The following is a 52,573-nucleotide window of genomic DNA, read 5'->3' on the forward strand; positions in this document are numbered from 1 at the left end:
ATTTTGTTACTGGTGGCTGTGCTGAGATTTGCTTTAGTTTGTTTCCCACAAGAATAAAAAAACTCAAAGACACTTTGCTGTGACTGAACAGCCCTAACAGTGTCAATTGATTTCTTTTTCTTCTTTTTTTCCTGTGAATAAAGGCAAGTGCAAATGAGCTCTGCCTGAAAGTGTGGTTGGCATTTGTAAACTCACACAACTTGGATCCTCAAACATATGTATTTTTCCAGTATTGGGAGTTCTTGAAAAAAATTTTACCTCTGCTCTGGAGCCAGGCTGGGGGAGCTGAGGGTGTTCAGCCTGGAGAAGGCTAAGAGGCTCTATAGGGGCCCTTCCAGTGCCTAAAGGGGCTCCCAGAGAGCTGGAGAGGGACTTTGAACAAGGGCCTGAAATGTCAGGACACAAGGGAATGGCTTGCCACTGCCAGAAGGTAGGGATAGATGGGATATTGGGAAGGAATTCTTGGCTGTGAGGGTGGGCAGGCCCTGGCACAGGGTGCCCGGAGCAGCTGTGGCTGTCCCTGGATCCCTGGAAGTGTCCAATGGGGCTTGGACCAGCCTGGGCAAGTGGAGGGTGTCCCTACCCATGCCTCTCCTGGAGCTACTTTAGGCACTGGAAGAGGCTCTTGGGTCTCTCCAGAGCCTTCTCTTCTCCAGGCTGAGCCCCCCCAGCTCTCCCAGCCTGGTGTCAGAGCAGAGGGGCTTCAGAGCTTTAAGTTCCTTTCAAACCCAGACCAGTCTGAGATTCTGTGAAGGGATGTGCAGACTCTGTCATAGGACCATGAACTCCTCTGTTCTCCTTTACCTGCTACACTAAAAATCCCAGCTGTAGTCCAGGCTTAAATTGCTATGTTTAGGTAGGTTTATTTGCTATGTTTTGGGAAAATGCCTAACTTCACTTCCACTGTAATATCTAATTATATTAAGGTTTCAGCAGCATTTAAAAGAAAGCATTTCCTTAAAGCTGAACTGTGATAAGTGATGTTGCAAATCCCAGTGATGGTACTAGAAATGGAAATGCTGCAAAATCATAGCTGTGGGCCTTTCAGGAATAGTGTGGAATGACTTTATTTTTACAAAGATTTCTTTATCCAGCCCCCTCTTTGTCAGCTCCATCATTTGCCATGCTTCAAAGAAAATTCTGTGTCCTCTGATTGTTGTGGAGCCTTTTCCTGCTGGGAATAGTGACTGTGGCAGTTGAGCCATGGTGGATGCCAGGCTCTTGTTCAGGTGTGGGCAGGAACAGTGGCAAAACTCAGAAAAACCCCTTGTTTCCTTGACTGAAAAGGCTTTGAGTGGCATGGGACTGGAAAATACCCAAGCAAGCTGCCATACATCTGTCTGGGGATGATTTTTGCCTCTAGGAGCACATGGACTGATCCTTAGAGAGGTTTTAGCCACTGAATAAATAACTGCAAAGTAGCAAATTTAAACTTTCCTGCATGCTGCCAGACTGGAAAGGAAAATGAATAAATATAATTACTGCCTGTATGTTTTTCTCTTTATATACCACCTTCTTTTTTTCTGGCCACAAAGGTAAAATTCAGATCTTGAAACAAAACTTGATGTGGCAGCAAGACAGGGATGTGCAGGGAAACCAAGGGCCTGACAGTCTGTAAATAAACTGACAATGAATCCCTCCAAGGAATCTCCTCTTGCTCTTCACCTGTGGTTGTGTTGAGCTGTTTCTGCTCACAACCACTGGTTTCTAGTCACTTGGTGCTAATTCAGCATTTTTGGCATTTGCAGGAGTTCATGAAAGTTCTCATACATGAACTTTGATGTCTGTACAGTAGAGCTGGTTTCTGTGAAGGCAGTACTGGCCCTGGAGTGACTTGAATGCTTTCTGTGTTGAAAAATCCATTTTTCCCTGGGCTGTAGGCAGCATGAGCTGTCTGTCTTGACATAAGCAAGGTATTATGTGGCAGCTTGAGACTATCTCAGTCCTGCCCTTCCTGCTGCTCCTGTCATGTGCCTTTGACACCAGTGCAAGTGCTTGTCTGCTCCCACTGTGAGCCAGTTTAGCTCCTGGATCTGTTCAGTGGGGTATCAAATGAGTGTCAGTGCCCTTGGTGGGGGAGAGGGTCTGCTGGCAGGTTATTGGGTATGTGAGGGCAGCCCTGGCTTCAGCAGAGCCTGCTGCAAAATCCTGCCACGGCAGAGACTAAAGAAGGCCTGGAGTGATCCACAGAGATTTTTCTGTCTGCCTTTGAGGTCTATAGTTAGGCAACACAAATCTCACCTCTGGTTTGCCAAGTTGTAGCTAAAATCATTTGCAGCTGTTTTTCCATGTCTCTGCTGGGGTAGAAGACCTGGAGAGGCTCTTCCTGTAGAGGATTCTTGGCCAGAGCAGAGGGGCCCTGCCTGGCCTTCCCACCCCACCTTGCTCTGCCAGCAGGTGTGGTGTGAGTGGAGCCACCTTTCCAAGCGGGCCACAAAGTGATTTTACATTTTTTCCTCCCATTATTCACGAGGAGAGTCCCCATTTGGCGTTGGCCATACCTTGCTGCTTCGCCACCACCAGTGGCCCTGGCAAGGCATTGGGGTGAGTGTCAGCCCTGGCCTGCAGGACAGCACCTTGGTTTGGCTGAAGCTGATCTAAGGCTGCATCTTGGAAGTTTAGGATATGTTTGTGTTGTAGAGATGATGGCAGAACCATATCTATATTTGCTTGTGTTGTGAAAATGAAGTCTTGAGGAACTGCATTAAATAGTGCAGTGTAGCCCTTGATGGAGCTCCTGTCAGGTCAGAGGCTTGTTAGCTGAACATTTCTTTGCTAAGCAAACCTGCAGTACCTAAATTTCCATTTTCCACTCAGGATTGAGATACTTGTGAGTTTTCTAATTATAAAACATAGTTATTTTGGGCAGGAATGAAAATTTCAGTAATTTAAAGGCAAGGTTTTATATAGACTGTCTTGATCAAGTGCCAGGGAGTTCTGGCTGAGGGGGAGAGAAATTACATACTTAGTGGTCAGAATGACTAAACTGGTGAGACTTGAAAAGCCAGTGCTGTTCCACACCATTAGAAAACTGGCAGTCCCTGCTTTTTAGTGACAGAAAGACTTTATTTTTAGTGTTGGCAGTTGATCACGTACTGGACTCATTTCAAGCTCTTCTCGGATGGTACCAAGCATTAGCCTCTGCTGTTGAAATAATGGGTATTAAAAATCATACTGGAACTAGTGGGATGATGATGATGATGATGATGAAAAGGAAGGGAGTAAAATGATGGTCTAGAGTGAATTTTGAAGTCAGTCCCACGTGGCCTGGTGCTGGTTTAGAGCTGTGTTGTGGGCTGTAAACACAAATGGCAAACCAGTCAGTCAACTGCAGAGGAGCGCTGTGGAAGTGGAAAATCAATGTCTTGAGCCCTGTTTGGATGAGGGGTGAATTCAGTGCAAGTTGCTGGACACATGGGAGCACAAATACTGTGAGGCTGGAGGAGTTCATAGGACCATAAAATGTCCTTGGTTGGAAGAAATCATAGAATCTAACTCCTGGCCCTGCACAGATACCCCAGCAATCTTACTCTGTGTCTGAGAGCATTGTCCAAACCCTCTTTGAGCTCTGGCAGCCCTGGGGCTGTGACCATTCCCTGGTCCCTGGGGCAAATCTTTGCATAGTGAATTCATGTCTGTGTGGTCCATGCTGATCTTCCTAGGTTTGCCAAAATGCCCTTTGATTAGAAATGTTCAAGGAGAGGCAAAGAGTTGGCAGTCCTGCATGCCTGTCATCCTAGAAGAGTAAAAACAAAGCAATTTCACTTTCTTGCCACTTCCCTCCCCTTTCAGTAACACAGAGTGTGAGTGTCCAGCTGACCTTCTCTCTCCTTCCCCAGTGGCTCCTGTTTCTTCAAAGAAGCTGAGCTGGAAGCTTTGGCATTCCCAGGGTGAGGGCAGGTCCTGCCCAGGCAGGGACAAGCAGAGTGTGGTGCTTCAGCACTCACTGGCAGCACCATCTCTGCAGCACATGCAGGGGTCCTGGCAGTTGGAAGGAATTCCACAGACATTTAGCCAAGCTACCTCTGCTGTAGTGCAGCAGGTATTTACATCTAACTCCGTGTAAGTAACTTGATGGCCCCAGTACATATATGAAGGTGTGGGGAGTTTCAAAATAGTTTCAAAATGTGGCTTCTATTCAAAGCACTTCTCCACCTGACGTTTCATGCTGCTGTTTCATCTTGGAAATGCTACGTTTGTGGCATAATTATGCCTTTGCATGTGTTCCCCTCTTCCCATGTGCTCTGCTGGGTTTTTTGTTGTGCTAATCATTCTAAGAGATTTGTTGTTGGTTTCTTTTGATGACTGACATGGATACTGCTGAGTATTTCTCATTGTGTATGGGGCTTTTTCCAATGGAAAAATCTGACATAATCCATATATTTCTCTTCCTGCTTACATGAGAAGTATGACTCAACTGCTTTTAAAGAAATGAACCTCCATAGCTAATTAATCAGACTAGAAAATTAATCTTATTATCTCATTTTGCCCCCTTTCCTCTGTTCTTTTTAAAGCAGAATTTACCTCTTTCTCCTGGTTCTAATGTGGTTGTTTCAGAATTAGATTTGCCAAGAATTTTAAAGCATAAAGATTTTAAAGCTGGGTTGGTGTACAGAAGTGCCTGTGCAGGGTGTCAAGGCATGAGGACATGCAGAAGCCAAGGCTGAGCAGAGAGAAGGTGCAAAAGCTCTGTGGTTATGCAGGAGCAGCAGTGGGAGCTGTTTGTTGTTCCCCAGATCACTGGTGAGTGTAATCTGTGCTGCCAGAGATAGGGGATCACTTGGAGGTGGAATTTTTGGGCAGTGCTGGTTCTGACAGAAGCCCCTTTAGAGCAGAGCTGTGATCATGGGACACCATGGCAAGGTCATAGCTTCCAGTGCCGACAGTCCGAGTGCTGACAGTTGCCAGGCTATTTTGGGAGCGCTTTTCCCTTTGTTTTCTGTGAACTCCTCTCTCTGTGCTCCCAGATTTAACCCTGATGGCTGTTCAGCTGTCATCAGCCCTGCCTTTGTTTGTGGTTTTGAGGTGTGTGTTGACATCACGTATTTACTCTTGCCTTGCATTTGCTGGGAGATGGACTCCCCTATCTCCTGGCTAACCTTGTTCCATGTATTTCAGACTTATGACAGGAGAACAGTCGAGAAGTGAGTCTTGTCACTTAATCCCTTTGGCTGTGCTGTGACAGCATGACTGAACTGCCCTGCCAGTGCTTCCAGCCCAATGTGTAACAGTTAATGGTGCTGCTGGTGTCAGTGTTGGCCTCTGGTTTGCAGGAACCCTTTAACCATTTCCAGAACTTCAAAGTGGTCTTGTTACACCAGTCCTGTAGAAAATGTTGTTATAAAGAAAACCCTCTCAAAGCTCAGGTTCAGGAGTGACCTGGTGGATCTTGGCTCGAGGAGGGTTGTCCTGCGGCTGCTGGTCAGTCCTGGAGGGTGGGGCTCAGCTCACCTGGTGTCACTGGGTCTGTGCTGCTCTGCAGGCAGTGGGAAAGGACAGGCACATCCCACCCAGCTTGGGCAGGCAACTCCCTCTGGGCACATTTTGAAAATGTGGATGAAACTGATCCTGTGCAAGGCAAGGTGTGGGAGCGCATGGCTGGGAAGGAGGAACCCTGGCAAGCTGGGCTTAAACCTGCTGGGGCTCTTATGGTGATCTTAGGCTGAATTCAGATTGCACTTACATGAACTCAGAAACCATTCTGCTTGTAGACTACTGCTTTTGATGGCCTTTATTCAGTCTCACACTTCACTTAGCACAGAGCAAACCTTTTAATAATTTGAGTGTGCTATCTCCCCCTGGTTTGTTTAAACAAAACCGACTTTTATTCACCCATATCTGATGCAGAGCTTTTTGTAGCTCCTGGGTGGTGCAGCCTCTGTCACTCAAACGAGTCTACATCAGGTTTTCAGCATGAAGACATCTTTTAGGAGGCAAAAGCTAGAGGCTTGGGCACATGAAGCATCAAAGCTGTGGAGTTGTCAGGTCTGGATCAGAATGGCTGCACAAATCTATGTCTTCTAGTCCTTGCCCACAATTATAAAATTCCCTGAATTTTCAACAAATAAATGTGTCTGTGTATGTCTATATGAACATATATGCACATGCTTATGATAATCCACACAGAAATCCACAGCCCAGAAGGGCGAGGAGAATTCCCTGCTGACACTGGAGTTCCTACATTAGGAGTCTCCAGAGGTAGTTCCCAGCTACACTGATTGCCTGGTGTGTCTGTGACTGGTCTGTACCTGACTGCCACTGGGGTGTTTTGAGAGCTGGGTGCTCCTCAAGCAGTAGCAGCTGGTCCCTGCTCTGAGGGTCTCCATCTGAATTGTAGGTGCTTTCACCAGATGGAAGGATGGAGGGGCCTTCTGGGCACACGGATGTGTGGAGAAAGGTCCTGAAGATCAGTGCAAGAATGATGGATGTGTGGTTGTGTGGAGGAATCTCAGAGGACTCAAGAGTTACAGAAATTTGGATCGGTGGTGGAACAGAGGGAAGCAAACCATGTCAGGGAAGGGCTGGGTGTGTAAACATGGTCCAACACTTGATTTCTAGATTGGAGGAGAGTCTGGTAGAAGAATTAATAATGGGGGTTTCATGAGCAATCTGATTTAGCAGCAGCAGCAGCATTTTGCATAGGGCAAGAGGTACCATAGTGCTGGGAGGCTCTGGAGATTGGTATTTCCTGGAGTAATCAAGAAGAGCTGAAGCGTGGCCTCTCCTAGCCTGGCAGCTCATACTCCGTTTCAAAAGCCAGCATGTGCCTGAGCAGGCAGTTTACATATCACATTTGTGTGTGACAAGGGGAACTGCCAAGTATGATTTCCATGTGGGAACCATGGGGATTGCTACCCCAGGATCTGACACGGTAGGATTACGAGATTTTCACTGTGCACAGAGAAGTCACCAAGATTGGGTTCTGTCACAAGACTGGGTATTCATAGTAGAAACATGTAACACAGCAGCCAGGCATGCAGCCCTTTCTGCTTTCCCCTTCCTGCATTTTCCTTGTGCCTGGAGCAGATGCATGGCTTCTCTCTCTCAAATCCCAACCAACCACATTGGGAGCACCAGGGAATTAAATACAGCCAAAGTTAGCCCACAGCAGTTATTACAGGTTTCCTGGCTGGCTGATGCCAAGTGTCGACATGCTGCTTTATCCCATGATCCTATGACACTGGCAGATGTGGCATATTATTTGTAAACTGACTATTGGCTCAGAGGGGCTGCAGGGAGCAGAGCTGTGTGCTCCCAGCCAGGTTCCCCCTTGTTACAGGTGTTGCTGTTGGCAGGGCCAGCACCTTGTGCAGGCACAGGGCAGGACGTGGCCCTGCTGCTGAGTGGCTCTCACTGACATCCTGGCCAGAATTGTTTTTCCTGCAAACAGATGTGCTGAATGTTATTCTTGTATTTATGTTAAATCACCAACAACTGGGCAAGTTGTGGAGAAAACAACCACCTCCACGTGGGTGCCTGCAACAGCACTGCAGATATGCAGTTACTGCCTGGCATCTGTGTTCTCCTGGGTTTGTAACCACTTTTCTCCTTGTGGAGGTGAAAAGGGTGGGTTTTTTCCCCCTCTCAGCTGATCCCAAGCAATTTCTTAGGAATTTTTGTGAGGTGGTTTAGATGCTCTCCTCACTGCTATCCTGTGTGTATCTAATATGTAGTGAAATGTAACACCAGTCCTAGGCTGGGGCTTTGCTGAACGTGTTGCACCCCTAGAAAGTGAGCAGTGTCCCACTCTTCGCACCTTCTTGGAGCTCGGTTCCCAGTCCTCTGAACCCTCAGTCTCATCCCATCTGTCTCCTTTTCCTCGCTGATCCTCCAGTCTCAGAACCAGGGGATGCTCAGGAGATACGCAAACCAAGCCCTCGGCAGGCAGCTGGAGCAGATACTCATCAGGGCTCAGCGGTGCTTGTGCGTTCTGGGTGCTCAGAGGAAAGAGCAAACACAACGCCATTGTAATAATGAGGTTTCATTCAAGATAAGATCAGATTTTGTCTGGTTGCTGGACAAGCCTTGCCAGACAAGCCAAGTTGTTCTGTCCCATTTCCTGGTGTCCCCGTTTCCTTACTGTAATGTAAACTTCATGCTGGGAAGAAGAATGCCTTGGCAACAGCTCCTGGCAAACTCCAATCTGCAGCGAGTGTCCCTGGCTGGAAAGGGCTCCACCTGTTCACTGCAGAGGGGGTAAGCTAATATGCCATATCTGCAAATTTTAGAAACTGAGCACTTCCTCCCTATGGAAAAACTGCTAAATGCTGGTCTCCTGCCAGGAGCTGGAGGAACACCATGAGCTGGGGATGGAGACTTGCCCAGCGATGCCTGGGATTTAAATCCTATGAGCCAACTTTCTTTGCGTGTTGAGTGGGTAATTCTGGGCACTGGATGTGGTTTGCATCAAGGACTGCTAAAACTGTAATACATTAGTACCATTCCAGAAGCCCTTGAAGCTTATCAACTGCCAAGAAAAATACAGGGGTGGCAAGAGATTAGCCTGCTGAAGATCCACGATGAGAGGGAGAGATACTCACCCTGTACTCCCACCCTGTCACATCACCTGGAAGGTTGTGTTAGAGCTTGTACAGAGGCAGAGGATAAAGAAGGAATTAAAAATTTAAAGACAAAATTGCTATGCTTTGTAGCTAACCTTGCTTTTAACCTCTCCTACATGTGAACCAAGCAGCTGAGGGTCAGCAAGGCCTGAATGGAAAGAATTAAGTCTATCCCTCTATTTTTCTTCATGCCTGATTCCAAGGGCAGTTTAAGAGAGGGAGTGTTTCCTCACATGAAGAAACAACCCACCAGGAAGGCAACATTACTTCTCAACCAACTCTTTTTGACTGTCTCTCCTCCCTTTGGGGGCTGAGGGCAGGTGTCTGCTTTGTGACTCTGCTCCCTGAGGTTGTGGTCCTTACCGTGTTCCTGAGGAATGAGGGATCAAATAAGAGAGTAGAACTCTGCATAGCAATAGATCCTCTCGGGTTACTAAACTTATCCACTCTCCTAAATCTGTTGGAGGATTAGTAGTACTTAAAGGAGGACATACCTACCCCTTTACTTCCTCTTTGTCCTCTTCTCCTTCCTCCAGTAACCTCAGGTAACCCATTGGCTCAGCCTGAAGGTGAGCTGTACCCCTGAACCCCAGGAAGACCATTTTTCCTGCAGGCTGGCTCACAGTGCTTCATTTCAGTAGATTTGCCCAAGAAAACACAGCAGAGATGTGCAAGAGGGGTGTCAGCAGTCAGGCCTCTCAAAAATTTTAGGTGGACAAATGTGTGCCCTAAGTTCTTCTAAACAATGAGAATTTTGTACTTCACTGTGTATCTTGGTTATATGGTGACATGTATGAAACTATAAATACCATTAATGTATGTGCAAGTATGAATTCCCTGATAACATCAGTGTTAATCAGTTGATACCTTAAAAGTACACACAGAAATACATTGCAACCCCTAAAAGTTGCCATTTAATCTGTTGTAACAGTTTTAAAGGCTTTCTAAAGTTCTTCAAGTTCAGAAGATCTTTAGAAGTTACCAATTTTACTCATTATCCAAGTTGTTGACCTCATAATTCTTGCTCTCAGTTGTGTTAAACATGTCATTATCACGTTGAGATCTGACAAGTGTGTTCTTTTAGGGTGTTTGACTAAAAAATTATGTAAGAAATCCCTTGCTTGATAGTTTCTTTCATGACACCATGATGAGATTTTCAGAGCTAAGCAGGAATTACTCAGTACTTTTTTGTCTAATGCCAGTTTTGGAAACTCCTTTTCCACCTCACTTTTTCAAATCTCAGCCAATGTAATTAGTTGCATGTAATGATACAACAATGCAAAAAAATCTTGTATTTTGGTATTTGAGGTAGGCATGGTCATACCTGTCAGTTAAAAAACTGTTCTTGTTACTCTACTCTGTCTCAGTTCCATTCCTGTGTGTCATCAGCTCGTACTAAAATCAATATTTGCCAAGCAGTGTTCCATGGCTGGATTACATACGTGGAGCAGCAGCTTTTCCTTGATCACATACATTGAACAGCAGCTTTTCATGAGCTACAGAAGAATGGAGGAGGGCTATTTCTCTTACAAATTAAAGAATATTCTCCTACTCCATTAAGGATAAAGGTGGAGACCTTTGCACTTGGCTTTCTCTTGGTGGTAAGTGCAGACAGCAAGTGTTAAATGGTCCTGGCTCCTTGGGAGTCCCTGGTGCTGTCAGCACGCACAGAGCCCTGACTCCTCATCATTGCTCTCTGCAGGAGCTGGGAGAGGCAAATCACTGCAGATTTCTGTGTAGGAGCAGGTGGAGATTGATCCCATCATCCTGCTGGTTCTAGCACGCATTCCATCAGAGCCAGGCAGGGTGGGCAGGACAGCACAACAGCAAGGCCAGTAACAGGGAGAAATGTAAGAGAATGACAGGGCTCTTTTATGCATTTAAGCAGGCATTTAACTTTAGTTCAGTTTATCCAGTGGCTTGGGCAAGAACCATGCTCTTCCCTTGGCTGATTCCCAGGCTGTGCAGATGTAGTGGGTGTGTTTGATAAACACTGTAAATAAAATTCTCTGTCAAATATGTACAAAACTCACGCTCTAGAGACATTCTTCAGTCTAAATTTAGATTTACACTCGAGCTACAGGTAACACTTGGACAAACCTAGCAGAGTAGTGCGTGTAGGCAGAATCCATCCATCCACCTTGCTGCCTTGGCTGATAAAATTCCTCTGTGAGGCTCCAGTGCTCTGGGCAGCCAGAGGGGATTGTGACCATAAGAAAAGCTCTGCGTGGGTGAGCCTTTCCTGGCTATTTCCAGAGCAATATGCTTTTAGATGAAGTCAACACTGGTGGTGTTCCAGGTCAAAATGTAAGTAACTCATCAGGAAGATGTTAAGTGCAGTTTATTTTAAGTGTGTTAGAGCAAAGCTTGAAGTAAATCACAATAAATATGAGTGGCAGCAGAACAGAGATTGGATCTGAGTTTTGCAGGATCAGACTTGAATTCTCTAAGAATTTCTCCTTGAGCTGAAGAGGGACTATTATGGATCCATGTGTTTCCATGCACATCTCTATACATCACATCCTTTGCCTTCTTGCTGCATTTCAGTGTGTTGGTACAGACAGAAGAATTCATAGATTTGTTTGTGTCGTTTCTGGAATTATGGAAATCAGGCTCTTATCCTTTCTACAGTGTGTCTTAAATTAAAATTAATCAGATGCACATTGGGCACACTGGAGTTCTCCTGGACAGTAGAAATATTTGACTTGTGTTTCCTACCCTCATCACTTTTCTGCCCATCCTGCACTCCTGCTTTTCTCTTGGTATTGAATTCTGAACTTCTGAGGATTAAGGTGAAGCCTTCAACTGGTTGTCTTTTTCTGTTGCCATTAGACTGTCTCATGATTCATTAGATACTTTAGCTAAAGTGCCAAGCAAAAAGGAAAATGGGACAGCAGTTACAGGGGTGTGTAGTGAAGGAGCTGCTCCCTGTGAGGGTGGGCAGGCCCTGGGATAGTGAAGGTGTCCCTGCCATGGCAGGGGTGGGACTGGATGGGCTTTAAGGTCCCTTCTGATACAAACCAGGCTGGGATTCTGTGAGTACATTTCCTTCCACAGACAGACTGAGACTTGGAGGCTGCATCTGTGTTGCTGAAGCAAAAGGAACAAGTTGCAAGGAAAATCCTGATTAGATTGTGAGAAGAATTACCCACAGAGAGGATGGTGAAGCACAGGGATAGGGAGTGTCCATCCCCTCAGACTGAACTGAAGCAGGCCCTGAGTTGTGTGGTCTAACAAGATTTAGCTGTGCTTTGAACAGGGGGCAGACCAGATAAACTAAAAGAAGACCAAACCTTTGCTCCTGAGGCTGGTGGGAGGACCTGGTTTGCATCCACATTGCTGAGATGTAACCGTGTCCTGCCCCATCATGCTTGCACCTGGGGCTCCTCCAACCTTATGGTGGTGCTCTTCAGTCCCCAGGATTTTTTGTTTGTGTTGGGTTTGGGTTTTTTTTCCCAGTTTTACTTCTTGAAATAATTAAGATAAGCCTGTCAGAGCAGGGTTTACAGGACAAAACTGTTTTGGGCCTGAGGGTGGGAAATTGTAGATGGACTGAGCAGGGGGGTGAAGCCAGTCCAGACTGGGCTCAGCCATTCTGGGTTTGGAACAGCTCCTGAAGTAAACGACTTCTATATTTCTGCTTGTGCTTTTCTGGCCAAGGTTCAGGCAAACCAGTCTAAAGCAGGGCCAAGAAACACACTGATGCTTCAGCACAGGCTCAGCTGGGACTTGAGCCTGCTCCTGGGGCATCCTTTCCCAGTGCTGTGGATGTTCCCTGTGTTGTCTCATGTTTGCCAAGTGCCTGCACTAGGAGTTGTTATCTGGAATGTGCTTCCTTGGAGGTTTCAGAGCTGGGCTTGTGCATGGCTGCTTGTGAGCCAAGCAGATGGAGGAGTGATTGTGTCCTAAGTGGGCAGTTTGGGATTTGCACTGAGAATCCTAGAGTGTCCTGGGTCAGAAAAGCTCCACAAGGATCATCCAGCCCAAGTCTCTTTGCAGTAAAAATAACAAGAGCTGGCTGTTCTGGTCCAGGACATGCCTCTCTTTTGACTTGAGCAATGCAGCACAGAAGAACATGTGGATAAACCAGGATTGTTTATTTTTAGGGTGTGTGGATATTGGTTCGAGAGGATTTCCTCATTTTTTTTCCTTGCTGGGTCAGGAATGGATGGATAGTGAGTGCTGCTCATTTGAGATGGATCATCTGGGAGTCACCTGACTGCTGTAAACAATAGGTGTGCCCACGTCAAACTGTGCAAAAGGATTGGCATTTTGGAGGAATCCTGGACAAGCTGTTTCCCTCTCTAGTGATGAGGAGCTGTGTTTCTGCCTCTGGATGGACATGTAGTGAAAAGCAGTCCTTGCGCCTCCTGGTCATGCCCTGTGCTCCCCAGCAGAGGCACACACATTGGGATGTGTCTATTAAGTTGCCAGCTCATCCTTGAATAGCAGCTTCCAGTGAACTGTAAGTGTAACACAGAATGTGCTGGAGACAGGAATTTGAGGAAGGAGGAATTCCACCCAACAGAACTGCTGAGACTTGAAAATCAAGCTAGGTTTTCTTCTGGCAACTTCAAAGCAGGGAGCTCTCTGTAAATGCAGGCTCAGGAATGACTACAGCAGCTAATCAAGGGCTGTCATTCTCTTCAGCAGCTCATGGGGCTGTAGAAGAAGCAGGGAAAGTTTCCTGTGTCAGACTCAGGAAAACAAAGAGGTACTGCTGAATAAAGAAGTTATTAAGTTCTCTAGAACTCAGCTTTTGCAATGATTACCTCTGTAACTGAGCTGCTTTAGTCTGGCTCCTGGAGCTGCTGCTTTCCCTTCTCATCCCTGCCCCTAGTGAGGCCTCATTGTGTTCACTGTTACAGCCTTTATTCACTGACATTTTGAGGACCAGTGTAATCTAGGTAAACGCACAGCTTGCCTTGCTTAGAGGTATTTGATGCTGTACCTAAAACTACCACGGATCCATCACGTCAGTGTCCCCATTGTGAGGAGGGAACCGTGTGGGAGAGTGGAAGGAGATCTCTGGTGAAAAGTGAAGTTGGAGCAAATTCAGAGGTTGTCCATCTGGGAACTCGGGGTTACAGTTAATTTTTGAAAATTATGAAATTAATTTGTTTTCGTTGACAGATTAAAGTTACCCTGAGCTTTAAGGTGTGATTGCTCACAGCAGGGGAAGTTCAACCCAGATATTGCCTGCTGCCAGTAAACTGCCAGTGTGGGTTGTACATTTAACACCAGCACACCAACACATTTTTTTTTCTCTCTTCCTTTTCCCTTCAATCCTTCTGCTCACTGTACATCCCATCCCATCCTCCCTCAGGCCTGTATTGATGAGAACCTGGACATGGTGAAGTTCCTGGTGGAAAATGGAGCCAATGTGAACCAGCAAGACAACGAGGGCTGGACCCCTCTTCACGCAGTGGCATCGTGTGGCTACCTGAACATAGCCGAGTGAGTGAGTCTGGGGCTGTTCTGGGTATTTATAACACTTCCCTGTGCCTTTCCATTCAGAGCAGGTACACAGGTGATGAATACTCTAAGCCTTGTTCAATGCTTTGGAAAGCAATGCTAAAATAAGTGCTTTTCTCTTGGTATTGAATTCTGAACTTCTGAGGATTAAGGTGAAGCCTTCAACTGGTTGTCTTTTTCTGTTGCCATTAGACTGTCTCATGATTCATTAGATACTTTAGCTAAAGTGCCAAGCAAAAAGGAAAATGGGACAGCAGTTACAGGGGTGTGTAGTGAAGGAGCTGCTCCCTGTGAGGGTGGGCAGGCCCTGGCACAGGGTGCCCAGGCAGCTGTGGCTGCCCCTGGATCCCTGGAAGTGTCCAGGACCAGGTTGGATGGGGCTTGGAGCAGCCTGGGATAGTGAAGGTGTCCCTGCCATGGCAGGGGTGGGACTGGATGGGCTTTAAGGTCCCTTCTGACAAACCAGGCTGGGATTCTGTGAGTACATTTCCTTCCACAGACAGACTGGTGTGAACAGTGCTATGGTTCAGTGGGACTTTCAAGTTCAGCTGTCAATCTGGCACCACCAGTACATTCACCACTAAACCTCAAGTGCCACATCCACTCCTTTTTTGAACACTTCCAGGGATAGTGATTCCACAACTGTCCTGGGCAGCTGTGCCAGGGCCTGACTACTATTTCTGAAAAGAAATTTCCCCTAATCTCCAATGTGAACCTCCCCTGGTGCAGCTTGGGGTCATTTCCTCTTGTCCTGTCCCTGTTCCCTGGGAGCAGAGACCAACCCCTACCTGGCTGCACCCTCCTGTCAGGAGTTGTGCAGAGCCACAAGGTCCCCCCTGAGCCTCCTTTTCTCCAGGCTGAACACCAACCCTTTATTCTTCACCAGTCATACCATGCTTGTATATTTAGTCCACTACAGCTACCAGAATGTTTCCAAAATTTGAATTAAGATAACTATTTCTTAAATGAATTGAAAATAAATTATAAAACCAGGCAACCTCACCCTCCTATATTTGTGTGCTTAAACAGATACTTCTTTTACTTCTCAGAATTCTACTGATTAAAAGATGTACAAGCCAAAGAAGATGTCTGTTGTTCTTCAATTAACTTTTCATAAAGTTTGAAGGCGTCGCCATGGCAGGGGTGGGACTGGATGGGCTTTAAGGTCCCTTCTGACAAACCAGGCTGGGATTCTGTGAGTACATTTCCTTCCACAGACAGACTGGTGTGAACAGTGCTATGGTTCAGTGGGACTTTCAAGTTCAGCTGTCAATCTGGCACCACCAGTACATTCACCACTAAACCTCAAGTGCCACATCCACTCCTTTTTTGAACACTTCCAGGGATAGTGATTCCACAACTGTCCTGGGCAGCTGTGCCAGGGCCTGACTACTATTTCTGAAAAGAAATTTCCCCTAATCTCCAATGTGAACCTCCCCTGGTGCAGCTTGGGGTCATTTCCTCTTGTCCTGTCCCTGTTCCCTGGGAGCAGAGACCAACCCCTACCTGGCTGCACCCTCCTGTCAGGAGTTGTGCAGAGCCACAAGGTCCCCCCTGAGCCTCCTTTTCTCCAGGCTGAACACCAACCCTTTATTCTTCACCAGTCATACCATGCTTGTATATTTAGTCCACTACAGCTACCAGAATGTTTCCAAAATTTGAATTAAGATAACTATTTCTTAAATGAATTGAAAATAAATTATAAAACCAGGCAACCTCACCCTCCTATATTTGTGTGCTTAAACAGATACTTCTTTTACTTCTCAGAATTCTACTGATTAAAAGATGTACAAGCCAAAGAAGATGTCTGTTGTTCTTCAATTAACTTTTCATAAAGTTATAAGAGGGAAAATTTAAAAATTGATGATACTTCATGAGGCTTTTTTAAAATTAGTAAAATTTCCTTTTCTTAAAAAAAAAGGTAATTAACCTGTCCTTGCTGCAGGTACCTGATCAGCCACGGGGCCAACGTGGCTGCTGTGAACAGCGAGGGGGAGGTCCCGTCCGACATCGCGGAGGAGGCGGCCATGAAGGACCTGCTTCTGGAGCAAGTCAAGAAACAAGGTAAAGGAGGGGCTTGAATGAGTGAGAGCTGGGACCCCTAAGAGTTTCTGTATGAGAATTCTGCTGCCTTGCTGTCTGTTGGTGAAGAGAGCTGAGATCTGGCCCAGGAAGCAGCAGGCAAATTTTGCTTTGCTGTCAGGACAGTGGAGCAGATGCAGGAGGTTTGTGGTCTCTGTCCTTGGGATTCTTCAAAGCAAGGCACCACAGTCTTGAAATCTGATTCATCAGATCTAGTTACTTTTAAAGTGAGATTTAATTCTGGCCTCTGATATCAATGCAAGGTCTTGTTTCACTAAGGCTTGATAAAACCGAGGTGAGATTTATGGGACTGCCAAAGGCAGGGACCAGGAAATGAATATTCCAGGCCTGGAGGAACATTCTTTATCCTGATCTTTCCCTAGGTTTCTTCTGCCATATCCCCTTTCTCAGCAGGTGTGCCTGGCTGAGGGGCTGCTCTCCAGACTGTCCCTGCACAAACATCCCTGGCTGAAGAATAGTTTTGGACTGATGTTAAAATAAAGAAATGGTGTATCAGTCTAAAATTTTCTTCATACTCATGGAATTCATTTGGGAGTGGTTGAACGTCTGCATGTGTGTCTGAGAAGTTTAAATCCCGTCTATGAATTTCATGAACAATGTTGGAAAAGGAACCCAAGGAATTCCTGGAGCTTCTATCCTTGGACATAGGCAAAGCTCAGCTGCATTCATGTCTGAGCTGGTTCATCTGGCTTTGAAGTTACTCTCCTTGGAGTGTGTGTTTGGGCTACAGAATCCAAAGACTGTGGTCTGGATTGTTTTATTCCTGCAGGTTTGGGGGGGTTGCTTACATGCTGGATTGAATCCAGTCCCTCTATCAGATGTATTTTGACACATGGTGGTGACTTTATTTTTTAAGGTATAGTTAGGAAGGAATCAGTCCCTCAGTGCTTTGTCACCTGTGTTAATGTTCCTGGGCCACCAAATTTGTCAGGCACAGCTTGCCCTCAGAGAAGCCAGGCTGGCTGTCACCTCCTTTTTTTCCATGGGCCTCAGCATAGTTTCCCGGAGGATCTGCTCCATGATCTTGCTGTGCACAGAGGAGAGGCCAATTGGCCTGTAGTGCCCCAGGTCTTTCTCTTGTCCCTGATTAAAAATGGGGGTTATGTTTTCCATTTTCCAGTCCATGAGAAGTTCACCAGACTGCCACAACTTCTCAAATACCAGAGTGACTTAGATACTTCCTCTGCCAGCTCCCTTGGGACCCGTGGGTGCATCTCACCAGGTTCTGTGGACTTGTGCACCTTCAGGTTCCTTAAATGACAGTAATGTGGTTGAAACCTTACAGGACATTGAGGCAGTGGTTCTGCCTTACCTCAGGTACTTTTCCTGACACTTTTTGGGATTCTGCTTGCATTGCCTCACCACATTAGTGGCATCCTGCTAAGATACCCTGAAACAACCATCTGTCTCCAGATGAAGATTCCCATCTCACAGTTTAAAGGATCATATTGCTGGAGGAAATGGGGTTGAACTTTAAATAAGCATCTGTCCAGCTCTGCAGCCTGTCCTCAGCAGGGGCTGTGAGCAGATGCCTGCTGCAGACTGTAACAACAGCTCAAGTGTGTACAATTGCCCTCCCAGCCTCCAGCCACTGTGCCTCCAGAAATTCCGGAGCCAAACTGGCTTTCTGTGTATTTGTGAGTGCCCTGTGGCTTCCTGTTTCCTGAGCTCATGTAGCCCTCCAAAATGTTCAGGAATTGTGTAGACAAGCTACAAACTTGTCTAGTCCTTGGTCTGAAGCCAGTTGATTTCTGATCTTTGCAAAATCCTGCAAGAGTGGGTCTCACAGGGTCTCACTCTGAGTTAAATGTTTTCCTTGGTTCTGTTTTAAACCTAATGCCCCATAATTTAGTTGGCAATCATGTCATTCTTATACTGAAAGTATTAATCCATAGGAGCACTTGTTCTTCAGGTTTTTGAGATTTGTCATCTTCTAATTTGTATGTTTTCCTGAGTGGAGAGTTCTACTCTGATTAATCTTGTTTGGATTGGTATCAATACTTGTGATTGATACATTGTCCTTCTATGATCTCATTGCTGTGAAAACTCGGCTTAGGAAAATAAGTGGAGTTTTTCCTCTCATTGGTTTAATGAGTCTGTCAGCCAGACACACCTCCCTCTCCACGTCATCCCCCTGCCTCCCTACGCCTCCACCTGCCTCTAAGCAGTCACTTAGGCCATCAGCATAGACTTCTTCTGGCCTTCTAATGCCAAAATTATTTCAAATTGTGTTTTGTCAGAATCTGGGGGTATGCTGCTCAGTGGAATAACTCAGCATTTCTCTCAGTATGCCTGTCAGGAGTGCCTCTGGAGCAGTGCAGATTCCTGTGTGTGTCACATGCAGTGTCCTGAATATGGAGTGAGCACAGAGCTGGCATCACTGTGCTCTTGCAGGAGACATCTGGGGGTCCTCAGACCTTCCCTGTAGATGTTACCCTCACTGCAGGTCAATTGAGTCAGTTAAGCTGTTGTTCATGGCTTCGTTGTTTCAATCTGGGACACAGCCCATGTAGAACTCAATCCTTCTACCCTTAATGCACACCTGAGCTTTAAGTTAATTGGACTGGGTTGCAACCACTGGCCCGGCTTTCAAAATTTTTAACTCAGGCAGTTTTTGAAATCTCTGTCGATGACACCGGAGAGGCTTTTGCTGGTTGTTTTGTGGAAGATCAGAAATAGTTTACTAATATTTTATAGCAAATAGAGCATAGGTTAAGTGTAACAAGTACTTCACAGCTTTCATCTCTTGTTGGTTTTTGTTCTGTGCTTCACCCCCTTAGGTGTAGACCTGGAGCTGTCCAGGAAGGAGGAGGAGCAGCAGATGCTCCAGGACGCCCGGCAGTGGCTGAACAGTGGGAGAATTGAGGATATAAAGCAGCCTCGGACAGGAGCCACAGCTCTTCATGTTGCTGCAGCCAAGGGATATTCTGAAGTCATGAGGTAGGAGCTCCTCCCAGGGCTGCTGCATGAAATTAAGGCTGAAGACATCTTGCTTTACATTCAGAGAAATGTATTCCATACTGAGATTTTCAGGCTGCTGTTTCTCAAAAGGCTCTGTGGTTTTATGTGTACAACCACAGTGGTTCACCCAGAAATACACAGGGACTGGAGGATTCCCTTTCCTATCTCCAGGCCTTTTTGGAGTAATGAAAGCTTTTTGGAGAATGAGGCATAAATTAGGAGGTCTCTAATTTTTCTAATCACAAGGTCTGATTTTCACTGTTATAGTTTCAGGACTAGCAAGTTAAACAGTAGTAGGGGATAAAAGTGTAATGTTGACATACAAAGTGACAACACATACTGCATGACAGTCACAAACATGACCAATCTTGTGGGAAAATGCAGTGTCCATCCCTGTCTCACTGTTCTCTGCCCCTTCTTGCTACTGCTCCTGCAGTGACAGAGGCATTCCAGCACCTCACAGCTCTGCTGTCCTGGCACTAACAAGATTATTATGACCATAAACCTGCCCAGTGTAGCATTTCCTGGTAAAAAACATTAATATTGTTACAGGTAATGTCAAATTAGGCTTTCCCCAATAAAGCTTGTTTCTCTGCTTTTTATGTGTGGCTGGAGCTGCCCATGAACATAGAGCTCATGGAATCCCAGACTGGGTTGGGTTGGGAGGAACCTCAAAACTCATTTTGTCCCAGCCCCTGCCATGGGCAGGGACATCTTCATCTGTCCCAGGTTGCTCCAAGCCCTGTCCAACCTGGCCTTGGACACTTCCAGGGATCCAGGGGCAGCCACAGCTTCTCTGGGCACCCTGTGCCAGGGCCTCCCCACCCTCACAGGGAGGAATTTTTACCTCATATCTAATCTAATCCTGCCCTCTCTCCATGTGAATCTGTTCCTCTTTGTGTTGTTACTACATGCTCTTGTAAATAGTCTTTCCAAAGTGTCATAGTTTGACACTGCCCAGTGCCAGGCACCCACAGGAGTCACTCACCCACCCACTCACCCACCTCAAGGGCAAAACAGGCTCAGCTTAAAGTTGCAAAGTGAATTTATTACTAACAGAATCAGAGGAGAATAATGAGAAGTAAAATAAGCCTCTAAAACACCTTTTAGCCCCAGCCCCTCCCTCCTTCCCACTGATGGCACAGGGAGACAGGGTGTGGGGGTTTGGTCAGTTCATCACTGAGATTTTCTTTGCTGCTCTGGGAGAGGAATCATTCCCCTGTGAGACCCTGGGGTCCCTCCCACGGGAGACAGTTCTCTGTGAACTTCTCCAGTGTGGCTTCACTCTCACAAGCAGCAGACCTCCCAAAACTGCTGCAATGTGAATTCCCCCCACAGGCTCACAGTCCTCCCAAAACTGCTGCAGCCTGGGTCTCTCTTCCCACGGGGTGCAGTCCTCCAAGGACAGGCTGCTCCAGCCTGGAAACAGAGCCCCCTCTCTCCACTGGGTCTGCCACTGGATCACAGCCTGCTCCAGGCATCCACCCCTGCAGTGTGGGCACCTCCTCTGGGAACTGGGCTCTGGGTGGATCTCTGCATTCCCCATGGATCTCTGCATTCCCCATGGATCCCCAGGGGCTGTGGGTGGATCTCTGCATTCCCCTGGATCCCCAGGGGCTGTTCATGGATCTCTGCATTCCCCTGGATCCCCATTCCCTGCGGGTGGATCTCTGCATTCCCCGTGGATCCCCATTCCCTGCGGGTGGATCTCTGCATTCCCCGTGGATCCCCATCTCTGCATTCCCCATGTATCCCCATGGGCTGTGGGTGGATCTCTGCATCCCCCATGGATCCCCATGGACCGCAGGGGCACAGCTGCTTCACCACAGCCTGCAGAGGAATCTTGACTCTGATGCCTGGAGCACCTCCTGCCCCTCATTCTTCTTGGTGTCTCCATGTTGTTTCCCTCACATCTTCTCTGACAAGAAGAAAACTGTGCATGCCCACTTTGTTTTGATTTCCTTCTTAAATCTGTTGTCACAGAGGTGTTTCCAGCCTCTCTAACTGGCCCAGCTTTGTCCAGCAGCATGTCCATCTTCAGAGCCATCAGGGATTGGCTCTGCCAGACATGGTGGAAGCTTCCAGCAGCTTCTCACAGAAGCCACCCCTGTGGCCTGCCTGCTACCAAAAGCCAGGCTGTGTGTAACCAGCACACAAGCTTACTCTATTGCCTGTGTTCAAGTTCATTCTGGAAGTGTTCATCTAGCTTGATCTTAAGTTTCATAATTTTAAGTGACATGACTTCATGTCGAAGAGCTGTTTCATATCAATCTCAAGCATTTTACTGTACTTCATGTTTCTGATTTGTATTCAGTTGTTAGAACTTATAATTGAGTGATGAGCCTGTACTGTGCTCAAGAACAGGAATCTAACACAGCTCATGTGAATAGAAATGTAATATCTCTGAATTGGAGGTGTTGGTCCTGTCACCTGTCAGGGGAGGGTTGTGTATCCAGTGCTCCTTGATGAAGTTCAGTGTGTGCAGGATGGCTTAGTTCTGGACAGTCTCTCCTTGGCATTAATTGTGGTAATGATAAACACATCTCAGCAAGCTGACATTGTTTCACTCTTGTGTATGCGATGGCTGTGCTGAAGTTCAAATCCAGAGCTTTAGTGACTTAAACCAAGGGGGCTGACAGCCAGGAGCCAGCTAACTCTAAATGAGACATGGAATTTGTCTGTGACCTTGAGTCTCTCAGCAGCTCTGTTTCTCCCTTCTGCCAGCTGGAAAATCAACAGAAACTCAGCACCTAATTTACAATTTCTTTCACAGAGAAGACCACAGCTGCTCTGCTGTGGCTGTGTTTTATTTAGCGCAGTAGCACTTTGGTGTAAAGCTGCAGGAGTTTCCAAGCTATTGGTGCCATGTTGGGGTCCTGCTGGATTTCCCTCATGCTGTGCAATGATGGCTCTGCATGGGGGAATTTCCCACAATGGAAATTTTCAGGAGCAGTTTTACCAGACTTGCAGAATTCCCTTGGGATGTTATTCACTATTTAAGCAATTTGGATAATAGTTTTGATACAGGAGCTGCTCAGTGCTCTTGCCTGGTTACTGCCACACCATTGTGCACATAGCTCTGGAGCTCCAGACTGTCCCAAACCTTTTGTGTTTGTTTTGGTGTTAAATATTCAAGCTCCAGGTGCTGTGAAACATCAGTGTTCTCCTCTGATGGAGAAGGGAGGGTGGGAGGGGCACAGCAGTGAGGGTAAGGGAAGGAGATCCCAGGCAAGTTCACTTGTGAAGATTTGCTTGAACTGTCCAAGGGCTAGTCTGAAAAAATGCATTTGTGGTTGTTTAATCCAAATGAGGGTTATTTTGCATATGGATTTTACCTCTGTCACTGTCACTGCTGCTTCCCTGTTGGTCTCCTTGAGGACCACCCCCACTGTGCCTTGTGCTCTCAGAGAACCAAGCTCGAGCTGCAGTTCCCACATGTCCCTCTCCTGGCAGCTGCTGTGCTTGGCTCCCTGGCACAGGGATGCAACTGAGCCAGTCCAGACTCTCTCCTCTGCTGGAGCAGGAGTTCAGGCTGGGTCACCAATGCCAGATGAGAAGTCAAGGTGTTCTCCCAGTTCAGGACATGCTGAAAGGGAACCTTATCAGTTTGACATGTTCCAGCAGGTTTTACATTGAAGTCACTTTTTGTTCATTGCCCTTTCCCTTACAGTTTTGAGCACATCAGGTGGGAGGTTGCTTTGGTTAATAAACAAGTCCAGAAGCTCCTGACTGTTATGGAGCCAGGCTGCCCACTTGGTGCCTAACAGGAGAAACTGCTCTGTCAGGAAGTCATTCTTGATGGGCAGAGATCAATGCTGCTGCTTTCCTCAGGCTCCTGATCCAGGCTGGGTTTAATCTGAACGTCCAGGACAATGATGGCTGGACTCCACTCCATGCTGCTGCTCACTGGGGAGTGAAGGAAGCGTGTTCCATTCTGGCTGAGGCTCTGTGTGACATGGACATCAGGAACAAGCTGGTCAGTACACAACTAATGCAGAGTATTCTATAGCCACATTAATAGTGACTGTTGTCTTCTGCTTGATCATGGAATCATAGAACCCCAGACTGGTTTGTATTCAGAGGAACCTTAAAGCTCATCTCATCCCACCCCTGCCATGGGCAGGGACACCTTCCACTAGCCCAGGTTGCTCCAAGCCCTGTGCAGCCTGGCCTTGGACACCTGCAGGGATTGAGCAGCTGCAGCTTCTGTGGGCACCCTGTGCCAGGACCTCACCACCCTCACAGTCAAAATTTCCTTCCCAATATCCATCTAACCCTGCCCTCTGGCAGTGGGAAGCCATTCCCCCTTGTCCCCTCCCTCCAGGCCCTTGTCCAAAGTCCCTCTCCAGCTCTCCTGGAGCCCCTTTAGGCAGTGGAGGGGGCTCTGAACTCTCCCTGGAGCTTTCTTTTCCCCAGGTGAGCACCCCCAGCTCTCCCAGCCTGGCTCCAGAGCAGAGGAGCTCCAGCCCTGTGGTCAGTTTAGTGGGCTCCTCTCAATTCTTTCCAGCAGGTCCATGTCTGTCCTGAGATGGGAGCTCCAGAGCTGGACATAGAGATCCAGGTGGGGTCTCATAAGAGATCCAACATCATGATCCATCTACATGACAAAGTCGTAGCAGTCCTCCTTGCCTATGCACTGGATAATTTGAATGCATTAGTAAATGAAGAATCTTGACTGGCAGAAGACAGAAAAGATTTCAAATATTATGGGAGATGTGACCTGATTGAACTTTTAACCCTGAGCTTGTAGGAAGGGATAGGAGCTGATCTGTGCCATCCTCTGTTCACGTAACCCTGAGAAATCAAACAGCAGCAAAGAAATACTCTTGGAGTGCAAAATAATATACTTATATTAAGGTGTAAGGCACTGAGAACAAGTGGACCCATAAGAAACTGGCAGTTTTAAATCCTCCCTCTTCTATGTATTGGTAATAAAAAAGGAAATTGAAGATTTGTGAGACACGAGCGAAGAAAAATAGGATGGAAGAAAAGGAGCAAAACCATTTCCTTTCTAACAGTTGCAGGTTTTTCCTTGAAGAGCCCTTGGATTTTCAAGAGCTTGTCCAGGGCTGCTCCTGGTGTTCCATCCCTGCTGGGATGTCCACACTGGTCTGTGAGCTGCTTCCCACTGGACCAGGTGTGCCTCTGGGGCAGGAGGGAAGGCTGAATGTGCTGGAGGAGCACCAGGGGATGAAGGCAGGCAGGATGTGATAAGAGGGGGCCCTGTGTGTTCAAGTGCATCCAGCTGTGCTGGAACCTGCTGGAACTCAAATGCCTCATGAGGAGCCCTTTCAGCCTGGTGAGCTCTTTGGCACCCAAAATGTGGGGAATCTTTTCTGTTTAAATGCCATCAGGTGCTTTTCCTTATGAAGTGTTCAGGATGTGTATGGGGTCTTGTATCATGCCATACTTGAAACAGCCAAAGGTGTATTTATTGTGTTACCTGCTCCTTCCAGCCCAGAATCATCTCCTTGTTGGGTCAGATGGACAAGGCTACCTTTTATTTTTTGACCTGTAGCCATTGGGTTTCAGGTTATTAATGGCATTTAGAGCTTTAGTTTGGTGAAAATGTAGCCGATTTCTTGGTTTGTGCACTAGAGTATTTTTTCTGGTTTGTTTTAGTTGATAAATGCCCATGGATGTGGAAATAGATCCCAAAATTTTTGTCTTGCTGGCAGCCTTTCAGAACGTTCAAATACATGATTATAAAGTAACACAGATTCAGGAATCTCCTGAGCTGGAAAGGACACACAGGGACCATCCAGCCCAACCCCTGCCCTGCACAGACACCCCAACAATCCCATCCTGGGCATCCCTGGCAGCGCTGCCCAAACACTCCTGGAGCTCTGGCAGCCTCGGGGCTGTGCCCATTCCCTGGGGAGCCTGGGCAGTGCCAGCACCCTCTGGGGGAAGAGCCTTTCCTGAGATCCAACATAAGGAGAGGTTGATCACATTCCCTTTCAATACAATATTGTCCTTTTTAGAAACTTGGAAACTCAAGCATAGTCCTGGCTGTTGGATTTGAGCAGCAGCCACCAGGGAGCTGCACTGCCTTGGGAAAAGCTGCTCACTGATCTTAGAGGTCTTTTTCAGCCAAAATGGTTCTGTGATTCCATGATCACTGTCACATGGGTTTCCTTGCTCTGGAGTGAAGCAGAGTGTCTCTCACCACTTGGGGAGGGAGGATGTGGAGCATATGCACTGGTAAATGGGACTTTTTGGAATATTACCACTGTGCCATCTCAGATATCCTCTTGTGTTCTCTCTTTGCACCAGGGCCAGACGCCCTTTGACGTTGCTGATGAGGGACTTGTGGAGCATTTAGAAATGTTGCAGAAGAAGCAGACTGTGGTGAGTTTCTGGAGATCTTTTTCCAATTACATCCCCAATTACCTTTTCACACGCAGGTGTTCTCCAGGACACGTGGTGCCAACAGATGCAGGAAGCTGAGGCCTAGCTATTTTCTTTAGCTACTCATTTGCAATTTTAATCACAGCAATATTTTTAATAGCTAGAAATCTAGATAACTGGATGACAGCAGCAATGAGGTCAGTAGTGTGATGGCATGCAGAATTATGGGAACTGGTAAGGAATTTGTGTTCATCTTTGTAACTTATTATCCTGCAGTTGCTTTGTTGGCTGGCAGGCTCTCTAGCATCAAAGTGCTCTGTTCCTAATGAGTGATTACCCAAGTCAGCTTTGTGTTTGCATCCAGGGAAATACACTGTCAATGTTGAGAAAGAGATCTGTTACCATGTCTGCCTTTCTTACAGTAGGGAGGCTTTGGATTGAGGAAGAGGAAATTATAAACTTCAGGGAATTCTGGACTGAAAAAATGGGTGGTTTCAAAATTATATTAAGTTGCCATTTCATAATGCAGTGAAAGGGATTATAAGCCAAAAGTTGACATAGAAAAGGAAAGCAAAACATATCTTGTTCAAAGTAAGGGCAGTTGTCAAGCCAGTAAGATGGGTTTGGATTGAATTTTTTCCTATTTAATCTGGTCTACTCAATTATCTCATTTGGGTGCTTCCAAAACACAAGCTAACCTTCTTTCAAAAAGAATTAAAAATCTGTAAGTATCACTTAAAACATTGGGTTCAGAAACAGACAGAATGGGAGCACTGCTGATAAACCCCAGGAAGAGATTTTCAGGAACTGACAGTGTGGGTGGTTAGAACTCCAGCTCTGATCACAACACAGCTGCTGCCATCCTCAAATAGCAGCCTTAGTATTCACAGGAACCTCTTAAAAATTAATCAGCTTCTCCCTAAATGAGGTGTTGATAAATACTATCAGGGTTGTGTTTTGGATTCCCCTCTCTCTCACTACCCAGGATTTTGCAGATAACTGCACTTCTTAAAAGAAAAGAAAAAGAAAAGTAATTTTTGGGTGTCTGCTCATCCATTTTTAGGGCTGCTTTGCAGGGGCTACAACCCCCCTGTTCTCTATATAGAAGCACTATAAAAAGGCCTTCTCCATTTATTCAGTCAGTGTAGAGCTGAGCAGAAGAATCCAGATTTTATTACACTTTTTTTTAGTGGATATGATTTTTTAGTGAAAAAGCCAATTTATCATGTGGCACTTCTATCACTTAAAACCAGAAAACTTATATTTGTTAAGGATAAAACAGGCAGTTCCATGACGTTATTTCTCTTCCAAAATGGCTTTCAAACCAGATATGTTTCTCAGTCTAAGGCAGAGCATAGTTACTGAATCACCTGTGAATGGAGCAGGCTGTTTCTTGCACTTCCCTTTGCTGTGCTCCAGCAGTTTGGTCAGTTTGACAATGTTGTAGCACAGATTTTTGCTCTTCCCTGGAATCCATGCAGCTTTTCCCACTTCACAGGGTGCCCAGAGCAGCAGTGGCTGCCCCTGGATCCCTGGCAGTGTCCAAGGCCAGGTTGGATGGCACTTGGAGCACCCTGGGATAGTGAAAGGTGTCCCTGCCATGGCAGGGGCTGGGGCTGAATGAGCTTTAAAGTCCTTTCCAACCCAAATAATTCTGGGATTCTATGACTGAGAATTTACAGTGCTTTTACTTCCTTTGCCTGGTGTCAAGTGCTGTCAAAAGAAAAAAAAAAATAACCTGGTGAGCCATGACACAGCAGAGTCAGCCTTAAACTGAGTCCCTAACTGCCATCCCTACTCCTGCCTCAGCTCTTTCTGTGCTTCTGGAAGGTACTAAAACAATTTTTGGTTACTGTTTTGGCCATGATGGTAAAATTAATATTGCTGCTCTCTAAACAAAATCTTTCAATTTCTATGTGATCCTAGATATTCCCATGCAATGACTTTGTGCATTTGAGAGATTTAAGAAGTGACCCATCCTCACCGGAGTTCCCTGGTTGCCTGTACAGGGCAGACTGGAATGCTTTCCTCTGACAGCAAGTAAATAACAGCCACAAAGGCAGCAAATTTTTAGCTGAATCTTTTCTGGTTTCACGGGCACCCACACACGGACAGACCTCCAGCAGAATCCCAGAATGGTTTGGGCTGGAAGCAACCTTAAAGCTCATCCCATTCCACCCCCTGCCGTGGATGGGCAGGGACACCTCCCACTATCCCAGGTTGCTCCAAGCCCCATCCAACCTGCTTTGGACCCTTCCAGGGATGGGGGAGCCCACAACTCTCTGGGCAGCACTCAAGGTTCATCCCTGGTCATGGCAGGGGCAGCTGCAGGTGCCTTTGAAGTTTTTGTTAACTGGCAGCTGCATTCCAAGGACATGCTGGGTGCTGTGCTCTGGTGGAGCTCAGCCCAAGGCTCACGGTGCCACTGCAGATGTGCTGCTGTCCCAGTGGCATCTCACACAAATCTGCAGTGCTTTGGTGTAACAAGGCTGGGCTGACCTTGTGCCGGGTGCTCACTAGGTTCTGCTGGCAGGGCTGGTTAATGTCTGTCCTCATTCTCTCTCTCCCATCTTCCTGGACTTCTGAACAGCTGCGAAGTGAGAAGGAGACAAGGAATAAGCTGATTGAAGCTGACATGAATGGCAAGCCTCAAAACAGACTCTTCACCAAGTAAGTCTCTCCTTCTTAGTTGAAGAGAAACTGTCCAGAAAGTAATGGGAGAGCAGCTTCATCTCTCACAGCCAGCTGGCCTCAGCTGGGTCAAAAACAATTCACTGCTGTTTATTTCATGCATTTTTTTAATCTGAGCACTCTCAAATACAGTTTAATTGTATTTGAGAGTATTGTATTTGTATTAATGTGTTGTGTCTTAACGTACCCAGTGAGTAGTGGAACAAGGGCTTGGGCTGGTGTTTGTTTCTCCAGCTCCTGCTCTGGCTGAGGATCAATCAGATCTTTGGGCTGAGAACTGAACCTTTTTGTTGCACAAAGCCCAACAGCCCAACTGCTGCATTGTGTGGCACTAGAAAAGGAGTGATCACAATTTTGTGGATGGAAAAATGCTTGCAGAATTAGAAAATGTGAGACTGGCAGTGGAATCCATGGCAAATTGGCCATGATGGAAGTGCTGGAGTGTTCAGTCTGTAGATGTATTTTATCCTTTGCTTGTTCTGTATGTAGTAAATAATGTCTATGTCTTTCTGAGAAGTACAACTTGCTTGCCTAATCCTAAAAATTTCCTATTTTGCAGCAAAGAGAAGATTCTTTATGAGGAAGACACGTTGAAGTCCGTGGAAACTGAGGAAGAGAACAAGGACTCAAGCAGTTCTAGTTCTGAAGAGGAAGAAGCTGAAGATGAAGTTTCAGAATCAGATGCTGAAAAGGAGTCAGGTAAGACAGTACAGCCTTGGATTTAATAACTAGCCCAGTTATTACCATTATTAATGTTGTTGTTATTGTTAACTAATTATATAATTAGTTGTTAAGGACATGCTGAAAGTTTTACTTCCAGTGTATATGTACAGAATTTGGAGAAACCTGGAGCTACTGTGCTAAAAAAGCTGATTCAAATGCTGACTCGCAGGTCAGCATAATTATTTTTTAAAAATCCTTCAGATCCTGTTTTAATTCCTACTTCCAGCTCACATGTGTTGAAAATAACACATTGTCCATAGCTTGTTCTCAAACGGGGTGTTTTTCTTGTTGGCCCAGTTCAAGAAGAATCCTTCAGGATGGTAGGGAAGCAGGGGAAGGTGTAGGAAGGCAATAGCCTGTTGTGTTTGGATCAGTCTGAAATGAAGGACTGAAGCTGTTCTGACTGATAGAGATGAGGAACTTCTGTTTTCTAGGCTGTGATGAATAATGATTGCAAAAGATAGTGGAAAATAAGGATTAAGTACACAGAGTCACAGTAGCACTTACATTACAGTATATTGCTGGCATCTTACTCCCATTCATTTTCCATAATTTCTGTGGCTACCTTAATTAATTTCAAAAGTGTATATGTGCAGAACAGAAAGTTTAAATACAGATACTTAATTGTACAGTAAGCCAAGACTTATTTGTACTTAATATTCTACAAACACAGATGGATCTTGGACTATGATGTGTTTAAAGGTGAAACTACTTTTAACATAACTGACTTGGTCTGTATCCAATATACTAAGAAATAGGTCCTGAGGAGAAATGTAGGTTAAAGTTTTGTTGTGCTTCTGTGCCAGTGAAATTGTCATTGTGTTAGGATTGTATCAGTTAATGTTGTTAGGGCTGGGAGAGAGGGTGGGAAATCCTGACTGGGCTCTGCTGCCCCAGCTGGGTGGGCATGGCAGGAACACAGGGAAATGATCTTGGGGCTTTTAAATCAAGCAAGTCTAGTGGACATGTCAGGGGTAGAAAGAGACATGCAGCACAGGTCATATATATTTTCTCCATAATCAGGGTAAACCCCTGATTATATACAAATTTATATAATATAAATTATACCTGTCTAGCTGGCTCTCATTGTTTGTAGTCCTTGTAAATGTGGTGGCAGTTTGACCAAAACAACTCAAATGTTTGCACACCTCTAAGACCTGGAGCTGTGTGGGGTTTAACTGAGTCAGGAGCAGCCTAAGATCCTTCAGCAAGGAAAGGTCTACAGCACTCAGCATTAAATTTTGTTTAAAGCCAGAACAGGTCTTTTTATTGCATTAATTCACTGAGCAAAGCACATTATAGGAGTATATGTTAAACCACTGAAGCTAATAGAAATGGGAGACAACAAGCATTCAGGTAGTGATTCAGCTGCAGGCTTTGTTACCTGTACTCTCCTTTCCTGAGAAGATTAGTGGGTCCTTTGAGAAATTTCCATCAGAATTGAAACCTCACCTTGTAAACTTCTGAAATCTCTGATAAAATGAGTGTGGACTTGCTCAGCTGGATGGAGACACAGCTCTCACTTGCTGCAGATGTGAGTGGAGGGTCACATCCTTGGTACTCTTTTCAAAGCAAGATTCTGGAAGGTAAGCATCAGCCCACATTGTAGGAGCCTCCAAAGAGAAGTAGGATTTTTCATTTTGGTACTAAAAATAACAAATGTCACAGTATTACTGATTTCAAAGACAGACAATGGTATGCCTGGGCTGATCCCCCAGGGGGGCAGCAGGGCAGGGGGAGATTCTGCCCCTGTGCCCTGCTCAGGTGAGACCCCACCTGCAGAGCTGCCCCAGCCCTGGGGCCCAGCACAGGAAGGACCTGGAGCTGCTGAGAGAGAGCCCAGAGGAGGCACCAGCAGGATCAGAGGGAATGGGGCAGCTCTGCTGTGAGGAAATGCTGGGAGAATTGGGATTCCTGAGCCTGGAGAAGGGAAGTTTGGGGTGACCTCATTGTGACCTCCCAGGACCTGAAAGGAGCCTGCAAGGAAGATGAAGAGAGGCTGCTTACAAGGGCCTGGAGTGACAGGACAAAGGGGAATGGCTTCAAACTGACAGGGAGTAGGTTTGGATAGGATAATAGGAAAAAATTCCTCCCTGTGAGGGTGGACAGGCCCTGGCACAGGTTGCCCAGAGAAGCTGTGGCTGTGCCTGGATCTCAGCAAGGGGCCAAGGCCAGGTTGGAGCAGCCTGGGATAGATGAAGATGTCCTTGCCACGGCAGTGGGTGGAATGAGAGGGGCTTTAAGGTTCCTTTTGGTTCAAACCAATCTGAGATTCTGTGGTTCTGTGTTTATCTGGTCAGCATTTTACATGCTTGCATTGTACAGGAGGCAGGGGCATGAACACATGAATGTTATTCCCTTATTCCTCTTCATTTTCTGTAATATTCCCATACCTTTATCATTCTGAGCAGTGCTGGAGACATAGATTATGGCTGTTGTTCCAAAATGTTCGAAGTCTAGATGAAAAAGAAAATTCTGAGTGGTCTTTTTAAACCTAAAAATTCCAATCCCTTTGGTAGCTGACCATAAAGCAGGACATGTAGAAGCTGGCAGTGTAACACACAAGTTTATTTTGAGGTGTGTTTTGAAGAGTCTCAGGTTGCAATTAATTTGTTGAATTTGCAGAGACTGTGAGAGGAAGAAATTGGATGAGGGAAGCAGTGAAATTGTTGGAAGGCTTCAGAGTAGTATGTTTCTTATAATCTGTAAGAAATTTTTGTTCTTCACACAAAGGGAACTAAGAGCATTCATGTCACTTTATTAATTTTGAAGGCAATTAATTTGGCATTGACCTCTTGTAAACAAAAGAAAGATCAGTGTAAAATTCTGTGGTGATTATCTGTGCTGGGAACTATTACAATATGTAATTATTGGGAATTAAAGCAGGCCAAAGAAGCTTTTAATGTTGTTTTGTTTAGAAAGCAATCAAACAAAAACCCTTATCCAAAAACCCTTACAGAAAAGGAATTAGAACTCTAAATTTTTACTCTTACCAAATTTGTTTTGAGGAGATTGAACTAATACTCTCCAGTTTATCTTGTCTAGAATTCATAATGTTTATTACTGGAATTTTGGTAGAATAAAATGTGGGATCCTGCCCAAAACCAGCCCTGCCAGCACAGAGTCCCTCTGCTTGTCCCTCTTCTGCAGTGACAGAAGATGTCCCAGAATGTCCCAGTCACATTGCTCACAGTTAGTCCTTCCCAACCTGTCATTACCACTTTAGCTGTGCCCTTCTAATTAGGCTTGACCTTAAAAGCTGTCCTGTGTGCTGTAAACTTCCAGAGCAGGCTCCCAGTGCCCATCCAGGCCAGCCTGGGGAGCTGCTGCCACCTTCCCTTCCTGCAGTGCTCTGTGTTACAGCCTCAGTCACAGCAGAGAGCAGCTGGCACAAAATGGGCATTTCCAGGCACTTGGATGCCCAGTGTGGCAGGGAGGAGTGAGGGATCCATTGGCCCTTCCCCAGGGCTGGGTGAAAGCTCTGCTCCAGAACTGAAATTTCTGCTTCACAGAGAGGGAAAAGTGGCTGAGAATACATTCTTCTGCAGACCCACAGGGACAGGCTGGAGCTGTGCCAGGGCAGGGTCAGGATGGAGATGAGAAAGGTTCTTCCCCCAGAGGGTGCTGGCACTGCCCAGGCTCCCCAGGGAATGGGCACAGCCCCGAGGCTGCCAGAGCTCCAGGAGTGTTTGGGCAGCGCTGCCAGGGATGCCCAGGGTGGGATTGTTGGGGTGTCTGTGCAGGGCAGGGGTTGGGCTGGATGGTCCCTGTGGGTCCCTTCCTGCTCAGGACATTCCATGATTCTGTCTTTGTCTCTTTAGTTCAGGCTCTGTCAATCCTGATAACTTCCTGTTATTTTAAAATGTTTCTCTTTACTTGCTCTTTTCTGGTTTTTGTGTCCTTTGAATCCTTATTTTTCTAGTACTGAGAATATTTGTTACAGAAAGATTGATCTTGACACTCCAAGGTGCCATCCTCCAGATGCTCCATCCCAAACAACTCCAAATGTGTAACAGCAGATTTTTATTCCCTGCACATGGGTTATTTGCTAGGACTATTGGGGTGCTTATGCTTAAAATTGCTTTATTTTTCCCAAGCCATGACTGTGAGAGCACTCATAGCTGTAAGGAAAGCTTTGATTGGTGGGTGTAGGTGCATCATTTCTAAGGCAGGTTCCATGTGCCTGGGTTTATGATGAATAGTCTGTCTCCAGCCTGTGCTCTCCTGTCAAGTGAACCTATTGCCTGAGTCACACTTTCTGCTTACTCTCCCCCTGGTAATGTCTGCTGAATGTTCTTCTGTTGAGTGTGTGCATAGATACAAAAAATGAACGTGATACTGGACAGCTGCTCTTATTTAACAAGCAGGGAGCCAGCTGTGAGCTTGGACAGGGGTTACTTAGCTTGCTTGGAGCCCAGGTAAGGGTTTTTGTTGGGCAGCAGTTCTGGCTTCCTGTAAAAAATGGATTTTGCTGCAGAAGACCAGAAGTTCTGCCCAGCAGCACAAGCAAGTACACAGAGCTGTGCACTGAAACTCAGCACTGGGCACTCAGGGCTGTGGGCTGTACCACACGTGTGTACAGGAAGGAGGAACAGCCTGTGCCCCTTTTCATCCCAAACTTTACCAGGGAAGAAATTCTGAGACAGGAAACAAAATTGTGAAAACCAAAAAACCTGTGCGTCCTCTTTGTGGTGCTTTCTGCAAAGATTTTGCTTGTCTGTGAGGATAAAGTACAAAAGCTTTGCCTGGAATGTGTCCATGCTGTTCTTTAGGAAGTGGGAAGCTCCCTGCAGAAAGCCCTGACACTGCCAGTGCAGGAGGCTCTGACATCTCTGTGATCCAAGGAGGTCACACAGCACTGAACTGGAGTGCAGACCACACTCTGTGTAAAGGGCCTCAGAAGTGCAATACTGAAACATTTGGTTTCTCTTCTTGTTTAAAATTGTAGAGAGAAAGGAAGAGCCCTTTGCCAACCACTCGAGCCGTGAATCCAGGCCCAGCATCACTGAGCCAGCACCTGAGCCCAACTCCTTCACTGCATCTGCCAGAAGAGTAAGTGAATGTGAATCACTGGGGACCCCAGGAGTGCTCAGAAGCAGGAGGCGTTACTGGGAGATGGATGCTCTGAAACCAGTCTTCAGAGCACTTAAAGACTTGAATTTAGAAAAGCCTGGTAGTATGAAATTCTGATAAAGATGTGTGTTAACAGCAGTGTAGGGACAATATGGTTCCTCTTGAATCTCTGACCCTCCAAAGCCAGTTGTGATGAAGAAAGCCAGCCTAGAGCACATGCTCTGTGTGCTGTGGGTTCTGAGGGGGCTGGTGCCAATGTCTTCTCAGCAGATCTGTCACCAGAGCTGATTTCTGCCTGTGTGCCAGTGGTGAGTTCAGCACCATCATTTAAAGTGCCTCTGACTTGCCAAAGCCAGTTGTTTGTTACTGCCCAGCAAGCAGGGGGTAGTTTGCATGTGACTGGCCAGCTGGGCTATGAAAGCTTTGAAAGGTGAAGTGGTCACTGAAATCTTATGTGAATTCTCCAGCTCTCAGATCACTCAGCTAGATGGCACCAGGAGACTCTGCTCTGCACAGGACTCTTGTTGTGTGCTGCTGTGTTCTTTTTGCACCAGACTGTGGAGAAAACAACACAGAAACCTGGCCCAGGGCTGAAGCACTCAGTGCTTGTCAGGGGGAAGTGTTTCTTGCTTAGTCACAATTTTTTATTTTCCACATGTAACAGAGCATAACCAAGATCAAGTGAAACAGAGCTCCTCTGGGCATTGTTCAGCTCAGGCTGGCTTAGCAGGGGAACTGTTAGAGGGAGGAGGATGCTGGGAAGTGTGAGTACTTCAGTTAACCTTTTCCCAGCTGCAGAGGTTTGGTCTCTCACTCCTTTGAGCTGTTGAACACAGAATAAGGGTGTTAGGGTCTAGAAGCTGGCCTGTGAGTGGAGAAATTATTGATTTGACCTCAGTCACTTAAGATCAGCTTCTTTACCTTCTCTCACCTGTTTGATTTTTCTGTAGGTCTCTTTGACAGGCTGGGCTTTAGATTGTGTTGCCCTCTATTAGGGGAGTTACTAGTATGTGCTGTTCCTGTGTTGTTCGGAATTTAGAGATGGCAGCTTTTGCTGTGGTTTTGAGCATTCTCTGAGGAAAGCATGAAAACTACATGAAAATGTTAGAGCTGTGTAGCTCAGTAGACTGGCAGTGCTGGAAATGGTGGAGTCCAGATTAACTCTTTGCATCTGCATTGAAATGACACGAGCTGAAAACATTGGTCAGATATTGGAGGGATAATTTCAGTTTGGCAGTCTTCAGACAGTGAGTCTGAGGGCAGAGCTCTCCAGTAGCTCCATTTATTCTGAATAGTGTCAGATAGTTTGTGTCAGACAGAATATAATAATGCTTAGATCAGCTGTGATCAAAAGCCTTGTCTGCCCAGTGTCCTGCCCAACAGTGACCATCAGAAGCTACCAGAGACCACAATCTTGCAGGAATTCCCTCCCACAGTCCTGCAATAGGCATTTCAGGGACTCACTGAACCTGGTGTATTTTTTGTCTTCAGTAGCCCCTGTTGGACTTTTACTTTATGCAGTCACATTTTGACTGGGATTCTCTAATGTCCAGTGGTAAAAAGAGTCCTTCAGCTTAGTTAAAAACTCTACAAAGCTCCCTGTCCCATTAACCAACCACACACTGGGTTTGTTTGCTGTCCCTCGTTCCTTTATGGGAAGGACCAAGGAGTAATTGTTCCTTACTCACCCTTCTGTGTTCCACTGAAGGTTTCATGTACCTTGGTCACATCTCAGCCTGGAGACTACTGATATACTGAATATCTCCTCATGCAAAACCTCTCTTGCTCTACTCATTCTTGCTGCCTTTCCCTGAACTCTTACCTTCTTGTCAGCTGCGGCTGACCCCTGGACCTGAGCTCTGTGTGGTACCAAAGGTGTGATTGTACCCTGCAGTAACACAGCCACAGTGGTTGTGTGTTTTGTATTCTGTACTTTTCCCAAAATTCCTAATAATTTGTTTGCTTTATTTCCTGTACAACTTGGTGCTTAGCCCTGTACAAGTATCTCTTGTGATGCTCAGGCTCCATTCTTGAATGGCAGTGTGCAGCCTTTTGAAAGACTTGTTCACTAACTAAAGTCATGCATTGAAGCAGTTGTACATTTAAGCAATTGTACATTTAAGCAGTTGTACATTGAAGCAGTTGTACATTGAAGCAGTTGTACTTTTAAGGACTCATACATGCAGGTCAGAAGTGCCTCATGTAACAAAAAGCACACAGGCCCATTCTGTGCTGTGCACAGTTACCTGCCCGTGGAAGGGACCTTAGCAAGGCTGAAGTCCAGAGTCCTGCTCAAAGCAGGATTAAGCTCATGTCATGTTGCTTTGTCCTACCTGAGCTCAGCTGAGTATTAAAAGGTCTCTGAGGATGGAAATGCTCTACTCCCTTACTCTCTGTCCCAGTGCAGCTCTGATCCTGCCAGGAGTTACGTCTCCATGTCAGCTGGGATTTCCCAAGTGGAAACTTGTCTGTTCTCCTCCTTTCACTGTAGACTGTAGAGAAGTCTGGTTCCATGTCCTCTGTAAACCCAGGTAGCAGAGCAACTAAATCCTGTCTTTGCCTTCTCTTTTCCATGCTGAACAATCCAGGTTTCCTCAGTTTCTTCCTTTACAGTGTTGCTGGCTACAGCTCCCTGGTGATCTCAATGGCTTCTTCTGGACTCCACCGGTGTGAGGGGTTTATTTCCAGCTAGTTCCATATAACCTGAGTATTTGTTTTTGGTATTCTGCCTTCACTGAATAATTCCCCTTTCCTAAATGGGTGATAATGAAAGCTTCATTGTTCCTTATATTCTTTCCTCAAAGCTGGAGGAGGGCATTGTGTAGGCAAAGACCTGCGCAGTGACAGAAGATTCCTTTCATCCTCTGTCCTTGGGGATGAGGCACTACAGCAGTTTGCATCCCTGTGAGTTCACCTTGAGCTCTGTCCTGTAATTAAAGTGAAGCAGGAAGTAAGTCATTCTACCTTACAATTCTAGCCCAGCAAAAACTGGAGCTGTTTGAAACATTTTCTGAACTTAGAGGGTGCCTTGTAGTGCTCTTCCTTTTTCCAAATGTTCATTTTCTCCTCCACAGTTCAGTTGGCTCAGCAAGTCAGACGAGCAGAAGGATGAGTCGCCTTCATCGTGGCGGCTGGGCCTGAGGAAGACTGGCAGCCACAACATGCTGAGTGAAGTCTCTGCCACTCGTGAGGCACAGAAGGATAAAACTTCTTCCATCTATCGCTCCTCGTCCAGCCCTCGGATTTCTGCACTTTTGGACAACAAGGAAAAGGTTTGGCTTTCAGCGAGGATATTTCAGTGTATCCACTTCGCCCCACAGGTGTAAACCCCTTTCCCTTTGAGTTATTGCTGGGGTTTGTATTTGAAAGAGACAAGGGTCTCTTTCATTCTTACCTTCTTTTTCTTTTGAAAAATATTTTCCTCCTGTCAGTTGTTTCTCCAGAAGTGGAGTTTGATGCCCCTTTGGCCTAATTCCTACTCAGTTTGGATTGGGCTGCCACTGAACAGGGGCTGCCAGTCTGGCACAGCCTGTTCTTTACCAGAAAATGTCCAATCCAGACAACAGCACATACCTGCAGTGGAGATTCTCCTTCTCCATCTTTTACATGGATTCCTCCTCTGTCTACCAGCTGCATTTGTAAATCCCATCCCACGTATTCAGTAACTAACTTTTCTGCCCATGGGTAGATGCCTTATCCCTGAAGGCATTCAGGGCCACCTGGGATGGAGCTCTGCTGTGGTGGACTAAAGATCCCTTCCAACCCAAACCAGTTCTCTTATTCTGTGATTGACAAGTTATTCTCTAAGTTAGAAGATGCTTTTATTCACTGGTCATCAGGAAATCCCTTTCAGAACTGATATGTCTATCTTGTGGTATGTTGCTTTAAGCAACATTAGAGAAGCAAGAAGTTGCTTTAAACCAGCTGGTAGGAGAATGCTTTCTTAGTTGAAGAAATTTGAATATGAATTTATTTACCACTGAATGTGCTGAAAGGGTAAGAGATGTGTAGCTGAAGTTCCTCTTTTGCTTCACCAGGACAGAGACAACAAGAGTTATCTTGCCACCATAGTCCCCAGAAGACTGAGCAGTACGAGTGATACAGAAGAAAAAGAAAACAGGTGAGACTGGCTGATGTTAATGCTCAGCTTCCATTCTGTCAATAGTACTTCTGGAATATAATTTTTCTGTAGTCATGCTCTGTGTATTTTCTCAGCAGTCTCAAGTACACAGGAATTCACAACATCAAGAGCCAGCTCTGTCTGTAAAAGTTCTGGTACGTTGGTTTTCATTTAGGTGAGCAGGAATCAGCAGACTGGTTCCTCCACCCCTGTACTCACACAGGCACAGGCTCCATCCAGGCAACCAGATTTATGGATCCTTTTTCCTTTTAATATGCAAGTGCCTCATTTTGTAGCTGCCACCTGCACTTGTAGTTATCACTTGCTCAGCAGTCACCTTCAATCCCTTTGTTCACACCTCTGTCACTTGAGATTCACTCGAGCTTGTGAACTCTGCCATGTAGGAACTGTTTCATTGCATGGCTGTTTTTACAGTCAGTGTGTGTAAATGCCCCTGGTCCTGACCATGGTGTAAATGGTGTGTGTATGTCCAGGAATTCTAGTTGTATTTGAGGAGCTGGTCTCTTCTAGCAGCTTCTTCAGGGGCCTTCCAGTGCCTAAAGTGGCTCCCAGAGAGCTGGAGAGGAACTCTGGACAAGGTCCTGGAGTGACAGAACATGGGGAAATGGCTTCCCACTGCCAGAGGGCAGGGTTAGATGGGATAATGGGGAGGAATTCTTGGCTGTGGGGTGGTGAGGCCCTGGCACAGGGTGCCCAGAGCAGCTGTGGCTGCCCCAAGCCTGTAAGTGTCCAAGGCCAGGTTGGATGGGGCTTGGAGCAACCTGGGCAGGTGGAAGGTGTCCTTGCCTGGGCAGGTAGAAGGACAAGATGAGCTTTAAGGTCCCTTCCAACCCTGGCCATTCTGTGATTCACTTTGTACTAGAAGGAGTAAAATTTTACCTTAGCCTCCATTCCAGCTACTTCCCCAACAGAGGAGGAAAGGCACATGCAGAGCAGTGGCTGTGAGCTGTAATTGTTGGGCAGGAGCTGTGGCAGATGACACCCTGTGAGAATTTCAGCACAGCTGGAGAATCTTTCCTGATCTTTTGCTGGAACCTCCCTGCTGTGTTCTTGTTCACTCTCAGGCAGTCTCTGAGATCCAGAGTTTCACAGACAGTTTGTGTCTGTTGATCAGCTCAAGAAGCTTTGGCAGAGGCTGCTGTGAGTGGCACATCCCGCTGTAGGAGCTCAGTGTCCTTTTCTGGGTGGACTGGCTGAGCAGTACTGGCCTTCAGGAGCAGATGGTGCCCAGGCATGCTGTGTAGTACAGATTTTTTCCTAATATTCTTTCCTTTCAAAACATTTGGGTTTTCCTTTCTGGAACCCACAGGTGTCTTGAGAGAGCATCAGTCTAGGCCTGACAGCTGTAAATGAGAAATAATTGCTTGCTGATAGGGGAATGGATTAGTGCTGCATTGCAAGCTCCAGGTCCTGTCCAGCACCAGCAGAGAGCAGGATACACTGCCAGAGTGTGCATAGCGAAAGAGCCCTGTTTTCAGATAACCAGGGTAAACAGGACTACTGGGAATTTCTTGATAACTTGTCAAGTAGCTTTAGATACTATAAATATTTTGTATGTTGTTTTCTGCTTCATGATTTTGTGGTTGACCTGGTAGTGCTGGGTTAATTGTTGGACTCAGTGATCTTGGAGGACTTTTCCAAGCCTAATGATTTTGAGAAAGGCTTTGCTGTGCTGAATTGCTTTTGTCTTTGCCTGGATACCTTGAAGAATACAAGCTGCCCTGCAGTTCCAATATCTACCCATTTATACCTTGTTGTTTAATACAGACAGCAATGAGAATATTAAATTACATTACTTAATATGTTAAATTACTTTTATGGACAATCTGAATTTCGTTTGCAAGTTTTCTGACTAAAAAGAATCTTGTTCCTCTTTATGCAAAACATTCCATCATCAGTGATTCTTAAGTGAGCTGGCAAGAGCAAGAGCTGATGTTAAGGACAGAGCAGGTGTTTCTCTGAGCTGTGTCACCTGAACAACGAAGCACGTAGGTGTAAGGGAAGGATGTGTTGTGAAACTGTGAAGGAACCAAAAGCAGACTCCAGAGGTTTTTCTAAGCCAAGCCTGTGCTCTGTGCTGCTGTAGGGAATCTGCTGTGAACCTGGTGAGGAGTGGCTCCTACACCCGGCAGCCCTGGAGGGACGAGCCAAAGGGAAACGAAGCTCCCCACTCTGGTGCACCCACTACCTATGTATCCACCTACTTGAAAAGGTATGTTCTGTCTTCCATGGGTTCTCAGGCAGTCAGAACCACTCTTAATATGCCTCCCATACCTCAGCCTCCTGCTTGTTGCCTCCTGCGTCCTGTAACTGGCCTTGGGACCCTCTTCTGCTGAGAGCAGGAAAGAAAAGATTTTTGATATTTGTCATGCTAAATAGTGTTTTTAAAGGCTATAATTTTTATTAATTTGGAAATTGCTGTACTGAATTTAAATACTCTTCTTCACATGATTCAAATGCAAAGTTTTCTCTGTTTAATGCTGGTGTTATGGTTAGAGAATAAAACCAAAATTGATCATAAAAACAGATTAATGTAATAGGAGTCCAGAAGTGTTGTTCAGATAGCTCTTGGTGAGTAAGTTATCGCTTATCTCTAATTTTGTTTTTTATTAGTCCATGTTTATAGTATTATCAGAAAGTGGCAGTGCTCTTGTGCATGATGTACAGCACTTGCTAAGGAGTAAAACTGATGCTTCCACTGTTGTTTTGTAAGACAGTGAGGAAGCAGCTTGTTCACAGTGTGTGTGAAGTTGTAGAGGCTGATTATTGGTAAAGGAGCCAGGAAGAGGCAGGAATGCAAATCCAGGCAGAACACCTGTACCTGCAGTGTCCTGGACCCCTGTGGGAGGCAGGGACAGCTCCATGTCCTTGAGGTGCCGCCTCAGGGCTCTCTCTGAGTGAGCTGGAGCAATGCCCTGCTCTGGTGAGCAAACAGTGCATTGCTGGGTTCTCATGTGAGCAGGAGGATCAGCAGTGCCAGCACCTCACCTTTATTTCAGCTGATTCTGAAGACCATCAGAACAGCCTGTAATAAACATGTCACACTGCAAAGCCATTGTGTTTCTGCTTAAGGACAACAGCAGCAATAGCCTAAGGTTTTAGATTGAGTTTCATGAGATTCTACACCCTGAACTAAATAACTGTCCTGAAGTCAGAACAACTGCTTGAGAGACTTGGGAAGAGGCAGTTTGTTCCAGTGTTTGTGCTGTGTTTCTGTGGAGGTAAGTGGTGCTCAAGGATGTGTGTGACCAGTTGCCGAGCACGTACGGATTCATTGCCACAAAAGGTGAAGCAGCCCCTTCAAGCAGGAGCTTCTGCTCTGCTGCTCCATTCTGGTGACTTCACAGCTATCCTGGGACGTGATGACAGCCCAGCCTCCATGGCTTGTCTCTCTCTGAAGCTGGTCTGACAAGCTGCAGCTGATTACATTGGAAAACTTTTGTCCCTTGCAGCTGGTACACCTGTGCTGCTCCCTGAGCTGAAGGACAGCCCAGTCACCCCCAGGCAATCTTACAAACATTGCTGGTTTATCCCAGCTAATCCTGCACCAGATTTAGTGTTGCACTCACACAGTTGTACTGTATTTCCTTGGTTAAACTGTACAGAGAGTGGGGAAGGTTTAGGCTGCATTGGGAGGTCACTAATAATGAGTTCTTGTTATAAAGGCTGAATTCTGCCCTTTCATAAGAGAATGACTGGTTCACATGCAGGTACAGAGAATAGCTTTGTCAGGTAAGAATAAATGTGCTTTTAAAGGAGAGATCAATGCGTTTGCATTTCATATACAAACAGTAAAACCATGATCAATTAGATCTTTGTCCCATATAGCTTTCTGTAGGAGAGCACGGAGAAATTGAATACAATTGTATTGAACTTTTGATTTCTCTAGCTTTGTACATCCACCCCTAAGATGAGGAAAGGAACCTGGTTAGACATAAACATTTTGTCATTTCCAGGTATTAGCAAAACTCTCAACCCACCTCCAAAAGGTGAAAGCTTCTTCTTAGAGAGGGAGAATTCAAGGGAATATGACATGCTTGGATGTCACTGAGGGGATGACTGTACACATCTGCAGCTCCCCTTTGCCTCAGCATTTGACTGATCTCCATAAAGATCAGAGACTGGTTTGGGTTGGAAGGGACCTTAAATCCCATCTCCTTCCACCCCCTGCTCTGGGCAGGGACACCTTCCACAAACCTGGCCTTGGACACTTCCAGGCACGAGGCAGCCACAGCTTCTCTGGGCACCCTGTGCCAGGGCCTCACCACCCTCACAGGGAACAATTCCTTTCCCTTCTAACCCTTAGTTATGTTCTTTAAGTGCTTTATGTGATACCCCAAACATAGAATGAATTGCAGCAGCAGATCATCTTAAGATGGGGGGAAAGCTGGGTTTTTCTCTTTTTTTTCCCTTTTTTTTAAATAAAAGGGAATAAAATAACTTCCAGCAATGTTACAAATGATCTTCAGCTTTAGTTGAAGCATATATTGATGCTCTCTCTGCTGTGGTACTGGCAGTTGTCCTGCTTTCTCTGTGTGTGCCACTGGCCCAGAAATCTACAGAACCCTGCTCTAATATTCTGGTGTCCATTTTAGTGTGTACTGGCCTTCAAAAATCCAGGTCACTTTGATTGTAAATGAAAGGATGTGGAGGAAAACTGGCATAGCAGGTTGGGTTAGTTCATCATCCTGCCTTTGACATCAGCCAGAAGTGCTGCCTCCCAGGAGGGGCTCACACTGGAATGAAATCCTTCAGCCACACTGTTTCTCCTTCATTTCACATTTCTGTAAATACCTCCTTGCTGGTTCTGGTGACATAAAAGCCATTGCAGTGAGCCAGGACAGCAGTCCCTGCAGCCCAGACTGTTGCTGACAGCAGCTTGGTTGTGAAGGAGAAGTTGCAAGAGCCAGGATAACTTCAGAGCAGTTTGCTACCTCCCACGCTGTCCTTGCTTCCAGCAATCAGGAATTGAGGAGCCAGGGGTTATATTTAACCATTGTTCTTAATAGCCACCACTGCAGCCAACTTCCATACCCAAATCCTAGTTTGATCTCTGCAATACCCCATGGCAGTGTGTTTAAAGAATAGTTATGTGCTTTGTGCAAACCTTTTTTATTACCACATGTGGAAGCTTTTTAGGAGTGTGAAGGTTCTTAAGTAAAAGTTTTTAATGCCTTTAAAGTATTTCTTAAAGTCAGAAGTTGAGGTTTTTTTAATTGCTTTGAAATGTTGCTTTACATTTCATTGCTCATTCCCTGATGGTTCTGTTGTGATAATGTTAGAGAATGAGGAGCAGTGTGTCAGTGCCTTTTTTTATTTCTGACGTTGAATTATTCAGCATAATTTCATAGTCCTCCCTTTCACAGACTGCTATGGATTCAGCTGTTAATTAACAGGATTCCCTGGCTAACCTTTATATTGCAATTTTCTGGTCCAGTTCAGATCAAATGTGAACAATGGTGTAAATGCCTTGGAGTGCTCCTCACACTGTGCAGTGCCACCCATGCAAGGGACAGGCTGGGAGGTGGATTCCTGCAGAGGGGGCAGTGCCTTGGCTCCCTTTGGAGCAGGAGGCTGTTCCTGGTGCCCCAGCACCACATTTCTCTGCCCATGTGTGTTGGAGCTGGCACAGTGCCATCCCTGTGCCCTCTTCCTCCATTCCTCCTCCTCCTTTCCTCTTATCCCCCACATCACTGCTCTCCCAGGCACCTGGTGCTGCTTCCATCCTCCTCACCCACTGCCTTTCCCTTCTGAAAAACAATCCTTAGCTGGGCTTTTTTGGTGACCCTCCTGCATCCTCCCTCCCTGACCAAGTTCCTTCTCTCTCTTGCAGCCACCCTTGTTCCCCAGCCTCTCTGCCTTGGGCTCTCCTAGGATGGTGCCACATCAACTCTGTTCCCCCAGGGCTGCCATCACCTTTTCTCCTGCTGATCCTCTCCTTCCCTCCCCAGACACAGGCTGCACTGCCCTCCTCTCCTCACAACACTCATTTACACAGCTCCACCGCCCTTGCTCCACACGCCCACCCCAGCCGGGCCCCTCTTCCCACTCCCACCCTCCTCCCAGCCCATCTCCAGGCCTTGGCTTTTCCCTCTGGAGCAGAGAGCCAAGAAGGGAGGGACTTGCTTCCAACAGGACTTCCTGCTCCTGCATGCTCCAGGCATGGAGCATTCCAGAGAAAACTCTCTTTAGGGTCTGGCAGAGGTTGCTACCTGGTGACAATGACTTGCTTGTTCCTGTGTGACCTGGATATGGCAGGCAGCCATCAACTGAGGAGCCCAAATGGGAGGTTCCTCCCTGTGGAGGCCTTCCAGGATGCTCTTTTGTCCTTTGGCTCCCCAGGGACCAGCTGCTCATGCTGGGCTTGCTGGGGGCCTTGGCATATAAAACTGGCTTGTAAATTGGGTGCCTGGGTGAACAGGACTGGATCCTTTCTCTGGCCTCCTGTCCTTGCCTGTGCTCCTGCCCCTGCCCAGTGCTGTTTCAGCCTTGGGCTGCTCTCTGGATTCTTACTGTAGAGTTGACTTCCAGTTTCATTCCCTGGCTTTCCCTAAAACCTGCAGCTCTGTCCTAGCCTGCTTCTTTCCTCTAGGTCAGCTTTTTATTCCTGTGCAACCACTTTGGTCCATGTGCCCTGCCTTGGGAGCCATTAGGATGCAGAAAGTGACAGCCAGCCTTCCAGCCTTCCTAGCCTTTGATCCTTCACACAGTCCAGTCTGACCAGTAGCAACCAGGCATGCCAGGCGCTGGGAAAGGTGTGGCAGGGCCCTGGGAGCCACTGGATTGCTCTGTGCAGGCAGTGAGCAGCTTGTGTGCAGGGCTTGGACATGTGTGAGAAGGAGATTCTGCCAGACTTCATCAACTCTGTTTTCAGAGATATGCAGCTTTTCCCCACTAGAATGGATTTTCTGTCCCATTAGGGCAGATTTTCTCTCCCCTTAGGCTGGATTTTCTTTGAAAAAGTGATAAGGTCCATCCTTGTATAAGAGCCCTTTTTCTTTCCTCCTCCATCTTCTCCAAAATATGAACACAAACACAGCTTTTCAGTAAGATTGGTTTTCAGGGCTTGCTTTAAACTGACAAGATATTATTTCCCTTACTCGTTCTTGAATATTTTTGGACAGCTGTGCTAGCTATTTTCCAGAAATACAGTTTGTGCCAAGCATGTCTTAAAGAGAATTAAAGTCTGAACTGATCATCTTTGCCAAAACTTTAAGCCACTGGAAATAAGTTCTTAAAACTGGAAGTCCTGGACATCCTCAGGGGTCATGCAGCCAGACCAGCTTTTGTCACTCTCTCCCTTCCTGCTTTAAGCATCCTCATCCTTGCTGCTGCCTTTGCCCAGGGCACAGGGTGCTCCATATGCCCTGCTTTCACTGCAGCAGGGTTTTTTCCTTCCCTGATCCTCCCGAGCTCACCCCCACGCCATTATTCTCTTGCTGGAACTGAGCTGGGCTTGGCTAAGCAGGGCTCTGCTGGCACTGGCCTGTGTGGGCAACCAGCAGCAGCTCCTCTGCTCTCTGATCTCCTTGCACACGTTTTGCTGCCCTATGGTGCCTGCTCCCTTCCCAGCTGCCAGCCCAGCTGTGGGATGTGCTGTTGAGTATTTACTGTGCTCTGAAGGACGTGATTTTGTGATGTTTTACAGTGCTTCCTTTGGTAGAAGTAGTGACCTGAGCAGTCCCTACATTTCAGCCAGTCGCAGTCCATCTCTAGCTACCTCACCCACTGCCATTGGCTCATCTACCTCCCCGGGCACCCCGTGGCATCCTGTCTCTTGCTGCCCCACCTCTCTCGGTGTGAACACTCCTGCTCCAGCCTGCCACAGCACCAGGTAATGGCTCCCAGAGACAATGCTCCAAAAGTCAGCGTTTGGGTTGGAAGTTCTGGAGTGGATTAGGGATTGGAGGTATGCTTCCACATGGGACGTGCTGATAAGCAATTCCACAATGATAAGCAATCCCAGGATGGTGGTGTTGGACAGTCCCAGTGGTGGGTGTGGCTGGCAGGCAGGTGACAGCCCGCGGTGTGTCCCTTGTGCCCTCTGTCCCTGTGACACAGCGCGTGCTCAGGCTGCCCTCGGGTGCTCAGTGTACAAGCTCTTGGAGTTCCTTCCTTCTGCTTTTTCACCAGGTACATTTTCTGATCATTTTTGCTACTAACAAGGATGTGAAGGCTATTAATTCCTCCTGCTCATTCTTCTCCAAGTTTTGTAAAATGGATTTTACTGTGGCTGTTCTCTACAAACACATGAGTGTAAAGCGAGGAGGATGAACCGTCCATGCTCCGTCGAGGAGGTTGGGCTTGGTCAGCACTGGAGTTCACTTGCTTTGCTTTCCATATGTCTTCTCTATTTCAGAGCCCCTTTCAGGCAACAAAGTGATTCTGCTGTAGAGAAAAACACAGAGGGCAGCTGTGGCAGCACCCCTCTAGGTGTAATCACAAACCATGCTGTGCTCGGCGCTGCCAACGGCACCGGGAATGCCGGGGCTGCCTGCCTGGGGAAGGACCTCTCGGCTGAGGAGGCCAGGGAGCGCAGAAGGTCAGTGAGGACTGGGCTCTGCTGGCCCTCCACGTGGGCAGCTCTCACATGGTGGTGATGGTGGGGGTGTAAGAACTGGTTTTTAGGTGTTCCATGAAGTTCCCAGGCTGCTGTCCCTACTCTGTCTGAAGATTTTGAACTGAATCGTCACTGGCTTGTAGGTTAAATTTAGTTTCATAATTTTCTACTTGTCTCTTCAGTGTCTCAGCCTTGTTCTTCAGTACTAATCTCAGCCCATGCCAGTGTGTTTGCAGGGACACACAGCAGAGTGTGTCCACTCACAGTGTGTTCTGTAAAATGAATTCCATCCTAAAAAGAACATTGCACTGAGATACACTGAGATAAAATCTGTCCCTCTGATTCAGCTCAGCTGTGTTTACGTATGCCCTGATGGAGATGTCTGTGCTGCACAGGTCCCCCAGATTCCCTTTACAGTTAGTGGGAGAAAACAAACATTCCTGGGGCATGTAGGTGTGTGACACAGTAGGAGATGAACTCCAGCAGCACGTGTGGCTGTGGTTGACTGGAAAGGCCAGAGGTAGGAGATGCCATGTGCAGCTGAGGCTGTTCCAGCAGTAGCAGCTGTGGGAATGACTCTGACTCCAGCTGGTGGTATCTCTTTCTTATCACATGGTGCTATTTTCAGACTGGGGAAATACAAACCTGGGGAGACAGAGCTTTTTTCAAAGGAGCTCTACCCTATGCATTAATTACAGAGTATGAAATGATCCATATATTCTTCCTGCAAACAGGTTAACTTTTACAAAACCTGTCTCTTCTAATGGCATCAGTGAAAGCAAATAGTAATAAACAAAATGCAGTGATGAACCGGGTGTTTCTGACCAGCAGTGAGTTCATGCAGGGTACCCAGTGCTTGGGTTCTTCCAAACTGTCATAGTGATTTATTGAAATACAGCCTTTCCTGAGTGCAGATAGTGCTCTGACACATCTTAAATGGCCTGAGGCTGAAGGATGGCAAAAGCAATAATGGAAATTATCAGCTTACAGGGCTAAAGGTGGTGGGGCTGAGCTGCTGCTCAGCTTCACCTGCAGCACGTCCAAGCAAGGTGGGCTGTGCTCTTGGAAAATACTCAAACTTGTAATGCTGCTTGGGATTTTTTTTCCCAGAGGTTGCACAGGGAGCACTTGGAAGGTATTAAAACATTCATGAGGAGCCACGTTCATCAGCTTTGTGTGCAGGGACAGTTTGCACTAGCCACTGCAGGGTATCTTTGGTGTGAAAACATTTGGGTTAGCTCTGGAAGTGCCTCTGTGTGCTCCTGTTGCATAGTTGGAGGTCCCTTGGCTTGGGGTCATTTGCAATTGAATCGAGATGAGCTGCCAAAAGATACTGCCAGTGCCCAGTGAGGTTGTGCAAGAGGACAGAGTGAGTATTGTGCTCTCAGTTCTCACTAAAGACCTTTCACAATGGTCTCTCCATTTTAGCAAGTCCAGAATCAAGTTGCAGAAGCAGGTTTTTCCCTGCAGAAGTGGACTGCTCAAAGTCCCCCCAGACTTCTGGCACTGTCTGCAGGTAAAGAACTGGACTGGGATAGTTACTTGTAGATGTCCAAAAAAGCATCTGTTAATATTACTGCATTGGCATTTACTGCCAAATCTGTTTCTATAAATAATACAGAAGATCTCTTAGTCTCCTGCATTTTTATTAGAGAACCATCTCCTGTGAATTATGGTAATGTAAAGAGAAAACACCAGAAAATTCCTCCCACCTTTAATTGATGCTTTGAAACTACTGAGAGGAAAAAAGCCCAGAAATTATACATTGTGCTCATGGGGGAGGAAACCTTACTGATGAATGTATGTCCTCACAGTGGGATAAAGTGACTGGGAGCTACCTGCACATTGGAGCTAGGACACATGGACCCAGGGAGACAGGAGAAGTCACCTAAACAGGAAAAGCTTATTAGGGAAGGAGACCCATTCCAGTAAAATAAAAAGGCAAATGGCAAACAGTTGTCAGGGCAGTGCTGTATGGATTTCAGTTCCCAGTGGCAGCTGTTGCAGGAGTGCTTGGGCTGCTTCCGTGTTTCCAAAGCACCAGCTTGCTCTTAGCAACAAAAACATAAACAGCCTGATCATCTAATTTTAGATCACAGGGATATCTCCGAACTTGTGGCCTTAAAATTATCTGTGTGAAGCCAAAAGGTTAAAGCAGAAGAGGCTGCTTAGGGCTGGGAATGAACGACTGGCATAGTGCTCTGGAGTGCTGGTTTGCATCCTGTGGTGGCCAATAAGCCTTACCCTGTCCCACCACAGTTTGACCCATGGTGATTCACCTGCTCCTTGTTTTCCAGCTGAATTGGTCAGGCTCCAGTAAATGCTGGAAAATGGTGTAAATTACAAAGCGGGGGAAAGAACAAACAGCAGAGGGGCAGTGGAGCAGAGATCTGTTTGGGGCGTGCGATGCCACGTGATGCCAGCTGTGCCTGGTCAGGGCTGGGGCCCAGCTGCTGCCATGTGTGTTCTGTGTGTCCTGCTGCACATCCCAGCCTTCCATGTGTCCTGCTGCACATCCCAGCCTCCTGACATTGCCACATGTGTGTTCTGTGTGTCCTGCTGCACATCCCAGCCTTCCATGTGTCCTGCTGCACATCCCAGCCTCCTGACACTGCCACATGTGTGTTCTGTGTGTCCTGCTGCACATCCCAGCCTCCTGACACTGCCATATGTGTGTTCTGTGTGTCCTGCTGCACATCCCAGCCTCCTGACACTGCCATGTGTGTTCTGTGTGTCCTGCTGCACATCCCAGCCTCTTGACACTGCCACACGTGTTCTGTGTGTCCTGCTGCACATCCCAGCCTCCCGGTGCTCCTCTGCAGCACTGCAGTGTGCTAATGCTGTGAGCTGGAAATGTGCCATCTCCCACAGCCACTGCTTGTGCCAGGCAGTTTCCTTTGGGTTTTTTCTGGGAATTTTTGAGCTGCTGATGATCAGTGTGGTCTGGCCATTTGGATGATCTCCTGCCAAAAGCAAATTGTCTGCCATTGTCAGTGTGTTTGTCCACTGAACTCAAACAGCCCTGGCTCTGCTGAGGGTGGATTTCAGCTGTGTGGACGTTGTGCCTACAGTACCTCACACAGACCCGGCTCCTCCCAGGGCAGAACTAACAGCTTCCTCATTTCTGCTGTGTGCCTGTAGATGGTGGGGAAAGGGGGCTCCTGTTGGTTGGAGCCCAGTGCTGGATTATCCACCTTCATCCAGGGTGACAGCGGCCTCTAGTGCCACCAAAAGCTTCTTACCCAAGTTCTCTCCATCCTGTCTGTGCACGTTCAGTGCAGGGCTCTGGTCCTGCACTGCAGCCCCCAGCAGAGTATTCCTGGTGTCACAGGCCTGGGCTGCTCAGAGCTCTGTCCCCTGGGCTTAGAAAGGGGCTGCAGGAGGTCCTGCCATGCTGGAATTCCACTCAGGTGACTGGAATGTCACTTGAGCCATGAGATATCTGTGCTGGAAAGAAAATCTGGGAGATCTGGCTGAAGCTTTTCATACTCTTCTTATGGAACTTTTACTTCCCAGAACAGCTGGAAATGTGACCATGCAGCCCACAGCTGGCACGTGGGGTGAAACATGCTTTGCCTGAGAACTCCTGAAAGGCAAGTCTGTGCTCTCAGTTATGTGGCCAGTTTGAAAGGACTCTTGAATTTGAAATCTCTCCTGGTTTGCCAAGAATTAGGATTCTTTTTTTTTACCCCCCCACCACTATGTTTATACAACTGAATTCTGCTGTTGTGTGTGTTCTTCCTGTTCCTCAGGAAGGTTCCAGCAGGGTGGTTCCAGCACTTGCCATCAGACATGCTCTTAGAGACAGGAAACTCATCTCTTTTCTTACTTTTTAATTTATTCTGGCCAGTTTCTCACATAACTGCCCAATCCCTAGAAGTGTCCAAGGCCAGGCTGGACAGGGCTTGGAACACCCTGGTCGAGTGGAAGCTGCCCCTGCCCATGGCAGGGGGTGGAACTAGATAAGCTTTAAGGTCCCTTCCAAACCAAACCATTCCATGACAAATCCAGAGTAGGAGTGAGGTGGACTTGTTTTCTGGGCAGCTTTGGGTCTGGTGGCTCTGCTCAGGCCATGCCTTCTTGCCCTCTAAAGTCTTCCCTAGAAATACTTTTCAGCTGAAGGAAATTCACTGACATGCCAGGTAACTGTGTTTGACAAACACTTCTGTTTCCTGCTTCGCTCCCAAGAGGAATTTATTTTTCATTCTAAGGATCCAGCTGCTAATTATAGTAGCATATATTATTAATATATTAATAACTGAGTCCTCCTCCACCAGTACTGCTAGATGAACAATTTTTGGCAAGGTCTTTTACCTCGTGGTTCTTGTCCTGTGGGCATTCTGAGTGTTTCTCCTCTAGGGAGAGCATGGATGTATCACCTGATATGTCCCTTAACCCTTACGATCTGACAGATGGAATAAAGGACCCTGACCTCTGTGAAAGTTAAACTATGAGATTTGCATTCAAGGAGTATTTAAATTTCACTTGAGAGGAGCTGGCAGAAAGGGCTGTGAGCAATAGTTCACTGCTGCCATATTTTTAATAGCATTTGACTCTATAATCCTTATCACTGACTGATGTAAAGCTGAGTGGTCTTAATCTCCTGGGAATGGTCCCTGGGGAAGCAGAGCAGTGGGATGCTCATGCAAGGAGCTGCTGCAAGGCAAGGGAAGGATTCCTGTCCACACTACACAGTGGACAACAAGAAGTTAAGAGGTTTCTCTCTGCTGTGAAGAGCTGAACGATCATCTGGCACCTGCTGTGACAGCATTTCCCTGCCACTGCCTCTGCCTCTGCACTTAATCACCTTCAGATAAAGTTGTCCCTTTTTTCAAAGGCTGCTGGTGCAGATGACGTGGGAGGGCAGGAATTCTGCTGGCCTGGGATTGTCCATGTTGGGAAGAGGCGAGGTTGCTGCTGCTGGATCAGAATTCAGGCTGCATTTTTATTTTCAGTAAGGTCGAGGTGTGGGCTGGGGTCAGTGCTGTTTCCTGTAGGGGTGGTGAGCAGGTGTGTGCTGCATGCTCAGCCAGCAGGGCTTTATCCAGCCAGGCCTCAGGGGAAGGGGGGTGGATATTTTGGCATTTGCTTTCAGCGGGGGAGCCCAGGCTGTAGGTTGGCCTGCTAACAAAAGCAGGAATCCATGCAGGATCCTTCAGGGATGGTCAAGGAAAGGAAGCAGAGACCACTTGAGCTAAGCATTGTAAAAGAACTGCAGTTTGGCAGCGTGGAGCAAGCAGCAGGTAAAACTGCCTTTTCCCCAGCCCTGTCCATGCCCAGTGTGTGTGCAATTATTCCTCTTGGCTTACTAATGGGAACCACTGCCCTGCTGCACCTGCTTCACCCCGAGTCTAACAGCAATAATGGCACCTTCTGGCTCCAGTGCCATCCCAGTGCCACTGCCTGGCTGTTATGGGGCTGGGCTTTACTAACTTTGACAAATTCAGCTACTTCTCTGGGCTCAAAATGGCTATTAAAGCCAAGGATGCACCTGAAATATTTGTAGAGATCCTGTGTGTCACTACAGCTGAGAGCTAATTCAGCACTAAATGAGCTAGTCTGATTTAAATTCTATGCTCCACGGTATTGACCTGGGGATGTGACAGTTGGAGGAGCCAAGGAAGCCAAGTAACCTCCCTGGCATTTCTATTTGAAAAGTTTTTGTGCAGGCTTAATTTTCTGTACCCAAGAACAGTAGACATTGAAAATTGAACCAAAGCCACTGGCTAAGAAATTGCAGTGTGAGCTCAGTAGGAAATGGAAATCTTTGATACATTATTAATATTCGGTGATATTTTGCATAATTCAGCTGGGGCTGATCTGTGATCCTGTTCCTTGGAGCTGCTCAAGCATCTCCTGCTCCCACAAGGTGGCAGTGGAAGGCTGCTGGGATGCACTGGCAGGCAAACACTGCTCCTCCAGCTTATTTGGTTC

At 46.7% G+C, this 52,573-nt stretch overlaps 1 protein-coding gene across 1 annotated transcript; it reads left to right on the forward strand.

The window, feature by feature from the left end:
- The first annotated feature begins 13,861 nt into the window (after positions 1-13,861).
- LOC102035932 (protein phosphatase 1 regulatory subunit 12B-like) lies at positions 13,862-46,023 on the forward strand. Its single transcript, XM_031061739.1, has 12 exons — positions 13,862-14,018; positions 15,982-16,100; positions 18,920-19,079; positions 22,932-23,076; positions 25,377-25,451; positions 28,042-28,121; positions 28,702-28,841; positions 33,814-33,917; positions 37,013-37,210; positions 37,976-38,058; positions 40,166-40,291; positions 45,728-46,023. Exons 1-12 carry the CDS (start codon positions 13,912-13,914, stop codon positions 45,915-45,917), a joined length of 1,527 nt encoding a protein of 508 aa, XP_030917599.1. The 5' UTR covers positions 13,862-13,911; the 3' UTR covers positions 45,918-46,023.
- The last annotated feature ends 6,550 nt before the right edge of the window (positions 46,024-52,573 follow it).

The sequence above is a fragment of the Geospiza fortis genome, unplaced genomic scaffold (genome assembly GCF_000277835.1).
Source record: "Geospiza fortis unplaced genomic scaffold, GeoFor_1.0 scaffold26, whole genome shotgun sequence".
NCBI classification, from domain to species: Eukaryota; Metazoa; Chordata; class Aves; order Passeriformes; family Thraupidae; genus Geospiza; species Geospiza fortis.

What these genes read in the sequence shown, in the direction of transcription:
- LOC102035932 (XM_031061739.1), top strand. Translation starts at nt 13,912, where the DNA reads ATGGTGAAGTTCCTGGTGGAAAATGGAGCCAATGTGAACCAGCAAGAC. An exon ending in ACAGAAGAAAAAGAAAACAG is followed by an intron (nt 38,059 to 40,165) that starts GTGAGACTGGCT and finishes GTGCTGCTGTAG; the next exon opens with GGAATCTGCTGTGAACCTGG. An exon ending in GTATCCACCTACTTGAAAAG is followed by an intron (nt 40,292 to 45,727) that starts GTATGTTCTGTC and finishes GATGTTTTACAG; the next exon opens with TGCTTCCTTTGGTAGAAGTA.